At 43.6% G+C, this 69,391-nt stretch overlaps 10 protein-coding genes and 1 pseudogene across 14 annotated transcripts in view; all 11 read right to left on the bottom strand.

Moving 5' to 3' along the window:
- LOC136694967 (protocadherin alpha-8-like) overlaps positions 1-1,910 on the bottom strand; it is a 3,167-nt gene extending 1,257 nt beyond the window's left edge. The window contains exon 1 of the mRNA XM_066668779.1: positions 1-1,910. This exon is cut by the window's left edge and continues 451 nt beyond it. Coding sequence (XP_066524876.1) covers positions 1-1,910 — 1,910 coding nt within the window.
- Positions 1,911-1,963: 53 nt separating this feature from the next.
- Positions 1,964-8,798, bottom strand: LOC136694966 (protocadherin beta-15-like; annotated as a pseudogene).
- A 1,585-nt stretch (positions 8,799-10,383) lies between these two features.
- LOC136694965 (protocadherin alpha-7-like) lies at positions 10,384-13,595 on the bottom strand. Its single transcript, XM_066668777.1, has 2 exons — positions 11,107-13,595; positions 10,384-10,419 (listed from the first exon to the last, which is right to left on the bottom strand). Exons 1-2 carry the CDS (start codon positions 13,465-13,467, stop codon positions 10,384-10,386), a joined length of 2,397 nt encoding a protein of 798 aa, XP_066524874.1. The 5' UTR covers positions 13,468-13,595.
- Positions 13,596-16,740: 3,145 nt separating this feature from the next.
- Positions 16,741-19,128, bottom strand: LOC136694964 (protocadherin alpha-8-like). Its single transcript, XM_066668776.1, has one exon. It carries the CDS (start codon positions 19,126-19,128, stop codon positions 16,741-16,743), a length of 2,388 nt encoding a protein of 795 aa, XP_066524873.1.
- Positions 19,129-19,355: 227 nt separating this feature from the next.
- On the bottom strand, positions 19,356-23,363 carry LOC136694962 (protocadherin alpha-8-like). The gene is made up of 2 exons (XM_066668775.1): positions 20,985-23,363; positions 19,356-19,385 (listed from the first exon to the last, which is right to left on the bottom strand). Exons 1-2 carry the CDS (start codon positions 23,361-23,363, stop codon positions 19,356-19,358), a joined length of 2,409 nt encoding a protein of 802 aa, XP_066524872.1.
- Positions 23,364-23,528: 165 nt separating this feature from the next.
- On the bottom strand, positions 23,529-27,149 carry LOC136694961 (protocadherin alpha-8-like). Its single transcript, XM_066668774.1, has 2 exons — positions 24,789-27,149; positions 23,529-23,630 (listed from the first exon to the last, which is right to left on the bottom strand). The coding sequence occupies exons 1-2, from the start codon at positions 27,147-27,149 to the stop codon at positions 23,529-23,531; spliced, it is 2,463 nt and encodes an 820-aa protein (XP_066524871.1).
- A 1,982-nt stretch (positions 27,150-29,131) lies between these two features.
- On the bottom strand, positions 29,132-31,628 carry LOC136694960 (protocadherin alpha-8-like). Its single transcript, XM_066668773.1, has one exon. It carries the CDS (start codon positions 31,529-31,531, stop codon positions 29,132-29,134), a length of 2,400 nt encoding a protein of 799 aa, XP_066524870.1. The 5' UTR covers positions 31,532-31,628.
- A 2,988-nt stretch (positions 31,629-34,616) lies between these two features.
- LOC136695349 (protocadherin gamma-A11-like) lies at positions 34,617-40,936 on the bottom strand. 2 transcript variants are annotated; one of them, XM_066669387.1, is made up of 3 exons: positions 40,721-40,936; positions 35,091-37,699; positions 34,617-34,977 (listed from the first exon to the last, which is right to left on the bottom strand). In XM_066669387.1, exons 2-3 carry the CDS (start codon positions 37,452-37,454, stop codon positions 34,957-34,959), a joined length of 2,385 nt encoding a protein of 794 aa, XP_066525484.1. In that variant the 5' UTR covers positions 37,455-37,699; positions 40,721-40,936; the 3' UTR covers positions 34,617-34,956. The 2 variants fall into 2 exon arrangements, with proteins under 2 accessions (XP_066525484.1, XP_066525486.1); XM_066669389.1 differs by lacking the exon at positions 40,721-40,936 and adding an exon at positions 40,436-40,500.
- A 2,380-nt stretch (positions 40,937-43,316) lies between these two features.
- Positions 43,317-59,159, bottom strand: LOC136695256 (protocadherin alpha-C2-like). Of its 4 annotated transcripts, none has more exons than XM_066669226.1 (3): positions 56,525-59,159; positions 47,314-47,349; positions 43,317-46,093 (listed from the first exon to the last, which is right to left on the bottom strand). In XM_066669226.1, the coding sequence occupies exons 1-2, from the start codon at positions 58,931-58,933 to the stop codon at positions 47,338-47,340; spliced, it is 2,421 nt and encodes an 806-aa protein (XP_066525323.1). In that variant the 5' UTR covers positions 58,934-59,159; the 3' UTR covers positions 43,317-46,093; positions 47,314-47,337. The 4 variants fall into 4 exon arrangements, with proteins under 4 accessions (XP_066525323.1, XP_066525324.1, XP_066525320.1 ...); XM_066669227.1 differs by lacking the exon at positions 56,525-59,159 and adding an exon at positions 51,410-54,105; XM_066669223.1 differs by lacking the exon at positions 47,314-47,349.
- A 1,982-nt stretch (positions 59,160-61,141) lies between these two features.
- Positions 61,142-63,660, bottom strand: LOC136695530 (protocadherin alpha-C2-like). Its single transcript, XM_066669651.1, has one exon. The coding sequence runs from the start codon at positions 63,582-63,584 to the stop codon at positions 61,179-61,181; it is 2,406 nt and encodes an 801-aa protein (XP_066525748.1). The 5' UTR covers positions 63,585-63,660; the 3' UTR covers positions 61,142-61,178.
- A 2,801-nt stretch (positions 63,661-66,461) lies between these two features.
- Positions 66,462-68,952, bottom strand: LOC136694959 (protocadherin alpha-C2-like). The gene has a single exon (XM_066668772.1). The coding sequence runs from the start codon at positions 68,871-68,873 to the stop codon at positions 66,462-66,464; it is 2,412 nt and encodes an 803-aa protein (XP_066524869.1). The 5' UTR covers positions 68,874-68,952.
- Positions 68,953-69,391: the final 439 nt, after the last annotated feature.

Genomic DNA, 69,391 nt, shown 5'->3' with positions numbered 1-69,391 from the left:
AACGGCCGAAGGGTCCTTATCTGTCCCGTGTAGCGCTCCAGACCAAACAGACTGTGGTCACTCACTTCCTGCAGGGAGAACAGCAGCCAGCCGTTGTAGCCGATATCTGCGTCGTAGGCTCGGACCTTAGTGACCAGATGTCCTGCGTTCACGTTGCGGGGGACCTCCTCCAGCCCTTCAGCAGATCCGTTAGCGCTGACTGGAGATAAGATCACTGGAGCGTTGTCGTTCTGATCCAGAATGAACACCTTCACTGAGACGTTGCTGCTCAGAGCTGGACTTCCAGAGTCTGTAGCGAGCACGTGGAACTGGAACCACTTCACGCTCTCAAAGTCGAAGCTCCTCAGCGCGTGGATGACGCCGGTTTCCGGGTTGATGTTCAGGAATGACGTCATGTCGCTATGTGAACTGCCCTCTCGGAGAATACTGTAGAAAACTGCAGCGTTTTCGTTGATGTCGTTGTCTGTTGCAGTGACGGTCAAAATGGCGGCTCCGGGAGCGTTGTTTTCCAGTAAATAAAGTTCTAGAGGGTTTTGAGGAAACTGTGGGCTGTTATCATTCACATCGGAGACCTGCACTTTCAGAGTCTTTACTGAGGACAGAGGAGGCTGACCGAGGTCAGTGGCTGTTACTGTGATTTCGTAACTGGACGTTTCCTCTCGGTCCAGACGTGTCTTTGTGACTAAAGAGTACATGTGGTCCTTTATAGACGGTTTCAGCTCGAAGGGAAGATCAGGAGACAAAGTACACACCACTTTCCCGTTCACTCCGGAGTCTTTATCTAATACACTGATCAGGGAGATGACGGTCCCGGGTTTGGAGTCTTCAGGAACTAAATTAGAGAGTGATGTAACCTCTATTTCCGGGCTGTTATCGTTCACATCTAAAACTTTCACTATGACCCTGCAGTCCACCGTCATCGGAGGAGTGCCTTTATCAGACGCTAAAACATCCAGTTTATATACGTCAGTGCTTTCAAAATCTATTTCACCTTTTATACGAATTTCACCTGAAATATTATTTAGTTCAAATACATCCAAAATTCTGCGGTTTAATTTGCTACCAAAAGCGTAAATGACCTCACCGTTCAAACCCTCATCCAGATCAGTGGCATTCACTTTTAACACAACAGTGCCTATAGGAGCATTCTCCGGTAACTGTGCAGTGTAAACCTCTTGACTGAACACGGGTCGGTTGTCGTTAATGTCTAGAACAGTTACAGTGATATTTAAAGTCCCAGACTTTGGTGGATTTCCACCGTCTACCGCTGTCAGTAATAATTTATGTTCAGATTTACGCTCTCTATCCAGTGCTCTCTGTAAAACTAGAAACGGCACTTTGTCGTCGCCTCTGTCTCTTATTTCCAGATCGAAATGCTCATTCTGGGACAGTTTATACGAGCGCACTGAATTTACACCAACATCTGGATCGTGTGCACTCTCCAGCTGGAAACGCGCCCCCGGGAACGTGCTCTCCGCGATTTCCACCCTCTGTTGTTTATCTGGAAATCTAGGCGCATGATCGTTCACATCTGTGATCTCCACCGCCACATAATGGATCTCCAGAGGGTTTTCTACCACTATTTTCAGGTCTATTACACACGAGCTCGTGCCGTCACATATTCGCTCCCTGTCAATTTTTTGATCAACACACAACACGCCATTGTTCTGATTCACCAGGAACAGAGCCTCATTAGATCCAGAAACGATACGGAATCCTCTGTCGACCAAAGAACTGACATCAAGACCCAGATCTTTAGCCAGGTTTCCCACAATGTGTCCTTCTCTGACTTCTTCTGGAACAGAGTACCTGATCTGAGACGATCCTTGATCCACCAAACACAGCAGTAAACACAAGCGTAGAGCGGTCCACCAGCGCTCCCACCTCCGCCTTTGTCTGCTGTCCTCCATGACGCTGATTTCCCCAAAACCGAGACCACGAGCACACCGCAGATCCCCGACTTTCAGAACTCGCAGTGATTCAGCACCAGAATCATCATCAAACACTGCCCGGTGAACCCTTTAAATCTGTTCTTTCTGCTGAAGAAAAGAGACCCCGAGTCCACAGAGCGACATTCCCCCTGCTCAGTGTTCTCTCGTTCATCAGGAACAAAGAGGCACTGCGCATGTCAGTGATACGGGGAAGGGACCGTTAGAGCATCCTCACAATGTTAGAACAACACTGACACCGAGTGGTCTTTCACCACTGAGACACTTCTGAGAAAATATGATCCATGTGTTTCATTTCGAGGATGTCTGCATTCACTGGGTTTAACTCGTAGGTCGCCTACATCTGTCCCAAAAACAATCAGCAGTGTACTTTAGAAAATATTCCAGTCTGGGACCAATACAGAATGAGCCTAAAGTGTTTCTGAGACCTAAATATATTGATAAGCCATAACATTATGACCACCTTCTTCTTTCTACACTCACTAGCCATTGTTTGAGTTCCACTCAGGAGCAATTTATATTTCTACAGAATCCATCTGTCGCCCTGTATACATTTCTCCCCCTTTTACACTTTTCTTCAATGGTCAGGACCCCCACAAGACCACCATAGAGCACGTATAATTTGGATTGTGGTCATGTGTTAGTGTGTTACACTGGTACAATTGGATCAGACACAGGAGCGATTTTTAAATTTAGTATTAAAGAATACAAGACATCAATTGGACTATAGTCTAATTATAAAACTTAAAAGTGCCCACTGAGAGTGAGGGTAGAAACAAGGAGGTGGTCGTATGTTTGGTTGGGGTATAATAGATATTTAGTTTCTTGTTTACAGCAACAACATCACATTATTTATTCATTCATTTTCTGTAAATGCTTCATACTCTTCATGATCACGATAGGTCTGGAGCCTCAATCATTGGGTGCAAGGCAAGTACACACCAGTATACACCAGTCCATCACAGGGCGCCACACACTCACTTACTTATTTACACAAACACGTATGGAAACTTTCTGAAACAAAAATGGACAGTGGACTGAGATCAGAGCACCAAGAGGAAACCCACACAGACACAGGGAGACCTCACCAAACCCTTCAGACAACACCTGGAGCCCTGGATATGTGTCACAGCAACACATAAATATTTAAAACTCTTTATTTAACCAGTGGTAATGATTATGAGCTTTTTCATGAATGTAGCAAGAAAAATTGTTATTATTATTATTATTATTATTATTATTATTGCTGCTACTGTTATTGTTTTAATATTAATTTTCATGTGTAATAAAATAAGTTGTAGTAAACTAGTAGTCCTGTAGTTGTGGGTTTTTAATTTACTTAATTTTTTAAGGGTTTTAGTACCAGTAGTAGTTAAGTAATATCAGTCGTTGTTTTGTTGTTGTAGACTAGCAGTAGTAGTTGTTTTGGCTGTTGCTGTAGTACTAGCTAGTAGCAGTAGGCTGTGTATTTTGAAGTTGTCCTACATATGTGATTGAAGACGGAAAAAGGCGAAAATATTATTTTAAAAGGTTTATATTGTTTTAATATTGTACTACTTTTCATAGCTATATGTGGTTCCATGTTGGGGTTGTGTCAGCTGATAGTAGGGGGTGGGGGACGCTAAAGAGTGCGACACAGCGCCGTTTCCCCGGCAACCGTCAGTAGCTTTGATGAAATCTGTGGTGATTTTGTTTTTATTTATTTCTTCCCTGTTTCTTCTTAAAAGTGTTAAATTGGGTACCTTATAGTATACTTTAACCTTATAGACTACGTTATCCTACATGTTGCTCTGAGGTGTATCTGTGTGCTGTGTTAATCCCGGATTTAGGAGTTCAAATATTAGCACTTAACCGTTAGCGTTAGCGGCAAACATTGCAGCTAATGAGTGTTGTAAAAGCTGGTCAGACGCTAGAGTGGTTTGTTACTGGGTGTTTGTAGACGTTTACTGCAGTTGTTCTTAGTCCTGGGGGGCATCTGTCTTCATGTTGTAGTTTTCTCCTCGCTCCACCAAACACTTCAGCTTCTGACGGGGCTGTTATGCTAATTACCTCATTAGTTAAATCAGGTGTGTTGGGGCAGAGGAATCTCTAAAATGTGCCGGGCAGGATCCGGACTCAGAACCACTGATTTACTGAGAGATTATTTTAAAAAGGAATATAAAGCATGTAAATAGTTTCTCGTGCTGTAACACTGTCTTTTTTAAAATTTGATTTAAATAAGTTTCTATGGAGGAAGATACTGTTAAAATACATCCTCTTTAGATGCAGTGGTGATCATTAAAACTCACATTGCTTTAATTAACAATATGATTTACACTTGATATTTAGTTTTTACATTTACGATTTACAATTGATATTTACAGTTAATTTACTTTACTGTTATATACAGATCAGCCATAACATTAAAGCCAGTGACTTGTTTCTGCACTCGTTCTCCACTGTATCAGCTCCACCTCTGTGCATTTTGTATTTCTATATTTACAGATTTTTATACTTGAGCTGAGAATAATCTACCATCCAAATAATGCCTGCTCTGTGGTGGTTTTGTGGGGGTCCTGACCGTTAAAGAACAAGGAGAAAGAAGACCACCAGTCTATGTATCACTGTATTCACCATTTTACACCACACTGCTTTTTTGGACATAAAAGCCACCAGGAAGCTCAGGCTAAGGACAGGGCTTAACTGCTACATGTGTGTGTGTGTGTGTGTGTGTGTTTTCACTCCAATGTGTTAAATGCACTAAACACATTTTGCTGTACATTGTACATTGACCAACACATGGACATTTATGTTCATTTCGTTCTCTCAATAGATGTTCATCAGGAATAAATTACACAGACCTCCATTTTCCTTTTAGAGTTCCCCCCTGTTCAGTTTGTTTCAGCAGTGTCTCTAATCAAGTCAAGTCATATTTATTTATATAGCACATTTCAAAGTGCTGCACAATAAAAATCAACTAACAAACAAAACCAGATAAAATTATAAAACATACATATACAAGAAATAAAACAAGTGAAAGAATCTAATAATAAAATGTTGTGGAGGAAATACTGATGGCAAGGCAACATGAACCAAGGCAGAACAAATGGCTGAAATCATTTAAAAAGACCCAAACGCCAGAGAAAATAAATAGGTTTTCAAATTGGACTTAAAAGTCACTATTGTAGGGGACTGCTTTATGAAGAGTGGGAGACTATTCCAAAGTCTTGGAGTGGCTACAGGAAGTGTCAGATCTCCTTTGAACCGAGAATGAGGGGTGTCTATAAGCAAATGGTTAGAGGAAGGTAGGGCACGTGGGGTAGATCGAAGTCAAAGAAAAACCGAAATATATTTTGGAGCCAGGCCATGGAGAACTTTAAAGGCAAACAGTAACACTTTAATTTCAACTCTGTATTTCACCGGTAGCCAGTGCAACACCGACACGGCTAACTCTCTCCCTTTTCTTGGTACCATTTTGGACCAGTTGCAATAGTAACAGGCTTGAATGAGAGATCCCCAGGTACAGAGAATTACAATAGGAGGAGATAAAAGCATGAATAAGTGTTCACAGGTCTTTAAAAGACACTTTTCTCTGCCCTGGTGTCTTTTACATTAACACACTGATCAGGCCCTATCAGGCATAATGTACATCAGCACTGTGTCTGATCCACCCCTAACAGCACAACATACAATGTTACACCACGACGTGGTCAGTGTCCCACTGCAGCACTGAGAATAATCCAGCACCTCCTTCATTATTTGATCTGAGTTGGACCAGTGGGGTTCCTATCAACTGAAGAAGGTGAAAGGAAGCTACCAATGAACGCAGAGCAAATGATGGACTACTGTGTAACTGCAGGATTTTGAAGTGCACCTAAGAGTAAGTGAAGTGGTAAGATTAAGAATGAGTGTATATACATTGTCATTTTCATGTGAGTGATGTTTTAAATCTCTCATGTGTTTGAAGCAGGAATCAACTACACAGACCTCCATGTTCCTTCCTGTGGGGAAACCTCTAGATTTGAAAAACATGAAAATTGTTGAGGACGCTGTTCTATATATTCTCCATAGGTGGGTAATATTACCTTAGTTTTACTGTTACAGATTACTTAAGGTGGAACTGACTCCAAATATGAGTTACCGCTAACTGCATTAAAAGGTAAACAAATACCAAGAGTGTTACAAATGAAAGAGTTAAAAATGAGTTTCTGTGGTACTTCACACAGTGGATGGAAACTTACAAATTATATTTCAGCCATGTGCACACTACAGTCGGTTTCTTATTCAAACAGAGGTCAAAATCTTAAAAAATGTATGAACACAGACAGTGGGTCCCCAGAATCAATGTGTTTCTTTGACATTTAGATGAACACTTTTTGTTGAAAAGCAAATAAACGAGGGAACATTCCGGCCTTCGGTACAACACCAAGACAAACATAGCACTTGAACCATTCAAAAATTGAAGCATTCATAAAAATTAATTCACATATTTAGGTAATCTCCTACCTCCCCAGAGGCTCTGCTCCTGCGGTCCGGTACCACCAGAGTGTTCCCGTTACTGCCCGGTACTATAGTAGAACCGATACTCATTCTGGGGCCCACTAACATGTAGCGCTTATCTCCGGATCTGTACTGGATGCTGTGGCACAGAGTCCCGTCATAATTTGTATCTTGTAAATCCTTGGAGGAATAGTGTGTAGATTTGGAGCACTGCATTACAATCAGGACAATGACACTGAGCACAAACAGCACTGAGACCGAGCCCAGAGTGATGGTCAGATAAAAAGTCACGTCACTGTCCTCCTCGTCTTTGACTGCGTTGGGAACATCAGAAGCTGCAAAAGCCTCTTTGGGCTCCACAACTTTGATGAGCACGGTCGCTGTCGCCGAGAGGGACACGTTGCCGTTGTCTTTGACCAGTACGAGCAGTTTATGCTGAGCCTCGTCTGTTTCCGTGAACGGCCGAAGGGTCCTTATCTGTCCCGTGTAGCGCTCCAGACCAAACAGACTGTGGTCACTCACTTCCTGCAGGGAGAACAGCAGCCAGCCGTTGTAGCCGATATCTGCGTCGTAGGCTCGGACCTTAGTGACCAGATGTCCTGCGTTCACGTTGCGGGGGACCTCCTCCAGCCCTTCAGCAGATCAACACCTTCACTGAGACGTTGCTGCTCAGAGCTGGACTTCCAGAGTCTGTAGCGAGCACGTGGAACTGGAACCACTTCACGCTCTCAAAGTCGAAGCTCCTCAGCGCGTGGATGACGCCGGTCTCTGGGTTGATGTTCAGGAATGACGCCATTCCGTCCTGTGCTCCATCATCTCTCATAATCTGATATGAGATCTGGGCATTCTCGTTTTCATCTTTGTCAGAAGCGCTCACTGAGAATATAGAGCCACCAGGAGAGTTATTCTCAAACATGTAAAGTTCTAGAGGGTTTTTCTCAAACAGCCACCAGGAGAGTTATTCTCAAACATGTAAAGTTCTAGAGGGTTTTTCTCAAACAGCGGGGGGTTGTCATTCACGTCTGAGACCTCCACAGTCAGAGTTTTGAAAGAGGATAAAGGCGGCTGTCCCAAGTCCACTGCAAATATGGTAATGTCATAATGTGAAGCCACCTCACGATCCAAATGACCTTTTGTGACCAGAGAATACATGTTTTCCTGAAAGGATGGTTTTAACTCAAATGGGGCGTGGTCAGAGAGACTGCAGACTACTTTACCATTAAGTCCAGAGTCTTTATCTGTGACACTGATGAGTGAGACTACAGTCCCTGGCTTGGAATTTTCAGGGACCAGACTGGAGAGTGAGGTCACGTCTATCTCTGGACTGTTATCGTTCATATCAGTCACTTTAATTATTACTCTACAGTTTGTTTTCATGGGGAGTTCTCCTCGATCAGACGCAGTAACATCAGCCCTGTATACCTCAGCATCCTCAAAGTCAACCATGCCTTTCACACGAATTTCTCCTGTGTTTTCATCCAGTTCAAACGTTTCATACACTTTTTTCTTTAAGTTGCCAGCAAAAGAAAAAATTATATCACCATTCAGACCATTATCAGCATCAGTGGCATTGACTTTCATCAATAAACTGTGTCTAGGGATATTTTCCTGAATTATCACAGTGTACTCACTTTTACTACACACTGGTTTATTGTCATTATTGTCAAGTACAGTTACTGATATATTCAGAGATCCAGACCTCGGTGGACTTCCACCATCCACTGCAGTTAGTATTAAATTGTGAGTAGCATGACGCTCCCTGTCTAGGGCTCTCTGTAGTTTTAAAACTGGTATTTTATTATTTTCTCCACCATCTCGAATCTCTAGCTCGAAATGCTCGTTAGGACTCAGTTTATACGTACGAAGGGAATTTACACCAGAATCAGGGTCGCGAGCGGCCACGAGCTGAAATTCATCTCCAATTAAGGTGTTTTCTGCAATCTGCAAATGTTGCTGTTTTTCTGGGAAAACGGGCGCGTGGTCATTGACGTCCGTTATTTCTACTGCTACGTAATGAATTTCCAGAGGATTTTCGACAGCAATTTTGAGATTCGTTAAGCAGACAGCGTTATCCTCACACAGCTCCTCCCGGTCGATTTTCCTGTGAACGTACAGCTCGCCATTGTTCGTGTTTACCTGGAACACAGCGTCTTTAGACCCAGAAACAACGCGAAACCGTCTCTCCGCCAAAGAACTCACATCCAGACCCAAATCCTTGGCAATATTTCCGACAACAGACCCTTCCTTCAGCTCCTCCAGAATAGAGTACTGTATCTGAGCTGAAACGTACTCCACAACGCAGAGAAGAAGAGAGAAAAGCAGCGCAAGCCGCCAGTGTTTCCATCTGCGCCTTTGTTCGCTGTAATCCATCATCAATAACGAAGCCAGTGGCGTGTACTCACAAATATCCTCTTTCTGAGAAATAGATCAATAAGGCACGGAGACCAAAAGCAAATATTCAGACATTCCACCTTCATTTACAGAGACATTTACCCGTAGAATCACCGCGTTCATCTTCTTACAGCGCACTGCTTTCTCCGGACTGAGGAGACTAAAACATCCACCGGGAAGCTCGAGCTAAGGGCAGGGCTTAGCGTCTACACCGTTTCCTGGTGACATGCTGACACCTTTTGGAGTACCCACAGAATGACCAATGCAGAGGATGAGGTGTATGAACAAGAGCTGGGAAAACGCTAATGTTGAAGCGCTCTAACGATTAAAAATCAACTCGAGACGTACCTCATGATGGAATTCATAAATTCCGTGTAAACAATAAAGAATGTACCAGTAAATTGTTTAAAAAAAATCTATGAATTGTTTTTGAAGAAACCCTGAGTAGATGGAATTTTTAGTGAACCCAGCACCATGGACAGTTCCCTGAAATGGAGCTGCAATTAATAGTAATTTAAATTTTATTTTCATTAAGTAAAGTTAATTTAATCTTGGAAACCGTTGTACTGATAATTATTTAAATAATCTTTTAAAAGCCACAAATATATTTAAAGTGATTATTATAAACCCAGGGGAAGCATGGAATTGCGATGCCGCGTGTGTAACTGTACAGTAAACAGTATTTTCCTGAGGTTCCCACAACACCGTGTGTTGTATAAAGAACGGTGAAGGTATTAAATCTCTAATAAATGTCATAAGAACAGTTCAGTAACTCAAACAGTAACGGACATAGTTCTTTAACCTCAGGTCATTTGTTTATTTGTTTTAAGGGAAGCTTCAGAAGAAGGAAATGTGTTTGTAAATACAGCACCATGGATAGATCCCTGAAATTGCGTAAAATATTTCATTTGTAATTTAGAATCATTCCAGTTTTATAAAAACATATTGTATTCATTTATTTTATTCATTCATCTATTCATCGCCTTTTTAGATTCCCAATGACGTTTTTACAATCAACACTGCTCCGAACGCCATTCCATATCTGGGCATAAAAAACATTCACTGACACACACACACACACACACACACTTTTTTATTATGCATATACTCGTATGTAAGAGTTTAAATTATACTCAGTATTAATTCAACGCCGTTTTCATCTCGTTTTGGAAGCAATTAACTGATAATTTTATAACAATGATAAAATAATAATAATAATAATAATAATAAATAGTGACTGAAATTAAGGCAGTGAAAACATGGCGGTGCAGGAACCAGGAAGCAAGCACAATCTAGACAATCTAAGACACAGCTAAATATTGGCACAGACACCTTGTATGTCATTGATTTCAGGGTTCTGGAGAGGAGTCCGGGTCCGGCTGACCCTCGCAACTCAGCGCACAGTGAAATACAATTTCTGGAAACCAGGGAACGATAAGTGGGGATAAACTCCTGAGGGATGAAGATTGACGCTGAAATAAACACACAGATGTAATGCTTATGTTCTTAAGATGTTTGGCGCGGGTTAGTGCGCAGCTTGTGTCACTGTGTCACCTGTCACTAATCACGCTCCCGGGAACAGCGGAGTTAACGGACGGCTCTGAATACGGGAAGGGACGATAAACACATCAAATTAAACAATAACAGTGCACGTGGCGAACAAACAAAATAAGTTCAGCAAGTAAACAACAGGTCTTTAAATATATGCTGTCAAATTGACATTAAATATTCCTCTGTTTTATTCCTTTTAGGTTCCATAAAAAGTGCAAAAATCATGTCTTGAATTATAGTGGATTATTATTTATTTACTTTCTAATATTTTTATAGTGCTTTCTTAAAACATTTCTTACATTCCCTAACTCTCTGCTCTGTTGTTCAGCCTACTTCATAAGTATTTTTGTTTTTCTTTTGATACAGCTGTCACGCGTTGGTATACATGTTGTAACATGTAAGTCTAGTTGTGTCCAGTTCACAGGTGTTTATTGTAATGAGATCATTGTATAAGCCCTGTGTTTGTGAATCGAATGTTGACTTAAATTGTGGTTACAATGACGTTAACGGAGTTTGTAGTGTTTCGTTTTGTATTTATTAAATAAACATTCGCACCTGCATCCCGGTTTCCTCGCTTTCACTCCCCGTGACAACAGCAATTGGGACCTCAATTTGGCGTAACGCATTTTCGAAAATGATGATCATCACGACGGTGATGGTACTCATTTACAAACGATACAAAAATAATTTCCCCCTAAAAAACAAGATCTAAAGCCAAAATCATCCAGCACCTTACCTCCACAGAAGCTCTGCTCCTGCGGTCCGGTACCACCAGAGTGTTCCCGTTACTGCCCGGTACTATAGTAGAACCGATACTCATTCTGGGGCCCACTAACATGTAGCGCTTATCTCCGGATCTGTACTGGATGCTGTGGCACAGAGTCCCGTCATAATTTGTATCTTGTAAATCCTTGGAGGAATAGTGTGTAGATTTGGAGCACTGCATTACAATCAGGACAATGACACTGAGCACAAACAGCACTGAGACCGAGCCCAGAGTGATGGTCAGATAAAAAGTCACGTCACTGTCCTCCTCGTCTTTGACTGCGTTGGGAACATCAGAAGCTGCAAAAGCCTCTTTGGGCTCCACAACTTTGATGAGCACAGTCGCTGTCGCCGAGAGGGACACGTTGCCGTTGTCTTTGACCAGTACGAGCAGTTTATGCTGAGCCTCGTCTGTTTCCGTGAACGGCCGAAGGGTCCTTATCTGTCCCGTGTAGCGCTCCAGACCAAACAGACTGTGGTCACTCACTTCCTGCAGGGAGAACAGCAGCCAGCCGTTGTAGCCGATATCTGCGTCGTAGGCTCGGACCTTAGTGACCAGATGTCCTGCGTTCACGTTGCGGGGGACCTCCTCCAGCCCTTCAGCAGATCCGTTAGCGCTGACTGGAGATAAGATCACTGGAGCGTTGTCGTTCTGATCCAGAATGAACACCTTCACTGAGACGTTGCTGCTCAGAGCTGGACTTCCAGAGTCTGTAGCGAGCACGTGGAACTGGAACCACTTCACGCTCTCAAAGTCGAAGCTCTTCAGCGCGTGGATGACGCCGGTTTCCGGGTTAATGTTCAGGAATGACGTCATGTCGCTATGTGAACTGCCCTCTCGGAGAATACTGTAGAAAACGGCAGCGTTTTCGTTGATGTCGTTGTCTGTTGCAGTGACGGTCAAAATGGCGGCTCCGGGAGCGTTGTTTTCCAGTAAATAAAGTTCTAGAGGGTTGTGAGGAAACTGTGGGCTGTTATCATTCACATCGGAGACCTGCACTTTCAGAGTCTTTACTGAGGACAGAGGAGGCTGACCGAGGTCAGTGGCTGTTACTGTGATTTCGTAACTGGACGTTTCCTCTCGGTCCAGACGTGTCTTTGTGACTAAAGAGTACATGTGGTCCTTTATAGACGGTTTCAGCTCGAAGGGAAGATCAGGAGACAAAGTACACACCACTTTCCCGTTCACTCCGGAGTCTTTATCTAATACACTGATCAGGGAGATGACGGTCCCGGGTTTGGAGTCTTCAGGAACTAAATTAGAGAGTGATGTAACCTCTATTTCCGGGCTGTTATCGTTCACATCTAAAACTTTCACTATGACCCTGCAGTCCACCGTCATCGGAGGAGTGCCTTTATCAGACGCTAAAACATCCAGTTTATATACGTCAGTGCTTTCAAAATCTATTTCACCTTTTATACGAATTTCACCTGAAATATTATTTAGTTCAAATACATCCAAAATTCTGCGGTTTAATTTGCTACCAAAAGCGTAAATGACCTCACCGTTCAAACCCTCGTCCAGATCAGTGGCATTCACTTTTAACACAACAGTGCCTATAGGAGCATTCTCCGGTAACTGTGCAGTGTAAACCTCTTGACTGAACACGGGATGATTGTCGTTATTATCGAGAACAATAACTGTGATATTTAAAATTCCAGTTCTTGGTGGATTTCCACCGTCTACCGCTGTCAGTAATAGTTTATGTTCAGATTTACGCTCTCTGTCCAGTGCTCTCTGTAAAACTAGAAACGGCACTTTGTCGTCGCCTCTGTCTCTTATTTCCAGATCGAAATGCTCATTCTGGGACAATTTATATGAGCGCACTGAATTTACACCAACGTCTGGATCGTGTGCACTCTCCAGCTGAAAGCGAACACCCGGGAACGTGCTCTCCGCGATTTCCACCCTCTGTTGTTTATCTGGAAATCTAGGCGCATGATCGTTCACATCTGTGATCTCCACCGCCACATAATGGATCTCCAGAGGGTTTTCTACCACTATTTTCAGGTCTATTACACATGAGCTCGTGCCGTCACATATTCGCTCCCTGTCAATTTTCTGATCAACACACAACACGCCATTGTTCTGATTCACCAGGAAAAGAGCCTCATTAGATCCAGAAACGATACGGAATCCTCTGTCGACCAAAGAACTGACATCAAGACCCAGATCTTTAGCCAGGTTTCCCACAATGTGTCCTTCTCTGACTTCTTCTGGAACAGAGTACCTGATCTGAGACGATCCTTGATCCACCAAACACAGCAGTAAACACAAGCGTAGAGCGGTCCACCAGCGCTCCCACCTCCGCCTTTGTCTGCCGTCCTCCATGACGCTGATTTCCCCAAAACCGAGACCACGAGCACACCGCAGATCCCCGACTTTCAGAACTCGCAGTGATTCAGCACCAGAATCATCATCAAACACTGTCCAGTGAACCCTTTAAATCTGTTCTTTCTGCTGAAGAAAAGAGACCCCGACTCCACAGAGCGACATTTCCCCTGCTCAGTGTTCTCTCGTTCATCAGGAACAAAGAGGCACTGCGCATGTCAGTGATACGGGGAAGGGACCGTTAGAGCATCCTCACAATGTTAGAACAACACTGACACCGAGTGGTCTTTCACCACTGAGACACTTCTGAGAAAATATGATCCATGTGTTTCATTTCGAGGATGTCTGCATTCACTGGGTTTAACTCGTAGGTCGCCTACCTCTGTCCCTCTTTGAAATGCTGCCATAAAAATAACGGTTTGTAATTTGGAAAATGCCGCTATAGTCTTTATCTTCCTGGAACAGTAGCGTGCAGAGTTGACACTAAGGCGTTTCAGAAAGAAAAATACTCTCGCCTTGTATCTGAATATTTTAATCGATCACAATTCCACTGTGTAGAGATATTCCACACTGTCAGAAAACAACTGTTAATGTGGTGGTAGCTTTTACTGTCACTATGGTGCTTCCCTGAAGGGTACATACCCTGTACCTTTATTTAGGGAAAATAATTGTTCCATGTTTTATTATAGAATTGTTGTAGATTTTATATTTGTGTTGATTTCAAATGCCACATACAATCTTCAGGATTCATATTATGTTCTATATTTCACACAGATCTATAATTAAAAATGTCAAACATTCACTGCTCCTTCTGAAGAAGAGAAGGCAATGTACCTTTAGGGAACACAACTGGAGTCTAAAACCACTGCTGTAACCTTAAAGGACCATTTACACTGTTTGTACCTTTAGTGACTAATAATGTACCTCTACTGTACATTTTTCTGAGAGTGTAATAGTGCGTTGTTTTACATTTAGATCTAAATCAAATTATAAAAGCGTAAAGTGGAAGTTCCCTTTTTGTCCAGGACCAGTCCCTTGCACCCAGTGATTGTGGGTAATGTAGGCTATAGTGCATAACCATAAGATGTTTGAATATCTATGCAAAATGTAAATAAAAAACAATGCAATGAAGTGCAAATTATAATTATATAATTATTATTGTAGAAATTATATAAAATTAATATTTTATTGAAGGTTTTACAAAAGCAACATTTTAAAGTGTTAAAAAAAACGAGGAAGGTCTTATATATATATATATATATATATATATATATATATATATATATATATATATATATATATATATATATATATATATATTAACAGTTTGAATTTGATGCCAGTAACGTGTTTCAAAAACTTTGGGACAAGGGTATGTTCACTTTTGTACTGCATCAACTCTTATTCTACCAACACCCTGTAAATATTTGGGAACTGAGGAGACCAGATGATTTAAAACTGCAATACTATAAAAAGGGGCCTCTGTTACAGTGTTTCTCATTCCATAACGAACCCGTTTTCTTCAGTGGGTGACAGGTCTAGTGTAGAGCACCTGGACTCTTGGACATAGGAACAGAATGTGGATTGGCCTTGCCTTACTTTCATAAACAAGGCCTTCCCAGGAAAAAAAAAAAACATCTGGATGGAAGTATGTTACTCCAAAACCTGTCTAAATTATTTGGCCTTAACCGTGCTTACACAGATGTGCAATCACTCATGCCGTGGATGCTGGCTGTACTTTTTTTGTACTTTTTTGTACTGTGCACTTATAAACCAGATAGTCACTCTCCTCTTTAGCCTGGAGGATGCTGCATGCATGAATTCTACAAAGTATCTAACATTTTGATTTGTTTGACCACAGGACATGGTTTTTCTTTGTCTCCATCCATCTTACATGAGACTGGGTCTTGAATTTTAACTTTTATTTGTGGACACTGCCAAGAAAGGTGTTGACAGGAAGTCATTTCCACTACAGAACAAGTTTTAAATTCAGAGCCAAGTGAGGGCCCAAAGATCACAGCCAGGAAGTATGAACCTTCTGAAGTAAGATTTTCTGAATCTTTTAATGATAGTATGAAGTGTATATGATGAAAAGTGTGTTACTATTTTAAGCTTCAATCAGTAAAACCTGATGTTTGTTTTCACTTAATTGGTTTAGTGAAGTCTCTATGGAGTAAGCTAATAGCAGAGAGCACAAATGTTGAAGTTGTGTGTGTTCACTGCCCTTAGTGTGTGTGACGAATAGCTCACTGGTGTGTGTTTGTGCGTTCACTACCACAGATGGGTCAAATGCAGAGAAGCAATTTCCCCAAGGTGATCAATAAAGAGGGAGGGGGGTGTTGTCCATTAAGGAACAGACTGAAAGGGTGCTACAAATAAACACAAAGCAACAACTGATTACACTGTGTAACTGTAGAACTACAAAGTACAGCTACACTGTAAGTGAAGCTAATAATATGGACAATGAATGTAGGAAAAAAGCAGTCATTATAATATGGCCATGAGTGTGCATTTTCAAGGAGTTGGACTTTATGAAATAAATCAGGGTTCTGCTCCAGATGTGTGTTTGATAACTGCCCCTAGTGCACACGGGTGCGTTTGTGTGGGGGTTTAATGTGGAATTCACATTTCTAGGTAAATTCAATGACAAATACATGCACATTTATGTTCTTAATTCTCCCCATATATCATCAACAGGAATAAACCTTCATGTTCCATTTTGAGGTGCCACTGTTTAATTTGCTTCTGCAATGTCACAAATATCTGGGTGTGTTTTACATTAACAGATAGATAGACACATTTCCAACAGCAAATAAAGGCCTTGTCTGAACAACTCATACCAGCACAACACACACTAACACACCACCACCACCACTCCAATGTCACTGCAGTGTTGAGAATGATCCACCACCTGTTTAATGGTTGTCTAGTGGGGGTCCTGACCATTGAAGAACAAGGTGACAGGAGGGCACCAGTACCAAAGTATGAGGAACATGAGCTGGACTACACTGTGTCAGTACAGAACTACAAAGTGCACCTGGTGAGTGAAGCTGATAAGACGCATAATGAATGTAGATTAAATTTATGGGATTTTAGTTTCCAGCAGAATTTAACTACACACACATTTTGTATCAAGCAGTGCCACAGTTTAGTTTGTTTCTAGAGTGTCCTTAATGTCCTAGTGTCTTTTACTTAAACATACAGATTAATATATTTCCAACAGTAAAAAATGTAGGACCAATCAAACAGCATCAAGACAAATACACACGCACTTCATGCAATGAAGTAAAACCCTACCTCCCCAGAGGCTCTGCTCCTGCGGTCCGGTACCACCAGAGTGTTCCCGTTACTGCCCGGTACTATAGTAGAACCGATACTCATTCTGGGGCCCACTAACATGTAGCGCTTATCTCCGGATCTGTACTGGATGCTGTGGCACAGAGTCCCGTCATAATTTGTATCTTGTAAATCCTTGGAGGAATAGTGTGTAGATTTGGAGCACTGCATTACAATCAGGACAATGACACTGAGCACAAACAGCACTGAGACCGAGCCCAGAGTGATGGTCAGATAAAAAGTCACGTCACCGTCCTCCTCGTCTTTGACTGCGTTGGGAACATCAGAAGCTGCAAAAGCCTCTTTGGGCTCCACAACTTTGATGAGCACAGTCGCTGTCGCCGAGAGGGACACGTTGCCGTTGTCTTTGACCAGTACGAGCAGTTTATGCTGAGCCTCGTCTGTTTCCGTGAACGGCCGAAGGGTCCTTATCTGTCCCGTGTAGCGCTCCAGACCAAACAGACTGTGGTCACTCACTTCCTGCAGGGAGAACAGCAGCCAGCCGTTGTAGCCGATATCTGCGTCGTAGGCTCGGACCTTAGTGACCAGATGTCCTGCGTTCACGTTGCGGGGGACCTCCTCCAGCCCTTCAGCAGATCCGTTAGCGCTGACTGGAGATAAGATCACTGGAGCGTTGTCGTTCTGATCCAGAATGAACACCTTCACTGAGACGTTGCTGCTCAGAGCTGGACTTCCAGAGTCTGTAGCGAGCACGTGGAACTGGAACCACTTCACGCTCTCAAAGTCGAAGCTCTTCAGCGCGTGGATGACGCCGGTCTCTGGGTTGATGTTCAGGAATGACGCCATTCCGTCCTGTGCTCCATCATCTCTCATAATCTGATATGAGATCTGGGCATTCTCGTTTTCATCTTTGTCAGAAGCGCTCACTGAGAATATAGAGCCACCAGGAGAGTTATTCTCAAACATGTAAAGTTCTAGAGGGTTTTTCTCAAACAGCGGGGGGTTGTCATTCACGTCTGAGACCTCCACAGTCAGAGTTTTGAAAGAGGATAAAGGCGGCTGTCCCAAGTCCACTGCAAATATGGTAATGTCATAATGTGAAGCCACCTCACGATCCAAATGACCTTTTGTGACCAGAGAATACATGTTTTCCTGAAAGGATGGTTTTAACTCAAATGGGGCGTGGTCAGAGAGACTGCAGACTACTTTACCATTAAGTCCAGAGTCTTTATCTGTGACACTGATGAGTGACACTACAGTCCCTGGCTTGGAATTTTCAGGGACCAGACTGGAGAGTGAGGTCACGTCTATCTCTGGGCTGTTATCGTTCATATCAGTCACTTTAATTATTACTCTACAGTTTGTTGTCATGGGGGGTTCTCCTCGATCAGACGCAGTAACATCAGCCCTGTATACCTCAGCATCCTCAAAGTCAACCATGCCTTTCACACGAATTTCTCCTGTGTTTTCATCCAGTTCAAACGTTTCATACACTTTTTTCTTTAAGTTGCCAGCAAAAGAAAAAATTATATCACCATTCAGACCATTATCAGCATCAGTGGCATTGACTTTCATCAATAAACTGTGTCTAGGGATATTTTCCTGAATTATCACAGTGTACTCACTTTTACTACACACTGGTTTATTGTCATTATTGTCAAGTACAGTTACTGATATATTCAGAGATCCAGACCTAGGTGGACTTCCACCATCCACTGCAGTTAGTATTAAATTGTGAGTAGCATGACGCTCCCTGTCTAGGGCTCTCTGTAGTTTTAAAACTGGTATTTTATTATTTTCTCCACCATCTCGAATCTCTAGCTCGAAATGCTCGTTAGCACTCAGTTTATACGTACGAAGGGAATTTACACCAGAATCAGGGTCGCGAGCGGCCACGAGCTGAAAATCAGCCCCGGGTACAGTGTTTTCTGCAATCTTCAAATGTTGCTGTTTTTCTGGGAAAACGGGCGCGTGGTCATTGACATCCGTTATTTCTACAGCTACGTAATGAATTTCCAGAGGATTTTCGACTGCAATTTTGAGATTCATTAAGCAGACAGCGTTATCCTCACACAGCTCCTCCCGGTCGATTTTCCTGTGAATGTACAGCTCGCCATTGTTCGTGTTTACCTGGAACACAGCGTCTTTAGACCCAGAAACAACGCGAAACCGTCTCTCCGCCAAAGAACTCACATCCAGACCCAAATCCTTGGCAATATTTCCGACAACAGACCCTTCCTTCAGCTCCTCCAGAATAGAGTACCGTATCTGAGCCGAAACGTACTCCACAACGCAGAGAAGAAGAGAGAAAAGCAGCGCAAGCCGCCAGTGTTTCCGTCTGCGCCTTTGTTCGCTGTAATCCATCATCAATAACGAAGCCAGTGGCGTGTACTCACGAATATCCTCTTTCTGAGAAATAGATCAATAAGGCACGGAGACCAAAAGCAAATATTCAGACATTCCACCTTCATTTACAGAGACATTTACCCGTAGAATCACCGCGTTCATCTTCTTACAGCGCACTGCTTTCTCCGGACTGAGGAGACTAAAACATCCACCGGGAAGCTCGAGCTAAGGGCAGGGCTTAGCGTCTACACCGTTTCCTGGTGACATGCTGACACCTTTTGGAGTACCCACAGAATGACCAATACAGAGGATGAGGTGTATGAACAAGAGCTGGGAAAACGCTAATGTTGAAGCGCTCTAACGATTAAAAATCAACTCGAGACGAAACTCATGATGGAATTAATGAACTCCGTGTAAACAATAAAGAATGTACCAGTAAATTGTTTAAAAAAAATCTATGAATTGTTTTTGAAGAAACCCTGAATAGATGGAATTTTTAGTGAACACAGCACCATGGAGAGTTCCCTGAAATGGCGTATGGCCTGTAATTAATAGTAAATAATTAAAATTTTATTTTCATTAAGTAAAGTTAATATAATCTTGGAAACCGTTGTACTGATAATTATTTAAATAAACTTTTAAAAGCCACAAATATATTTAAAGTGATTACTATAAACCCAGGGAAAGCATGGAATTGCGATGCCGCGTGTGTAACTGTACAGTAAACAGTTTTTTCCTGAGGTTCCCACAACACCGTGTGTTGTATAAAGAACGCTGACGGTAAGTACATCTCTAATAAATGTCATAAGAACAGTTCAGTAACTCAAACAGTAACGGACATAGTTCTTTAACCTCAGGTCATTTGTTTATTTGTTTTAAGGGAAGCTTCAGAAGAAGGAAATGTGTTTGTGAATACAGCACCATGGATAGCTCCCTGAAATTGCGTAAAACATGTAATTTGTAATTTAGAATCATTCCAGTTTTATTAATTATATTGTATTCATTTATTTTATTCATTCATCTATTCACCGCCTTTTTAGATTCCCAATGACGTTTTTACAATCAACACTGCTCCGAACGCCATTCCATATCTGGGCATAAAAAACATTCACTCACACACAAATTAAATTAAACAATTAAACAATAACAGTGCACGTGGCGAACAAACAAAATAAGTTCAGCAAGTAAACAACAGGTCTTTAAATATATGCTGTCAAATTGACATTAAATATTCCTCTATTTTATTCCCTTTAGGTTCCATAAAAAGTGCAAAAATCATGTCTTGAATTATAGTGGATTATTATTTATTTACTTTCTAATATTGTTTATAGCCGGAGTGTTTTCTTAAAACATTTCGTACATTCCCTAACTCTCTGCTCTGTTGTTCAGCCTACTTCATAATTCTTTTTGTTTTTCTTTTGATACAGCTGTCACGCGTTGGTATACCTGTCTGGTCTCGTAATGTAATATGGTTCCACTGAAGTGTCATGTGATGTGTTTGCCATGTGCCTTTGTTTTTGTTTTGTTGTTGTAACATGTAAGTCTAGTTGTGTCCAGTTCACAGGTGTTTATTGTAATGAGATCATTGTATAAGCCCTGTGTTTGTGAATCGAATGTTGACTTAAATTGTGGTTACAGTGACGTTAACGGAGTTTGTTGTGTTTCGTTTTGTATTTATTAAATCCACATTCGCACCTGCATCCCGGTTTCCTCGCTTTCACTCCCCGTGACAACAGCAATTGGGACCTCAATTTGGCGTAACGCATTTTCGAAAATGATGATCATCACGACGGGGATGGTACTCATTTACAAACGATAAAAATAATTTCCCCCTAAAAAACAAGATTTAAAGCCAAAATCATCCAGCACCTTACCTCCCCAGAGGCTCTGCTCCTGCGGTCCGGTACCACCAGAGTGTTCCCGTTACTGCCCGGTACTATAGTAGAACCGATACTCATTCTGGGGCCCACTAACATGTAGCGCTTATCTCCGGATCTGTACTGGATGCTGTGGCACAGAGTCCCGTCATAATTTGTATCTTGTAAATCCTTGGAGGAATAGTGTGTAGATTTGGAGCACTGCATTACAATCAGGACAATGACACTGAGCACAAACAGCACTGAGACCGAGCCCAGAGTGATGGTCAGATAAAAAGTCACGTCACTGTCCTCCTCGTCTTTGACTGCGTTGGGAACATCAGAAGCTGCAAAAGCCTCTTTGGGCTCCACAACTTTGATGAGCACAGTCGCTGTCGCCGAGAGGGACACGTTGCCGTTGTCTTTGACCAGTACGAGCAGTTTATGCTGAGCCTCGTCTGTTTCCGTGAACGGCCGAAGGGTCCTTATCTGTCCCGTGTAGCGCTCCAGACCAAACAGACTGTGGTCACTCACTTCCTGCAGGGAGAACAGCAGCCAGCCGTTGTAGCCGATATCTGCGTCGTAGGCTCGGACCTTAGTGACCAGATGTCCTGCGTTCACGTTGCGGGGGACCTCCTCCAGCCCTTCAGCAGATCCGTTAGCGCTGACTGGAGATAAGATCACTGGAGCGTTGTCGTTCTGATCCAGAATGAACACCTTCACTGAGACGTTGCTGCTCAGAGCTGGACTTCCAGAGTCTGTAGCGAGCACGTGGAACTGGAACCACTTCACGCTCTCAAAGTCGAAGCTCTTCAGCGCGTGGATGACGCCGGTTTCGGGGTTAATATTCAGGAATGACGTCATGTCCGTTCGTGTAGCGTCACCTCTGATAATCTGGTAATTGATGGCAGCGTTTTCGTTTAAGTCTTTATCTGTGGCTGTAACAGAGATGATGGGCGCACCGGGGCTGTTGTTTTCATACAAGTACAGCTCCAGGGGGTTCTGGGGAAACTCTGGGCTGTTGTCGTTCACATCTGATATCCGTACATTTAACTTTCTCACTGAAGACAGAGGAGGGCGCCCCAGGTCCGTAGCTGTTATTGTAATCTCGTAGTGGGCTGTGAGCTCTCGATCTAAGCGCCCATTGGTCACTAAGGAATACATGTTCTCTTTAAATGACGGTTTCAGTTCAAAGGGCACATTTTCAGAAATGCTACAAACTACTTTGCCGTTGATGCCGGAGTCCTGGTCTGTTATGCTAATGAGGGAAATGACAGTCCCTGGGTTAGAGTTTTCCAGCACTACATCAGAGAGGGAGGTGACATCTATCTCCGGCCTGTTGTCATTTACATCAACGACTTTAATTACAACTCTGCACGTGCTCGCTTTTGGCGGATTCCCTTTATCTGATGCAGTTACACCAACTCTGTAAACGTCATTGATTTCAAAGTCTATAACGCCCTGGACTGTAATTACTCCTGAATTTTTATCCAAAGCAAATACGTCATAAATTTCTTTGTCAAGATTTTTAACAAATGAATAAATAACTTCGCCATTTTGACCCTCGTCCTCATCAGTGGCATTAACTCTCACAACAAAACTTCCAAGTGGAGAATTCTCTTGTATTTCTACAGAATATATTTCTTGTGAGAATTTTGGCCGGTTATCATTATCATCCAGAACTGTAATATTAATATTCATGCTCCCTGATTTTGGTGGATTTCCGCCGTCCATAGCAGTCAATATTAAATGATGTCTACTTTGTTTCTCTCTGTCCAAGGGTTTATTTAATTTTAAAATAGGTATTTTTCGCTGTCTCCCATTGTCCCGCAGTTCCAGCTCAAAATGCTCATTATGGCTAAGTTTATAGGAACGAACCGAATTAATACCGAAATCAGGGTCCTGTGCTGACTGCAGCTGGAAATCCTCCCCGGGTAAAGTGGACTCGTGTATTTCAAACAGCTGCTCCGTTTCGGTAAAAGTCGGCGAGTGGTCGTTCACATCTGTAATTTCCACCTCCACGTAATGAATCTCCAGAGGATTCTCCACCACGATTTTTAGATTAATCCAACAAGCTCGACTGCCATCGCATATCTCCTCTCTGTCGATTCTCTTAAGAACATACAGGGCGCCATTGTTCTGGTTCACCTGAAAAAGCGCATCCTTGGAGCCAGACACAATCCGGAACCGTCTTTCCGCCAAATGACTCGCATCTAGACCCAGGTCCTTAGCGAGATTCCCCGCGACGGTGCCCTCTTTTACCTCCTCCGGGATAGAGTACTTTACCTGAGCCGAGACACGCTCTTCAACACAGAAAACCAGAGAGAAGCACATAGCAAACACCCAGTAATCCAACCTCCTCCTTTGTCTCGCGTCTCCCGTCCTCAACGACTCCATTTTAGGACAAAAATGAAGGCAGCGCCCTTTTATCACTTCATAAATCTAAGGTATTTACTTGGACCTGGCGCCAACACTGACATTTTCCGCAAAATGCTCAGAAAAACTAAGCTCGCCGCACGGAGCACTGACAGCAGCTCCTCCATCGAACAACAGCCGCTGTGATCAGAGGGTGGAGCGAGCAGCCTGACGCAAACACACCAGAAGGAAGGCCGGCTCTTTTTTACACGGTTTGCTGGTGTAACGCTGACACCGTGAGGTCTGTCTCTGGTAACAGAAGGTTTTACCCTCACCTCTGAAAATGAACCGATTCTTCTCTATGCCTAGGTTTGTACAACGTTGCTCAATAAATACAAACAGGATAAATGCATAGTATTACCGTTCAGTATCATAAATATGTTTTGTATATGTACAGAGTAGTTCTCTAATGGTACGATCAGCGTAAATATCCCTTTAAATGTAGTAAATAATGGCCATTATTCTCTTCTCTATATTAAAAGTTTCCTAACGGAACTCTATTTAATTAAAACAATATAAAAGTCTGGAGTTGGGACGGGATTTATGAATCAATTTATCTTTAAATCTATGATAAATAAAATACAATAATGTTCCCTGTATTAAAAGCAACTGGGATATTTTCCCGTGAGAGTTCCACCACAAACAAATAGTGACAAATAGTGATAGTGGTTTGTTTGTTTGTTTGTTTGTTTTTTTTTCGTTATTCAATATAAACAGCAAATATATATTTCAGCGTTAGAAAATAGTACAACACCATCAGCAACCCAATAAACTCATACAACGGTGCATTATTTGTATTCAGCAAACAACAGGAAAAAAGTAGATGACCTGTTCAGCACTTGGTGTGGACAGCTCCACAGTACATTACTCTAGGTGTCAGGGCTTCTGTCTGACATGCTGCAGTGCACATAAAACTATAATTAAGTAAAATAAAGGAGTGGACAATTATTAAATACGCTAACAGCAGCAGAAAATAACGGTATATTAAAATAATCTTAACACTGTAATAATATAAACTCATTTTGTACTATGGCAAATAAATACAATGGAAGAAAGGAACCACAGGGGAAGGTTAGTAGAACTCAACTCAGCCGGGGTGAATTCACAGCGCACCTGAGTCAACTGCTTCCTTCAGCTGTAGTTTTATCACTTGTTTGCTAACACCACAACACAATACTCTCACTGAGGCATACACGGTTTAGCCCAGTCACAAATTAGTCACAGGAATAATGGACCACTCTGACAATCACGCTTTAAAAATAAATTAAAAAGTAAACAAATTTACTTTCCAGAAGTTAAAGTTATGCCTGGTGTATTCTCTATTAGACAGTTAATAAACAAACTCGTTAATTTAACGAGGATTGTGCTCTAGCACAACAAGAAAGAAGAAGAATAACCAGCCCCTACCTCCCCAGAGGCTCTGCTCCTGCGGTCCGGTACCACCAGAGTGTTCCCGTTACTGCCCGGTACTATAGTAGAACCGATACTCATTCTGGGGCCCACTAACATGTAGCGCTTATCTCCGGATCTGTACTGGATGCTGTGGCACAGAGTCCCGTCATAATTTGTATCTTGTAAATCCTTGGAGGAATAGTGTGTAGATTTGGAGCACTGCATTACAATCAGGACAATGACACTGAGCACAAACAGCACTGAGACCGAGCCCAGAGTGATGGTCAGATAAAAAGTCACGTCACTGTCCTCCTCGTCTTTGACTGCGTTGGGAACATCAGAAGCTGCAAAAGCCTCTTTGGGCTCCACAACTTTGATGAGCACAGTCGCTGTCGCCGAGAGGGACACGTTGCCGTTGTCTTTGACCAGTACGAGCAGTTTATGCTGAGCCTCGTCTGTTTCCGTGAACGGCCGAAGGGTCCTTATCTGTCCCGTGTAGCGCTCCAGACCAAACAGACTGTGGTCACTCACTTCCTGCAGGGAGAACAGCAGCCAGCCGTTGTAGCCGATATCTGCGTCGTAGGCTCGGACCTTAGTGACCAGATGTCCTGCGTTCACGTTGCGGGGGACCTCCTCCAGCCCTTCAGCAGATCCGTTAGCGCTGACTGGAGATAAGATCACTGGAGCGTTGTCGTTCTGATCCAGAATGAACACCTTCACTGAGACGTTGCTGCTCAGAGCTGGACTTCCAGAGTCTGTAGCGAGCACGTGGAACTGGAACCACTTCAGGCTCTCAAAGTCGAAGCTCTTCAGCGCGTGGATGACGCCGGTTTCGGGGTTGATGTTCAGGAATGACGTCATGTCGTTCTGCCTGGCGTCACCTCTGATGATCTGGTAATTGATGGCAGCGTTTTCGTACAGGTCTTGGTCAGAAGCGCTTACTGAAAATATGGAGGCCCCAGGGCTGTTGTTTTCTGTCAGATAAAGCTCCAGAGGGTTTCGAGGAAATTCTGGGATGTTGTCATTTACATCTGACACCTGCACACTCAGAGTCTTCACTGAGGACAGCGGAGGCTGACCCAGGTCTGTGGCTGTTAGTAGGATGTTATACTGAGATACACGTTCTCTATCTAAGCTTCCTTTAGTAATTAAAGAATACATGTTCTCTTCAACAGACGGCTTTAGTTCAAATGGAACGTCTTTTGAGAGGCTACAAACGACCTTGCCATTCATCCCAGAGTCTTTATCTGTGACGCTGATTAGAGATATAACAGTTCCTGGTTTTGAGTCCTCTGGAACGACAGTCAGGATTGAGGTAACCTCTATTTCAGGTTCATTATCATTAACGTCTAGTATTCTGATGGTAACTCTGCAATCGACAGCGAGTGGAGGCTGTCCTTTATCTGAGGCCTGGATGTTTAATCTGTAGATCTGACTGTCTTCAAAATCTATCTGTTTTTTCACACGCATTTCACCAGTATTTTGGTCTATTCCAAAAATATCTTTAATTTTATTCTTTGTATTTCTACCCCAGGAATAAGTAATTTCTCCATTGATACCGTCATCTGGATCTGTAGCGTTTACTTTCATTACAGTAGCTCCAACACTAACGTTCTCCTGTAAGGATATGGAGTACATGTCTTGGCTACAAACAGGCTGATTGTCATTACTATCAAGAACAGTGATGGTTATATTCAGGGTGCCAGATTTGGGTGGGTTTCCACCGTCTATAGCCGTTAGCAGTAATTCATGTTGAAGAGTTTTTTCTCGATCCAGATATTTTTGTAAGACAAGTGAAGGAAGACTGTCTTCATCGCCATCTCTCAACTCTAAAGCAAAATGCTGATTTTGACTAAGTTTATAACTGCGGATAGAATTGGTGCCGACGTCTGGATCACGCGCAGGTTGCAAATCAAATCGTGCCCCTGGCGCTTTATTCTCTGCTACCTCTAAACTGATGTGATTTTCCGCAAAACTAGGAGCATGGTCGTTTACATCAGTAATTTCGACCCCAATGTAGTGGATTTCCAAAGGGTTCTCAACTGCAATTTTTAGATTTATCAAACAGACATCATTACCGTCACAGATCTCCTCTCTGTCCACTTTTTTGTGAATGTACAAGACGCCATTGTTCTGATTTACCTGGAAAAGATCGTCCTTGGGCCCAGAAACGATGCGAAACCGTCTGTCCGCCAAAGTACTGACATCCAGACCTAAATCCTTAGCGATGTTTCCAACGACAGACCCTTCTTTTACCTCCTCTGGAATGGAGTACCGTATCTGAGTTGAAATGCGTTCCACGAAGCACAAAAGAAAAGAAAGCCACAGAGTAATCCACCAGCGCTCCCATCTCCGCCTTTGTCTGCGTTTATCCATCGTTAATGAACGTTTACCAGCCAACTGAACACCAAGATATTGGAAATTTCGTTAATCCAATGTTACCCAGCTTGAAAATGAAAACGTCGCCTCATGAATGCGAAGAGAAATAGGCACAGAATGAGGATCGCGACCATACACGCCTCGCGCGGCTCACTCTCTGAACAAAACAGCTCCACCACCCCCAAAGCAGTCAGCGGAGCGGGGTTTGTTACTAAATATAATGTTGGTGTAACACTGACGCCATGTGGAGACCTCTCAGTCCTGCACGGCGTCTTTACCCAGTTGTTTTTAATGTTCACTCCTTAGAGCGCATGTAAATTATCCGTGGACTAAATAAATTACAGTTTAACAAGAAGTCAATGCTGTATTTTTGCTACTTGCGCTGTGGAGAATTCAATTTCAGCACCAAATGTTATGGACAGCTCCCGCACACTGGGTTCCAATGAATTAAAATATGGAAAAAGTCAACAAAAACAGGCTTACAGTGACGTGGAAAACACCACCACAAAAAGGCGGACTATAAATTATATCTGTTTAATATTGTAATCGAAACAAATAGCCATTTAAACCAAGAAGAGCATTCAAAAGTTTGTAAAGCTGCAAGTCCAAAAAAAATTGTTGTAACCAACACGGAAAAGGCCACTTTAAACAGAACACTGAGAAGTTATTAAAGTTAAACAAGTTTATATTTCAGTCATGATTTTGGAATCCCCTGCTTTTATTCAATATTCATAAAATTATGATAAAAACGCTCTAAAGATATACAATTCCTGACACATTATTAAAGCATATTTACTAAATGTAACATAGTTGAAAAGATATTTAAGAAATCATGTTCAGTGCCAAATTATTCACAATTTAATAGTATTTTTAGTTCAAATGTAGTTCATTAAAATTTAAATTGTATGTAAAACACAACACATGGAAGGAGCTGTACTTACAGCAGCACTCTCAGATAAAAAGGTACATTATTAGTCACAAAAGATACAAACAGTGTAAATGTATGTTTAAAAGGTATAACAGGCTGGATTTAAATAACACAAGTTGGGTCAATTTGGCAACCCAGCATTGGGTCCAATAGGGACAAACCCAGCATTAGTTTTAACCCAAGTGTCTTGGGTTAAGGGATTGGGTTAAGGGGTTTGACCCAGGGAACTGGGATGTTGGGCCTTTACCCAATAGAAAATACATGGTTTGGTTACAGCATCCCAAGCTGGGTTATGTATATGTAAATTCTAAAATGTACTGCTCTTGTTCATATAATGTACCCCCCCCCCCCCCCCCCCCCAATATTTATTTCAGCATTAGCAAATAGTACAACACCATCAGCAACCCAATAAACTCATACAAAGGTGCATTATTTGTATTCAGCAAACAATTAGAAAAAAGGAGATGACCTGTTCAGCACTTGGTGTGGACAGCTCCACAGTACATTACTCTAGGTGTCAGGGCTTCTGTCTGACATGCTGCAGTGCACATAAAACTATAATTAAGTAAAATAAAGGAGTGGACAATTATTAAATACGCTAACAGCAGCAGAAAATAACGGTATATTAAAATAATCTTAACACTGTAATAATATAATCTCATTTTGTACTATGGCAAATAAATACAATGGAAGAAAGGAACCACAGGGGAAGGTTAGTAGAACTCAACTCAGCCAGGGTGAATTCACAGCGCACCTGAGGTCAAACCCAGCAGTTCATCTTGGAATCATTGCTCTCCTGAGTCAGCTGCTTCCTTCAGCTGAAGTTTTATCACTTGTTTGCTAACACCACAACACAATACTCTCACTGAGGCATACACGGTTTAGCCCAGTCACAAATTAGTCACAGGAATAATGGACCACTCTGACAATCACGCTTTAAAAATAAATTAAAAAGTAAACAAATTTACTTTCCAGAAGTTAAAGTTATGCCTGGTGTATTCTCTATTAGACAGTTAATAAACAAACTCGTTAATTTAACGAGGATTGTGCTCTAGCACAACAAGAAAGAAGAAGAATAACCAGCCCCTACCTCCCCAGAGGCTCTGCTCCTGCGGTCCGGTACCACCAGAGTGTTCCCGTTACTGCCCGGTACTATAGTAGAACCGATACTCATTCTGGGGCCCACTAACATGTAGCGCTTATCTCCGGATCTGTACTGGATGCTGTGGCACAGAGTCCCGTCATAATTTGTATCTTGTAAATCCTTGGAGGAATAGTGTGTAGATTTGGAGCACTGCATTACAATCAGGACAATGACACTGAGCACAAACAGCACTGAGACCGAGCCCAGAGTGATGGTCAGATAAAAAGTCACGTCACTGTCCTCCTCGTCTTTGACTGCGTTGGGAACATCAGAAGCTGCAAAAGCCTCTTTGGGCTCCACAACTTTGATGAGCACGGTCGCCGTCGCCGAGAGGGACACGTTGCCGTTGTCTTTGACCAGTACGAGCAGTTTATGCTGAGCCTCGTCTGTTTCCGTGAACGGCCGAAGGGTCCTTATCTGTCCCGTGTAGCGCTCCAGACCAAACAGACTGTGGTCACTCACTTCCTGCAGGGAGAACAGCAGCCAGCCGTTGTAGCCGATATCTGCGTCGTAGGCTCGGACCTTAGTGACCAGATGTCCTGCGTTCACGTTGCGGGGGACCTCCTCCAGCCCTTCAGCAGATCCGTTAGCGCTGACTGGAGATAAGATCACTGGAGCGTTGTCGTTCTGATCCAGAATGAACACCTTCACTGAGACGTTGCTGCTCAGAGCTGGACTTCCAGAGTCTGTAGCGAGCACGTGGAACTGGAACCACTTCACGCTCTCAAAGTCGAAGCTCTTCAGCGCGTGGATGACGCCGGTTTCGGGGTTGATGTTCAGGAATGACGTCATGTCGTTCTGCCTGGCGTCACCTCTGATGATCTGGTAATTGATGGCAGCGTTTTCGTACAGGTCTTGGTCAGAAGCGCTTACTGAAAATATGGAGGCCCCAGGGCTGTTGTTTTCTGTCAGATAAAGCTCCAGAGGGTTTCGAGGAAATTCTGGGGTGTTGTCATTTACATCTGACACCTGCACACTCAGAGTCTTCACTGAGGACAGCGGAGGCTGGCCCAGGTCTGTGGCTGTTAGTAGAATGTTATACTGAGATACACGTTCTCTATCTAAGCTCCCTTTAGTAATTAAAGAATACATGTTCTCTTCAACAGACGGCTTTAGTTCAAATGGAACGTCTTTTGAGAGGCTACAAACGACCTTGCCATTCATCCCAGAGTCTTTATCTGTGACGCTGATTAGAGATATAACAGTTCCTGGTTTTGAGTCCTCTGGAACGACAGTCAGGATTGAGGTAACCTCTATTTCAGGTTCATTATCATTAACGTCTAGTATTCTGATGGTAACTCTGCAAATGACAGTGAGAGGGGGCTGTCCTTTATCTGAGGCCTGGATGTTTAATCTGTAGATCTGACTGTCTTCAAAATCAATCTCTTTCTTTACAGTAATCTCACCAGTAATGTGGTTTACCTCAAAAATGTCTTTGATTTTGTTCTGTGTATTTCTACCCCATGAATACTCAATCTCTCCATTGATACCGTCATCTGGATCTGTAGCGTTTACTTTCATTACAGTGGCTCCAACACTAACGTTCTCCTGTAAGGATATGGAGTACATGTCTTGGCTACAAACAGGCTGATTGTCATTTGTATCAAGAACAGTGATGGTTATATTCAGGGTGCCAGATTTGGGTGGGTTTCCACCGTCTATAGCCGTTAGCAGTAATTCATGGGTCAGTGCACGTTCACGGTCTAAATATTTCTGCAGGACGAGGGTAGGCAGCCTGTCTTCATCGCCATCTCTCAACTCTAAAGAAAAATGCTCATTTTGACTAAGTTTATAACTGCGGATAGAATTGGTGCCGACGTCTGGATCACGCGCAGGTTGCAAGTCAAGCCGTGCCCCTGGAGATTTATTCTCTGCTACCTCTAAATGAAAATGTTTTTCCGCAAAACTAGGAGCATGGTCGTTTACATCAGTAATTTCGACCCCAATGTAGTGGATTTCCAAAGGATTCTCAACTGCAATTTTTAGATTTATCAAACAGACATCATTACCGTCACAGATCTCCTCTCTGTCCACTTTTTTGTGAATGTACAGGACGCCATTGTTCTGATTTACCTGGAAAAGATCGTCCTTGGGCCCAGAAACGATGCGAAACCGTCTGTCCGCCAAAGTACTGACATCCAGACCTAAATCCTTAGCGATGTTTCCAACCACAGACCCTTCTTTTACCTCCTCTGGAATGGAGTACCGTATCTGAGTTGAAATGCGTTCCACGAAGCACAAAAGAAAAGAAAGCCACAGAGTAATCCACCAGCGCTCCCATCTCCGCCTTTGTCTGCGTTTATCCATCGTTAACGAACGTTTACCAGCCAACAGAACACCAAAATATTGGAAATTTCGTTAATCCAATGTTACCCAGCTTGAAAATGAAAACGTCGCCTCATGAATGCGACGAGAAATAGGCACAGAATGAGGTTCGCGACCATACACGCCTCGCGCGGCTCACTCTCTGAACAAAACAGCTCCACCACCCCCAACGCAGTCAGCGGAGCGGGGTTTGTTACTAAATATAATGTTGGTGTAACACTGACGCCATGTGGAGACCTCTCAGTCCTGCACGGCGTCTTTACCCAGTTGTTTTTAATGTTCACTCCTTAGAGTGCATGTAAACTATCCGTGGACTAAATAAATTACAGTTTAACAAGAAGTCAATGCTGTATTTTTGCTACTTGCGCTGTGGAGAATTCAATTTCAGCACCAAACGTTATGGACAGCTCCCGCACACTGGGTTCCAATGAATTAAAATATGGAAAAAGTCAACAAAAACAGGCTTACAGTGACGTGGAAAACACCACAACAACAAGGCAGACTATAAATTATATCTGTTTAATATTGTAATCGAAACAAATAGCCATTTAAACCAAGAAGAGCATTCAAAAGTTTGTAAAGCTGAAAGTCCAAAAAATTAGTTGTAACCAACACGGAAAAGGCCACTTTAAACAGAACACTGAGAAGTTATTAAAGTTAAACAAGTTTATATTTCAGTCATGATTTTGGAATCCCCTGCTTTTATTTAATATTCATAAAATTATGATAAAAACGCTCTAAAGATATACAATTCCTGACACATTATTAAAGCATATTTACTAAATGTAACATAGTTGAAAAGATATTTAAGAAATCATGTTCAGTGCCAAATTATTCACAATTTAATAGTATTTTTAGTTCAAATGTAGTTCATTAAAATTTAAATTGTATGTAAAACACAACAAATGGAAGGAGCTGTACTTACAGCAGCACTCTCAGATAAAAAGGTACATTATTAGTCACAAAAGATACAAACAGTGTAAATGTATGTTTAAAAGGTACAACAGGCTGGATTTAAATAACACAAGTTGGGTCAATTTGGCAACCCAGCATTGGGGTACTACTCTTGTTCATGTAACGTTACCCCCCCAGCCCACCCCCCCCCCCACACACACACACACACTCAACTATAGTCATACAAGTTTTATTTATTTCATTTCCTGTAAAATAGTATACAACATTTATTAAAACTACAGAAAATGTTTGCATTAAATAATAATAATAATAATAATAATAGTAATAATAATAACAATAATATCCTATACAAAGAACACAGCTCTGCATATTTTTAATGCAGAATTATTGTTGTTAATGTCCTAAATTTAACACGATGGAAGATAAGTACTCTTCTGTTTAAAAGTCTTGGCAGTCCTTATTTTACATGTAATGATCGATTAGAAAACAAAAAGATATTTGTGCACTTAAGAATTACATTTAATAAGCTTTAAGGAGAGTTGTATTTTCCAAAGTTGATCCACAGCAACAGAACACCTTCAGTTCACTGTGCCACGCTCCTGTACCAAGATGAAGAGCTTCTTCTGTTTCCTCATGGACTCAGACACTGCTCCATGTTCCTGGACTAAAGAGGAAAACATATCAGAGAACCCAATGCTAGTGGTCGGTGTGTTATGGTGCAGTTCATCTCTATAAAATAGGTGATGAGTTTACTTCTGAAATTAGAAACGGATATGGATAAAGCTAGAGTTAGTTTAATGTGTTAATCACCAGTTTACACCAGTGAAAGCAGTTCAAACAGCGGTGTGTGAAACTGCTGCAGTGTCTTTAGTCCGGTGATGACCTTAAGAGCAAATGATAATAAATAAATAACGATTTATTTATTTAAATATATATATTTATTTATAACATTGTTCAAGCTGTTAACCCTGCTTTCAAAATGGATAAGCTATTTATAATAAATCGATATAAATGACATTATATAAATTGTAATTATTTATTAATGTAATAGTTTGACTGTCTTATTTGTTACAAAAACCCAAACACATACGTGTGCACTGTTTGGGCTTTATTTTTGTGTCACAATTCTGCACGCGCGGGGACACTTGGAGCGCGCAAGAAGGTTTATGCGCACGCGCGAGTATATTGCTGCGCGCGGATATTTACTCGCTCAAACTGTGTATGATATTTCGACTGTGTATAATTTTGCGACTCAGACACATGCTCATGTTGCACATTATTGATAAACAATGCACTGTTTGCGTGTTAACCCCAATATGTTTGCTCTTGAAAACTACGGAGGGAGCACGGAGTGAATTGGAACACACCCGCTGTCTGTAGGCCGTGAGGTAACGGCTAAAGCTTCGACAACATACTTCAAATAAATGCTTTAAACACATTAGCTAAACATACAAGACTTCACAAAGAAACAACGCTATATGTATTTTGATCTCTATAAATGCTTTTGTTTACTCCCCTCGCCCTATTTATTTCAGTTAAAACTTTGGTTCTGTTAGCGAGCTAACACTTGTTAGCACTTAAACTGTAATTTAGCTAACGGTTCGGCTACGTTACAGCGCCAAGACAAACCCAAAAGTAGTGTTTTTAGTCGAACATACCTCAATAAACGATCATTTATGATAGTTACTTAGAAGCACTCACCTTAAAAATGTAACACAGCCGCTCTGTCTGTAGTCCTCCGGTGCTCACAGTCAAACTGAGATAAAGGGCGGGAACCACAGGGACCGACCCAGTGCTGGATTGAAACCACAGTAATCCCGCATCTGGGTCATTTTAACCCAAACAGTGTGTTATATAGAACCAGAGAGAAAGAAATATCCCAAACAGAACTACCCAACTCGCTCAACCCAGCATTTTTTAGAGTGGTGTCTGAAGGTACATAACATTGTCTTCTCCAGAAGGAGATGTGAATATTTGTATTTTTTCATTATAGAACTATGTATAATAAAAAAAGAGAGTGAGAGAACATAATATACATCCTGGAGTTTAACTTAAGCATTGGAAATTAACCCAATTTTAAAATGTACAATTATAATAGAATATAGTAAAATTACGTTCCCTAATTAAAGGTACGAATATGTACCATTGAGGGTACCACCTCAGAGAGTTTTTTGAGTGTAACAGTGAAATAACCTGCTTGGTTTTCGTATTCATTGTCCATTTTATTAAATCCCCTGACCATGGTTGACTTAATTCTTGGTTGGTCATCTTCTTGTCCTTCATCAGTGGGCACAGGACGGTGTTAACTGGATTTTGGTTGGTGAACCATTCTCAGTCTAGCAGTGACATTGAAGGGTTTATATACTTCAGCAGCGCTGCTGTTTCTGATCCAGCATAACACACAGTAACATCGCCACTAAGGCAGTGTCTCTGCAGCGCTAAGAATGATCCACCACCCAAATACCTGCTCTGTGGTGATCCTCACAAGGACGTTATTTTGATTGATGTGTCCTCTTAAGAAATTGATACAACGTCATTTAACTAGTGGTATCCATACAACTGCACCATTTTTAGCCATAACATTAGCACATATAGCGTCACAATCAGAATAATAACCAGCTCCTACCTCCCCAGAGGCTCTGCTCCTGCGGTCCGGTACCACCAGAGTGTTCCCGTTACTGCCCGGTACTATAGTAGAACCGATACTCATTCTGGGGCCCACTAACATGTAGCGCTTATCTCCGGATCTGTACTGGATGCTGTGGCACAGAGTCCCGTCATAATTTGTATCTTGTAAATCCTTGGAGGAATAGTGTGTAGATTTGGAGCACTGCATTACAATCAGGACAATGACACTGAGCACAAACAGCACTGAGACCGAGCCCAGAGTGATGGTCAGATAAAAAGTCACGTCACTGTCCTCCTCGTCTTTGACTGCGTTGGGAACATCAGAAGCTGCAAAAGCCTCTTTGGGCTCCACAATTTTGATGAGCACAGTCGCTGTCGCCGAGAGGGACACGTTGCCGTTGTCTTTGACCAGTACGAGCAGTTTATGCTGAGCCTCGTCTGTTTCCGTGAACGGCCGAAGGGTCCTTATCTGTCCCGTGTAGCGCTCCAGACCAAACAGACTGTGGTCACTCACTTCCTGCAGGGAGAACAGCAGCCAGCCGTTGTAGCCGATATCTGCGTCGTAGGCTCGGACCTTAGTGACCAGATGTCCTGCGTTCACGTTGCGGGGGACCTCCTCCAGCCCTTCAGCAGATCCGTTAGCGCTGACTGGAGATAAGATCACTGGAGCGTTGTCGTTCTGATCCAGAATGAACACCTTCACTGAGACGTTGCTGCTCAGAGCTGGACTTCCAGAGTCTGTAGCGAGCACATGGAACTGGAACCACTTCACGCTCTCAAAGTCAAAGCTCTTCAGCGCGACAACGGTCCCGTTCGCTTCATTGATGTTCAGGAACGAGGTCACGCTTTGGTCTGAGTTCAGACGATCTATAGAGTAGGAAACCCGGGCGTTCTCGCCCTCGTCTACATCTACAGCGCTCAGGGAGAAGATGGAGTGGCCTGGCTTGTTGTTTTCATAGATGTAGAAGATGTAGGGGCTTTGGAGGAATACGGGGCTGTTGTCATTAATGTCTATCACGTCAACGTGAATGATTTCGGCTGATGATAGTGGGGGCGCTCCTAGATCCGTGGCTGTAATAGCGATGTCGTAGAAGGGCGTTAACTCTTTATCCAGATGTTCCTTAGTCACCAATGAGTAGAAACTGGAATCCGAGGACTGCTTGAGCTCAAAGGGTATGTCTTTGGGTAAAGAGCACACGACCTTCCCGTTCATACCCGAATCCAGGTCTGTGACCCCCATTAACGCCACCACTGTTCCCGGAGGCGCGTCCTCTGGGATTCGACCGGACAGCGAGGTGATGTCAATCTCAGGTTTGTTGTCGTTGACATCCTCCACTTTCACGAGCACGTTGCACTGTGTGGACAGAGACACTGCTCCCTTATCCGCTGCCACAATCTTTAAGTCATACACCTGCTTCTCCTCGAAGTTAAGGCCGCTCTTGATCCGCAGGTCTCCTGTTCCTCTGTCCAGCTCAAACAGCTCTGAGGCTCCGTTCCTAAACGCGTTCCTCAGTGTGTATTCAACCTCCCCGTTCACACCTTCATCCGAATCTGTGGCGTTAATCCGCATCAAGAACGTACCCTCGGGAGCGTCCTCTTTCACCGTCACTGTGTATTTCTGCTTCCCACAAACAGGGGGGTTATCATTGACATCTGAGACCACCACGGTGATGCTCAGAGTTCCCGTTCTCTGAGGCTTCCCACCATCCACTGCGGTTAATATTAAATCATGCCTCGCGCTGCTCTCCCTGTCCAGGGCTTTCTGTAGAACAAGGAAAGGGATTTTCCCCTCGTCTCCTAAATCGTCTGTTTCCAAACGGAAAAACGGGTTCGGGCTGAGTTTATAAGCCTGTAAAGCGTTGGAGCCTACATCTGGGTCGTGTGCTCCTTCCAGCTGATACCGTGCTCCTGTCACTGCATATTCAACGATCTCCAAATGGTAACGCTCATCTATAAACACAGGCGCGTTATCATTAACATCCACAATCTCCACCACGACCTGCTGCATTTCCAGAGGATTCTCCACCACCGCCTTGATGCTGATCAAACAGGGGCTGCTTCTAGAGCACAGCTCCTCTCTGTCGATCCTGCGGTCGACGAACAAAGCCCCTTCTCTCTGATTCACCTGAAACAGCTCCTGCTTTGTCCCGATCGTCACTATTCGCAGATTTCTGCCGGCCAAAGCCGTCGAGTCCAGGCCCAGATCTTTGGCTAAATTCCCCAAAACGGTCCCGAGCTTCGACTCCTCTTGGAGAGTGTAACGGATCTCCGAAGACACCCCGGCGCAAAGAAGCAGCAGACACGACACACGGAGGACACCGCGCGCGCTCTGCCATCTTCCCCGCGGCTTTCCACACGCCATCGTGTCCACCGCGCTGAACTAGAGACTGGGCTCAGGGAGCATTCCCGATTAAACGGATCTAACTGGGACTGAGTGGCGCTGGATGCCCCTCATGTCCTTCTTGGTCTTTGTTCCTGTGTCAGACTGAAAAGACCCTCGGCTCTGCCTCGCCTCGTCTATCCTTCCACAGAATATGCAATGCACTGCATTATAAGCGTTTCTTTTCTTACAGCGCCACCCTGTGTCCACGTTTAAAACTGCAGTTTCTTTGGGTGAAAATTAAATAATGAAATAAGAAGAGAAAAAAAAGAAGGGAGAGAGAAGCTAAATAGCTATTGTTACACATTTAAAAATGATGCTTCTCCAACGGTTCTTTAATGAAGAAAATGGTTCTGTGTAGAACCCTGAACACTTGACATTCTCCATCAAACCGAAGAACCCTTTCACAATGCAAATAACTCTTTAATCATACAAGAGTGTTCAAGGTTCTAGGGAACCATTTTTTAAACTAAATAACCCTTGTAGAGCCGTCAGATTTACGTGTGTAGTTTCACCTGTGTATGTATTCATCTACCCCCTATGTCTATAACATATACTATTTATATTTGAGAGAGAGAGAGAGAGAGAGAGAGAGAGAGAGAGAGAGAGAGAGAGAGAGAGAGAGAGAGAGAGAGAGAGAGACTGATATTTTGTTATAAAACAATACATGCAAATTCAGGTAATACTAATATCCAGTCAGAGGAACAGTGTTAAGAACATGTTTGTTCATTCTTTATAAACACTATAAAATCACTATGTTGTATATTGGAACAACAGCATGTGGGTCATAAAGTTACTCCTAACCTGAACCGTTTTTAATTCTTCTGTTCAGCCACTAACTAAACTTTTATTTGTGGCTTGAATGTGAAACTGATTGAAATTAAACCTTTACCTTATTATTTACACTAAGCATCAATTTAAAAAAACTAAATTATTAACTAAATATCAGCACTAAATATCAACAGCATCTTACTATTGACTTGACAAAGTACAAAGTGGAAACAAATGTAAATCTAGCGTTAGCTAAAATAATGTTATCAGTCCCAGATCACTGTCTGTAAAACACACCTCATATGTCTCATTTTTATTTTCAAAATATATACACACTGTGGGCCCTGGAGGTTGTGGGTTCGATTCCCGCTCCGGGTGACTGTCTGTAAGGAGTTGGTGTGTTCTTCCTGTGTCTGCATGGGTTTCCTCCGGGTGACTGTCTGTAAGGAGTTGGTGTGTTCTTCCTGTGTCTGCATGGGTTTCCTCCGGGTGACTGTCTGTAAGGAGTTGGTGTGTTCTTCCTGTGTCTGCATGTGTTTCCTCCGGGTGACTGTCTGTAAGGAGTTGGTGTGTTCTTCCTGTGTCTGCGTGGGTTTCCTCTGGGTGACTGTTTGTGAGGAGTGTGGTGTGTTCTCTCTGTGTCTGTGTGGGTTTCCTCCGGGTGACTGTCTGTGAGGAGTGTGGTGTTTTCTCTCTGTCTGCGTGGGTTTCCTCTGGGTGACTGTTTGTGAGGAGTGTGGTGTGTTCTCTCTGTGTCTGCGTGGGTTTCCTCCGGGTGACTGTCTGTGAGGAGTGTGGTGTGTTCTCTCTGTGTCTGCGTGGGTTTCCTCCGGGTGACTGTCTGTGAGGAGTGTGGTGTGTTCTCTCTGTGTCTGCGTGGGTTTCCTCCGGGTGACTGTCTGTGAGGAGTGTGGTGTGTTCTCCCTGTGTCTGCGTGGGTTTCCTCCGGGTGACTGTCTGTGAGGAGTGTGGTGTGTTCTCTCTGTCTGCGTGGGTTTCCTCTGGGTGACTGTGAGGAGTGTGGTATGTTCTCTCTGTGTCTGCGTGGGTTTCCTCCGGGTGACTGTCTGTGAGGAGTGTGGTGTGTTCTCCCTGTGTCTGCGTGGGTTTCCTCAGGGTGACTGTCTGTGAAGAGTGTGGTGTGTTCTCCCTGTGTCCGCGTGGGTTTCCTCTGGGTGACTGTCTGTGAGGAGTGTGGTGTGTTCTCCCTGTGTCTGCGTGGGTTTCCTCCGGGTGACTGTTTGTGAGGAGTGTGGTGTGTTCTCTCTGTGTGTGCGTGGGTTTCCTTCGGGTGACTGTTTGTGAGGAGTGTGGTGTGTTCTCTCTGTGTCTGCGTGGGTTTCCTTCGGGTGACTGTCTGTGAGGAGTGTGGTGTGTTCTCTCTGTGTCTGCGTGGGTTTCCTCCGGGTGACTGTCTGTGAGGAGTGTGGTGTGTTCTCCCTGTGTCCGCGTGGGTTTCCTCCGGGTGACTGTCTGTGAGGAGTGTGGTGTGTTCTCCCTGTGTCTGCGTGGGTTTCCTCCGGGTGACTGTCTGTGAAGAGTGTGGTGTGTTCTCCCTGTGTCCGCGTGGGTTTCCTCTGGGTGACTGTGAGGAGTGTGGTGTGTTCTCCCTGTGTCTGCGTGGGTTTCCTCCGGGTGACTGTTTGTGAGGAGTGTGGTGTGTTCTCTCTGTGTCTGCGTGGGTTTCCTTCGGGTGACTGTCTGTGAGGAGTGTGGTATGTTCTCTCTGTGTCTGCGTGGGTTTCCTCCGGGTGACTGTCTGTGAGGAGTGTGGTGTGTTCTCCCTGTGTCCGCGTGGGTTTCCTCCGGGTGACTGTCTGTGAGGAGTGTGGTGTGTTCTCCCTGTGTCCGTGTGGGTTTGATGTGGGCAGCCGTGGCCTAATAGTTAGAGAAGAGGGCTTAGGATGTCATTGGTTCAATTCCCACAACCTGCAGGAAATTAAGGGGTGGTGGGAGTGAAGGAACAGCACTGTCCTCTTCCCTCAGTCCGTGGCTGAGTGGTCCTTAGGCAATGCACCGAACCAATGACTGCCTGCTGCTGTGTGTGTTCAAAGCCCCTAGTGTAATAGTGTGATTGTCTGACACAGATGGGTTAAATGCTGAAGACACATTTCATTGTACATTGCATAATGACAAATAATTGCACATTTCATCCATTTTCATTTCATTCTCAGTGCTGCAGTGACACTCACATGGTGGTGGTGTTAATGTGTGTCGTACCGGTAGGAGTAGATCAGATAGTGCTGCTGGACTGAAGAGTCCAATCAACATCCAATATCCAACCAACAGTGTCCTGATTCCTCTGATGGAGTAGAGGACCACAAACACAAACTGTCTCTTACTTTACATCTACAAGGTGGACCAACGAGGGCGGTGTTGAACAGATTGGACAGTGAGTGTAGTGTTTAAAACTCCAGCAGCACTGCTGTGTCTGATCCACCACCACCACTATGTCAGTGGTCACAATCCAGTCATACCTGCTCTGTGGTGGTCCTGTGGGGTCCTGAACATGGAAGAACACGGTAAAAATGGGAAAATAAAGTATATAGAGCAAAAAATGGACTATAGCCTGTAACTAAAAAACTACAAAGTGCTCCCTTATGGTCAGTGGTGCTGAGAGAATGGACAATAATGCCACGGGGTGCATGAGCTGAGACAAGCGTGTAGGTGAAACCTTGAAAAAATGAACAAAGTTTAATTTAGAGGAGGGGAAGGAAAGAGAAGAGAGAGGGAGAGAGAAAAAAAAACAGACAAAGCTTAGGAACACAAACCAACCAGAAGGACCAGAGAACAATGAACACAGAGCTTATAAAGGGAACGAGCAAGGGGCAACACCTGTGAGCAATCACACTGAGGGCTCACAGGTGAGGGGCGTGGCTAAAGACGCAAAAGGAGGAGGGAACAGCATCAAAACACACAAGAGATCAAAGAGAAAACTAGACCAAAACAAGAGAACAGGGAGTGATCCTGACACAGGAGCGCTGAAACATCCTATATGGCTGATCAATGTGATTTCTTTTTTCTTTTTCTTTTTTAAGATAGCAAATAATAAAATATATACTTTTAAAAAATCAGTTTACTTAATAATGGTTGTTAATAATTGTGTTTAAGAACCAGACAGCACTTAAACAGCTCAGAAACATCTCCCAAACAACCCCAGTCACAGCATACACCAGACTATAAACAATAAAAAAAAAATCACAAATAATTACAGACAGCAACAAAACAAAAAAAAACTTAAAACAACCAAAAAACAGCTAAATACAGCCCAAAAACGCCTTGCAAACGTCCCAGATCAATAATAATAATTATTATTAATATATGTATCATTATTGCTATCATTATTTTTATTATTATTATTGTTTATTGATTTTTATTTGATCTGATATTATTTGTAGTTGCTGTTTGAACTGTGTCCCTGTCTGTGTCTCAGTGATGTAGATGGTCATGTCAGTGTTGTATACATTTCTCTGGTGAACAGTGGCCCCTTGTGGTGGAGTTTCTCAAACCCACGTGACGCCCTCAGCCCCATCCCTGCCTCACTGGGTTGTTCTCACGCATTACGTCATTTTCTTTATACCACAGTGGGTTTGACTGAACATATAGAGCACTTGTTAAGACCAGCAGCACATTCCCGGGGTCAACCACATGGGAACATATTAGAGAATGAGTCTCAGTGGAGACAGGAGAGACCGCTGTATCTTCCACATTTATAAAAACACTGTATATGAACTTGTATACATCTTTAAATCTATCTCCATACGAATATACAATTACACTATTATTATTATTATTATTATTATTATTGTTGTTGTTGTTGTTGTTGTTGCCTTTGCAATTATTATATAATGTATATATTTATTTGCATATTTGAAAATGATGAATAAATATAATACCGTTTTTATTAATATTCGCTTGTCTCCGGTATTACTTGGTGAACATTATTAATATTTTGGTCCTTGTGTCCAATAATGATAATTATAATAATAATAATAATAATAGTAATAATAATGTGTTATTATTATTATTATTATTATTATTATTATTATTAGTGTCCTAACAGTAATTCATATAAAATGCACCACTTCATATTTTGATAAACAATAGTTTGGGCGCGTTGTTTCTTTGTAGATTTTAAAAATAAAATTGAGCCTGGTGTGTAAAGTCTTTGCCACGGGGAGGCGCAAACCAGAATATCTTTCTCTCTCTCTCTCTCTCTCTCTCTCTCTCTCTCTCTCTCTCTCTCACACACACACACACACACACACATTCTCCGCCAGCAGTGCGTTTCCATAGCAACGCTCCATCCGGAGGCCAGGCCGCTGTCTGTGATGCTGATCACTGTAAGGGGGAGAGGGGGAGGAAAGGATACAGAGACCTTGGACTGGAAAAGCTAGGAAACACCAGGCCTCAAACCACACACTGCATTGTCTGTGCATAGGCTACAGTTTGTATGATTTAGATTTTTATGTCCCATCCTCATTCTGTCAGTCAGCTGAGCTTCAAATGTGAGGCTGCTGTTGCCTAGAAACCAGCAGTCAGCACAGAAAGGTGATGGAGGCTTTGTCACAGCAGAAGGACGAGGAAAATACAGAAGGGTGGGGGTGGGGGTCCTATTTGGAAACATGACGTGTGAGCGGGAGACTGACTGAGTTCGGTGGGAAAAGGTGTTGGCTATCATTTAACATGGAGAAACGGGAGACTCCCTCTTCCCTCCTCTGTGTGTGTGTGTGTGTGTGTGAGGGCACTCTGCAGCAGCTCACAGCGGCACTGCAGTCTTTCTGCTCTGTAAGCTAGGCGGCAGGAATTAGGTCAGCATAAGGAAAGGAGAGAACCATTGCTTTCTTCTTTCTGTTTTAACAAACTGAGCAGATACACATACCATCCTTCAGAGGACTTTATTCACGTTTGTATTTACAGAAAACAAAGATTGTGAAACCAGTTAATAATACAACAGAGCTTATTGTGATAATATAAAAAACAATTATGCATTTAAGGGGGCTTAGACACCTCATTCTGTTTGTTATTTATATCATATCATATCATATAACACAAACAGAATGAGGTGTCTAAGCCCCCTTGTTGTATGTTGTAATCTATTATTAGTTGAGAACCCTTCAGCTCTCCACTGTAACATCACCCATCCACCATCCACCACGTTTATAAAAAAGCAGTGTACCATGCAAACGAAAGCGACAGCAGCTGTAAAAAAAGAAAGCCACGTCTGATTCTACAAAAACTCTCAGGATGTACTAACAGCAATCTCATTTCTCACTCTCCCTTCACCTCGTTCAGTGCGACAGACATTCAGGCAGCCCTCATGATCACAGGAGTGGAGTATCGTTGTATCCATGTGTATCATTTTTCTTTTTTTACAACATTTCTATGCCTTTCAAACCCCTATAAACAATTTAATTCATCAACAAAAGGATGGAGCATGTCACAAATATAGTGTCATACCAAATATCTATTTTTATAGAGAATGCTAAATGCTAGGCTCATACACACTCTTACAGGAATGGAGACGAATGCTAGAATGTTATTTAAAGAACATCCAGTGAGGCTCCTCTCAGGCAGAACTGATTTGCTGAGGTTGAGCTAAGGCTGGGAGTTCCTGCCCAGTGCACAATACTGCAACAGCAGTGGAAACAAGGCCCACAGTGTTTCAATTCACAACTTTGTTATGTTTAAATTCATTAGGAGCATATCATATTTGAGAACTGTAATGTCAAGTAAATACTGGTTTATAGAAGATAGCATTGGGTCCCTGAAATATTAAGTGATATTTGTTACAAGTCCCAGCCTGAAGTGTTAATATCTTAAATATTTGGGCTCTTATCTCAGGAGGTCTCAGTATTCATTTTATGAAACAACAGTTAAGTGGAATGTGAGAGAGAGAGAGACCTAAACAAAAGTGTGGATGTTTTCTGCTTCAGGAATGTGGTGGTTATAAATAGGTGGGCCATTTTTAATACCACAAAAGGAGGATTCTGACCAAATGAATAATACCTACTTCCACAAGCTTAGAGACGAGGGTGACCTACTTACAGCTGTGTCATCTTTACAGCTCTTCTCTTCCCTTCACAGGACTCCCATCACTCTCTCTCTCACACACACACAATGCTTTTGCCACTCTCTTTTCAGTTCCCAACGTAGGGTCATTATTAGTGTGCATACAGAGGCCTCCCACAGGCTTTTAAATGCAAGGTTACGTAGATCAGATATGGTCAAATGTGGTTTTCTTCAGGACACAAAGTAATTAGAGAATGGCGTTAAAGCATTTTTGAAAGCCAGTGTATGGAATAACCAACCCTCAGTGATAGTGTCTCTCCAAGACATCCGAGCCCTGTACACACTTCACCCAGTAAGCACCGATTACAGTCCACAATGAATAGAACATTTCTGAATAAGTAGAACCACTGCCGAATGATAAGATAACGTACTGCATACTAAGAGTTAACAGAAATAACCAAACATATTGCACCACCAGAGTAATACTTTACAAAAAAAAGCACTTCAACAGCCTGCACAACTGAAAACAGCACTAAATAAAGCTGTAAACATTTGAAACAGCCTCATTACCTCAAAAGGAATGTACACTGTATGGGTTTAAGTGACTTAAATAATAGTTAACCACTTGGCTGTTTCAGTGTTGTTATTATGCATTTGTTTACACAAGAATAATGCAGCCAGAGTATAGAAAATGTTAAAACACATTCCACAAGATAAACATTTTGAAAATGAACCCTCGCATCCCACTCCACAACAGATTTGAACCGTATATGAAATATCAACACGTCATATGCTCAGTGTTCAGTGATGGAAATGCGAATAGACCGAAGGGTTAATATGGCTCTGTGTACATACTTCAGAAGGACCTCTGCGTCCTCTACAGCGTGTAGTGGCCCACACACTTGAGAGGAGAATCTTTATTAGTGCAGACAATGTGAGTCCTAATTCTGCTGAGAAGACAGTTAACTGCCAGCAGGTTTCTCCTGAATAATTAAAGATAAGACTCTCTATGCAGAGCACTTTTAGGAGGTGGGGGAGCATATTCCCATAAACAAATATCTGTTTACATGTTTCTAAGTGCTCTCCAGGTTTTTTCAGCTTCTTTTCCAGTTAGACATTAAATCACCTACTGTTATGAACAGCAACATAGATGTTGTACAATACACACACGAGTACAGACTTGAGTAATCACAGAACAACAACCATTATATCCATGGTTTTCACTGATGCTTGTTTGATTCCAACCTTGATAGCACTACTTTTCATCAGCTCCAGCACAAGTCCACAGTCCATTGACCTCAGCCTCAGCTTGTGCTTGGTTTCATTTCTTATTTCCTGTGTTTTCAGCTTCCACAAATGTCCATTTGAAGGCTGTGTTGTCCTTTGGTCCTTATAACAATACAAGTCTGTAGTAGCCATGCAGATCCATGCAACATGGAGGTTAATGTAACAAACACATTGGCAATGAAGATGGGCATGAGCTTGTGCACTGGGGGTTGGTGTGGGAGTAGCGTTGCTGCACATCCATCAGTCACACTCTCCTCCAGAGGTTCAAGTCCTCCTCCACACAGTCTGTCAGACTCTCAGCGTTAATGCAGGAGAAAAGCCAAGGGGAAGGAGCCATTAGGCAATATCACAGTCAGAAAAGAATCCTTGTGCAGTGCTCAGAATGAAAGCGTAGACAATATATATCCAGAGAGATGGGCGATGGGCCGGGGTTGAGTGGCTCTTTTTAATTTATTTATTTTTTGTAGATCAGTTGGGGTTTCTCAGCCACACCTCAGCAACAGGGGATGGGAGGGGCCTCACGAGGAACTGCTGCTGGTGGTAGTGGAAGCCTGTGAATGAGAAAAGGAAAAGAAAAACACAGAAAGTCAAAGGGAGGTATCAGCACCAACCACATCCCTGTGGTAGGCCAGAGTCTGAACATGTCTCATGCAGCCGAGGCCTGTCACTCAAACAAGGGGCTTCAGGCAAAACACCAAAAACAATGTGACCTCGGTTTTGACTGACAGGTGACGGGGGGAGGGGGGTACTTTTCCATGAATACCATGCTCAGAGATTAGGTGTGGTTGGGAGGGATGTGAGGGTGATAAGGGCACAAGGCTGAAAAAGGTTTAGTACTGGGTGATTGTTGTAGTCAATTTCCCATCCCTCAGAAATCACATGACATTATCTGTGAACGGGAATTCACAAGAGGCCGTATGTGAATCAGTCTACTCGCCCAACCATTCAAACACAGAGTCTAATACACAACTCCATCTCTTTCGGTAATGGTGTTTAGGAAATTATGAACAGCGTTAAAATAAAACAAATGAACAAATAACCAACGAAATCAATAACTTCATGCATGAGACCATGTGGAGGGTGTGTGTAGAAAGATCTCTCTTCTCTTTCAGTGATTATGCTGTATGTGTAAAGGCAGCAGCGGTTTGATGCCTGGAAAGGCACATGTGGGTGGATGCACTGAACCGTTCTCCATCTTTGTTCCGTTTGCGGTAAGACGACTATCGGTCAGGTGCGTGATGCAAACGTCCACAGAAACAGGCTGCAGTCTCTGTGACGGGTGTGAGTATACAAGAGTCCCAACAGAATGGAGAGAAAGGCATACCTTAATCCCTCACTTTCATCACATCTGGACTACCATTTGAGCCTGAGTCGCTGCCAAACAGATCACAGCTTTAATGAGCATCATCAGTTCTGTGACTGGTAACCAGGAAGTAACCCACCAAGCCCTTCACTGTGACACCACACCTATTTGTTTCTCAATCGTGCAACCCTTCAAGCATCTTTAAGCCCTTCAAAGGATTGGGACGTGTGGGAAAAAAAGCTGATTGTTCTGTGGTGATTTCTACTGTAATAAACAATAGATGCAAAACTGAATGGAGTTGAATAAATCAGTTCCACAGCTCCTCCTAGAACAGGACAGTTCAAACTGCACATACAAAACAACCACCAAAACAAGGAAACAAATAGTAGCACTCAGTTCAGAGAAAAGTCAAAGGCCAGTGGGCGCTTGGCTCAGGCGCTCCGGACACTGGACGACAGGGCTGCATACCTCCAGCACGGGAAGGGACCTCGCTCATTTTGAGTACTTTAGAACAGAAAACAAGAAGAAGAGACAGGCATTTTAATCATTGGGTCAGGATGTGAGAAAAGACTTGGAGACTACACAGGAAGTACATGGGAAAGCCCAAAGCACAAAGTAAACATCAATGAAACATCAATAACCACCACTTAATGCTAATGAATGAATGGTGTGAACTGATATTTCAAATAATATTACTTTGCTGGGGTCATAAAATTAACATGTAAAACAACACATTATAAAACGTACATACAATGTATTATTAACAATTTAATGGATACATTTAAATAGATCTCTGAAGTCATTGTGTAATGGGTAACAGACCCATGTAAGGAGCTCTAGGTCCAAGTAGTTTTTCTCTACGGAAGAAATAAACGAGTCATGAAAAATTAATGTAATACTAGAGCATAGCAACATCACCGTGGGATACTTCACACTGGACAAAGCCAATGTAAAGCTTGTTTGGGGTATTTTCTGGTGAAGTTTTTTCTGGACGTTTTCAATGCAGTGAGACGATTAGAAAAAGTAAATAAATACGTTTACCGTTTCGCAGTTTTGCCACAGAGTGAAACACCTCAGAGCTGGAGATCCTTACATTCACACTGACTTCAGAGGGCTATGTAGAAAGGGTCCAATCATCTAATCACCTGAGAAACAATAGACTACACCACTGTGAGCAAAACAAAGGCTATAAAAACATCCACTTAGTAATATTTAAATATATATCATATTAGAAATATATTGTATATGTTACATTTATGATCAATATTTAAATATTAACTTAGACAACAAACAAATAGCTGTTCACAGAGAAGAAGCAAATTAAGAGGTTAGGCAAACTATAAATATACTCTCCCTCTCACACACACACACACACTACCACTGCTCTCTCTCTCTCTCTTTCACACACACACACTGTTCTCTCTCTCTCTCTCTCTCTCTCTCTCTCTCACACACACACACACACTACCACTGCTCTCTCTCTCTCTCTCTCTCTTTCACACACACACACACCCACACTGTTCTCTCTCTCTCTCTTTCACACACACACAGTTTTTTTCTCTATATATCTCTCTCTTTCTCACACACACACACCACACTACCACTTTTCTCTCTCTCTCTCTCTCTCTCTCTCTCTTTCACACACACACACACCCACACTGTTCTCTCTCTCTCTCTTTCACACACACACACAGTTTTTTTCTCTATATATCTCTCTCTTTCACACACACACAACCACTGTTTTTTTTCTCTCTCTCTCTCTCTCTCTCTCACACACACACACTGTTCGTTCTCTCTCTCTCTCTCACACACACACAACCACTTTTCTCTCTCTATCTCTCTCTTTCACACACACACACACACACTACCACTGTTCTCTCTCTATCTCTCTCTCTTTCACACACACACAACCACTGTTCATTCTCTCTGTCTCTCTCTCTCTCTCTCTCTCTCTCACACACACACACACACACACACACACACACATGCTTAAACATCCAGCGTATCTATTCTTCTGGTTGTAAAGCACTTGTCGTTCAGCCTGTTGGGAGACATAACACTGGGTTAGTGAAATGATTTACAGAGATATCTAGCCTTGAGCAAGTCAGAGCAGAAACAAGAGGTGCAGGTTAACGGAAGCATTACATCAACACTGTTGGTCTTTTCATTTTCCTACATTTTGCAGAGAGACAGCTGTTTGTGGCCAAGAAATACACATCAGAATGAAGTCAATCCAGTGCATCACTGTAGCTGCACTGACACCTGACCACACAGTAAACAAGAACATTCACTGACTGAGGATCAAACACACACTAAACTCAACCACAGCTGGTCCAGCTAATAATGAGCTGCTGGCTGTGAAGCCCCACTGCAACAGTTAGTCACTGCCCACGCTGTTGTTTGTTGTTGATCTGCTTGTACTCCACAGCTGGAATTCAGCTGCTGTGGATATGCCTCCAATAAAGGAAGTCTAAATGTGGAGACCTTTGTGTGGGTGAAAATGCAGTGAAGAGCAGCAGCAGCAGAGGGGCTGAAAGTGGGTCACAGAGCAGGGAGGAACGCAACAGGTCAGTGAACTGGCTAGTACACAATGACACGCCTCTCCAGCACCAGATGTTAGCAGCTGGTTGAGGCTGAGAAAAACAGGAATACATGTGAGATACAGACACAGCACACTTTTCTTTTGACCTAAAACATAAGGAGATGTATAAGGAGTGTATTCCAGGTCAATCCTTACTTTTCAGTAAGGTTATATACAAGATATTGGAACATTGGGCCATAGGAGGGCAACAACCCAGCAGCAGGACCGCTACCTTTGTGCAAGGAGGAACGGGTGGAGCAGTGCCAAACACCATGAGGGTGGTATGAGGGCCCGACGTCCACACGTAGGGCTTGTGCTTACAGCCCAACACCGTGCAGGGTGATTGGCATTTGCCAGAGAACACCATTGGTGCCCTGTGCTCTCCACAGAGGACAGCAGGTTCACACTGAGCACATTGATCATTATTATGTTATTCTGTTCTCAACGCATTCCACTATGTAATGAATAAAGATTTATAACTGGAATATTTCATTCATTGAGATCTAGGATGTGTTATTTTAGTGCTCCCTAAATAACATTTTTTTAGCAGTGTATATATTCTTCTACACAGAATGCTAATAGGACGGGCTGTGTGAACGTTTACATGTGTGATCACGTGTCTGGGTGAGTGTGTAATTCCCTGCAATGGCCTGGCCCCCTGTCAAGGGTGTGTTCCTGCCTTGCATCCAAAGATCTGGACTCTCCAAACCCCAGAGCACAGTGAAGCATTTACAGAGGATGAATGGATAGAGAATGTTATTAACACATTTTAACCCTAATTAACATTTTAACCTTAATGCTTTAATGTTCTTGGATGCAGCGTGTCCTGAGATGGATGTTTGTGGTAAGGACTGGTGGCAGTGAGTGGTACTTGATGTTAAATCTGAAAGAAATTGCAGTATGAGGATACATCTAACTGAGAAGTCAGATCACTGATCTAAAATCTAGCACTCAAACTGATTTCCGGATCCTATTCCGATATCAAGAGCTGAATGTGGTGTTTACATCACTATTTGAATAATCAGATAACTGCAGAAATGCCATTAAGATCAGATTATTACTGTTTCCAAGTTAGGACAGATGAGTGTACATCTGAAAAGCTCACAACAATAGAAAATGTTCCAAACGCCAGCACTAGCACTGAGGCTAGAGGAAGATGACAGAATTTACAAAGGCCTTACACCCAATCGGAGGCTTTTGGCCCATCCTTAAGAGCATGGAAAATTGAGAAGACTGTCTTCAACCAAAAAGACAGTGAAGAAGTTCTCCTGATCATGTGATGTCTTGATCATACCTGAAGTCGTTGGAGACCATTATAGTGGTGCTGAAAACGACAACACTGCAAAAGTCGATTGGTGAAGCTGGTAGATTTAGAATCAACGTGTTTTGCTGACGAGGACAACTGAAGATTTCTTAGAACCGAAGGCAGCAAACCCATAAAGAAAGAGTGAAGAATGTGATGCTCTCCAAACAGAAAAGGCCTTGATGACTTGTTGCCTCATTTGTCAATATCTCTGACGGACTGTTTTGAAGTTAAGGGACAGGAGTACTGAAACAAGGAAGTTGCAACCACGTCACATATTAAAGAAGCTATAGGTCATGTCATTGCCAGGACACCCATAAGCTGATGTCTGATAGCCAGAATAATTACAGATTTGCAGATAATGGAAATTAAAAAAAATAAAATAAAATAAAAAAAAAACAGGCAGCGTTTTATACAAACACTGGATTCAGACTGGACTCACTGACATCTTGCTTCACAGTACTGACTTATGAGACAGTATCTGTCATGGCACAGAAATTCTGGAAATGTTACAAAGTTCTAGATATTGTTCAAAATGTAGTCATACCTAAGGAGTTAAAAAAAAAAAAAAAAAAAAAGAAAGGTGTGTACCCAAAACAAACATTAATGGGTATAGACATTAAACCAAAACGCCCAGTGCTACAATATACCTGAGGCAAAAAAAAAAACCCTGCATTTACCTGCAGAGTGGAGGCGGCGGAGTCGCTGGTCTCGGTGAGTCCTGTGCCCCTCGGGATGCTGGACACGATGTACCTCGACCCCTTTGGCACAGGCTGCCGCACCACCAGCTTCCCTTTCCTGGTCTCTGCTAGAAACAGACTGTACCAGTAGGCATCGTTGGAGACCAGCGTGGAGTCGGCGATGGTGGAGTTCCTCTCACTGATCACACTGTTCCTGCAGGGAGGAGCTGCTTTGCTGGGCTTGGCTTTCTGACACTTCAGCACGATGGTGACCAAGATGGTGATCAGTAAGAGGAAGGACACCGAGCCCAGTCCGATCACCAGGTACAGGTTCAAGTCCGAGAAGATGTCGTACTCCAAAGGCACTTCCGTCATGTCCGCGTAGGTCTTCAGCGCCGTCTCCACCGTGGACAGTTTGATGGTGACCGTGGCGGAGAGGGAGGGCTCTCCGTTGTCCTTGGCGATCACCACCAGCCGCTGGTGGCGCGAGTCTCTGTAGCTGAACATCCTCATGGTCCGGATCTCTCCGTTGTACTGGTCCAGGCTGAACAAGGTAGCGTCGGTGTTCTGGAGGAACTGGTACGTCACGCGGGAGTTGTGCACCGAGTCCGCGTCGATGGCGATCACTTTGGAGATCAGAGTGCCTTTGTCCGTGGACCTGGCGATTCTCTCCTCCACCACGGAGCCGTGCGCGCGCCACGGAGACACGATCAGCGGCGTGTTGTCGTTCTGGTCCATGATGACGATGTGGACGCTCACGTTGCTGCTGAGCGGAGGAACGCCCGAGTCTCTGGCCTCCACGTGGAAGAGGAACTCCTTCTCCATCTCGTAATCAAACGTCTTCAGGGCGTAAAGGTTCCCGTTCTCTGGATTGATGGAGAACAGCATGGACATGGAGGTGTTGACGATCTCCTTCTCCAGGATGAAGTACACCAGGTACTGGTTCTCATGGAGGTCGGGGTCGTGGGCGGTGAGGGAGCCCAGTAGATCTCCGGGGCCGTTGTTCTCCTTCACCCGGATGACGTAGGAGGACTGCGGGAACCGGGGGACGTTGTCGTTGACGTCCAGCAGCTCTAAAGTCATGGTCTCGTTGTCAGATAACGGGGGGCTTCCTCTGTCCGTGACGGTGAAGGTGATGTCGTACTCCGGGACCCTCTCCCGGTCCAACGGCTCTGACACCACCAGCTCATAATAATTATCAGAGGATTCCTTCAGGGAAAAGGGCAATTGATCAGAAATATGAAGATCAATCTCCCCATTCTCTCCTGAGTCTTTATCACTGACACTGACCACTGCAATCACTGACCCCACGGCCACGTCCTCCTTCACTGGACTAGTGAAGGACTTGATGGAGATCTCGGGGTGGTTGTCGTTCATGTCTGTGATTAAAATGGTTAATTTACATTGTCCCGAAAGACTGTTTGCTCCTTTGTCTGTTGCTACAACCTCCATGTTATAGATCTTGAAGTCTTCATAGTTTATCATCTCTTTAACTCTGATCTCTCCAGTATCAGGATTCAAGGCAAATGTCTCTTGGGTTTTCTCTGAAGTGTAAAGACTAAATGCATATTTTATGTCAGAATTGGACCCTTCATCTAAATCTGTGGCGTTTAGTTTGACCACCAGGCTTCCAATAGGAGAGTTTTCACTCACGTTAATCGTGTAGCTTTCCTTGTCGAACTTAGGGGCGTTGTCGTTTGTATCTAACACAGTCACAATGATGCTGGCCGTTCCAGAGCGAGAGGGCTTTCCGCCATCAACAGCGGTTAGTACTAAATGATGCACAGCCTGGTCCTCGCGGTCTAAAGGCTTTTTCAGAATCAAATCAGCAAATTTAGACCCGTCTCTGCCTGTCTGCACCTCGATCTCAAAGTGGTCACTCTCACTCAAATAATACGTTCTTATTGAATTTGACCCAATGTCAGGGTCCACCGCGTTGCTTAAAGAAAACCTCTCCCCAGCCGCAGTCGACTCCGATACGTCCAGGTGAATCGCGTCTCTGCGGAAATGTGGAGCGTTGTCGTTAATGTCCAATATTTCGATTTCAATATTAAATATGCGCACAGGGTTTTCCAGAATCGCCTCCATTTTTAGGTAACAAGTCGATTTTGAAGTACACAAGTATTCACGATCAATTCTCTCCAAAATAAACAACTCCCCCGTGTCCTTTTTAACATCCAGGTATTTCTTATTTGCAATGATATCCAACCGCACATTTCGCTTCCCCAGCGTTGTCACATCCAGTCCTAAATCAGATGCTAAACTAGCAACCACTGATCCAACTTCCATTTCCTCTGGAATGGAGTAATGAGTCACTGAAAAGCTTGAGTGAAACATGGCGGATAAAAGAAGCAACGCTGCGACATACCTTCTCCAAGTCTGCGTCTCCATTGTTCACACGAGCAAGAGCTACGCCAAGGGAACAGGGCAAGATCGACCCAAACAAGCAACAGTAAAGAAGAAGAACTGGCGATCGCTCAGAACAGGGTGTACAATAGATCTGTGAAACGAAACGCTCCGTTCTTTATCCAGTGAGGAAAGGCATCCTTTCACCTCCGCGCGCATAAACCAGAAGACACACCACAGACCGTCACGGCGAGTAATAACGAAAATAAAAGTGTTTTGCTGGTGAACAGCGACGCTTTGTGCATATGTCGAAGAAGTACCGTGTAAAACCTGCCCACAAAACTGGACAGTTCCTAATCATTCACAGTCTTACACGCCTTTAACTCTAATTAACTTTTAAAGACGCGCTTATAATAATTCTTCAGAGTCTACATTTGACCAAAGGCACCAAAAAGTCTAGAGGACTGTGGCGTTGTGCCGATGTAACGAAGCCTGGCACTGCTTCTGGAGCTCACCATCTCTCTTCTGTACGCAGCGATAACGAGAGTTACAGTTTCACCAAAGAGAAACCGATATGGAAACGCGCAGGAGTAAGACATGAGACATAGAAAGACGAAGAGCAGAAGTGGACGTTACGAACCACAGGTTAGAGACAAGAGAGAGAAGCACTGAAAGGGTATATTTACTGTTTACATTGTTTCCACTCAGTCGGACTGAGTGAAGTAAATGTGTTATACTCTTATCACGCTTCAGTAAAATCACTGAAATTATTTGGAAACTTTGAAATAGGTCAAAGGTTTAATAATAATAATAATAATAATAATAATAATAATAATAATAATAAGAGAAATAGTCAGTATTTAAGTGGTGAGTATTATAACCCTTTAGTGTAGTCCTTTAGCGTGAATGTGTGAACAACGCGCAAATACCAGCGCTCCGAGGCTCGCCACTGTCTCCGGGAAAAGTGTACAGTGCTGCCTCACAACCCTCCACCACCTGCTGCTTCTAAAAGCTAATGTGCTGCAAACTAACAACAATGTTCGCCCTGATGAATATAAGTAATCAGTATTAATATTGTCATTGGTAAAACACACTTTACATTATACTAATACAATATTAATATAGAGTTTATTTATTTTTAGCATTATTAAAAAATACGTTTTCACGCTTATTGTTAGAAATGATATTTAATAATTCTGAAAATAAATAAAACCTATATTAAAATTGTATTACTATAATATGAATTGTTCTTATTGTTACAACGCCCTTCATAATTATTGGCATCACTGGTTAAGAAGTGTTCTTTGGCTTCTAATAAATGCTTTTAAAAAAATAATATAGTACAATAATGGAGAAAAAATAATCTAAGCTTTAATTCAAGTGCCTTTATTTGGTGGGAAAAAAATCACACATTAAGAAATAAATCTTTTGAATGAAATCACGTGTGCCACAATTATTGGCACCCCTGGTGTTAGTACTTTGTACAACCTCCTTTTGCCAACAAGACAGCGCAACCTCTCTAAATCATCCAGAGTCCTGGGTCTTCTCCTATGCACTCTCCTCTTCAGCTCACCCCACAGATTTTCTATTGGGGTGAGGTCTGGGGGCTGTGATGGCCATGAGAGGAACTTCATTTTGTGCCTTGTGAACCATTTGTGAGTAGATTTGGCCACATGTTTAGGATCATTATCTTGTTGAAAGACCCAGTGATGACCCATCTTCAGCTTTCGGGCCGAGGCCACCAGATGCTGATTCAAAATGTCCTGATATTTCAAAGAGTTCATGATCCCATGTATCCTTACAAGGTTCCCAGGATCATTTGGAGGAGAAACAGGCCCACAGCATATTAACACCCATACTTAACAGTGGGCATGAGGTGTTTTTCTGCGTACTCATCTTTGGAGTTACACCAGACCCACTTAGTGTTTCTTGCCAAAAATCTCTATCTTGGTATCATCCGACAAAAACACATGGTCCCAGTTAAAATCCCAGTACCGCTGGCAAACTCCACCCGTTTACACTTATGAGTATAACTCAGAAAAGAACAGGAAGTAATTAATTACTAATTACAAGTCCCTAAATACTTTGATCCACTTTATACACTACAGTAGAAATGACATAACTGGTTCAAATACATTTATTTCCAAGGAATTGTTAAGGTGCCAATAATTGTGGAGCAGGTCATTTTTATGGGAAATAATTATTTCTAAGGATTTTTTTTTTTCCATTTGAGTTGAAGGTTGCTTTTTTCTAAAAATTTTTCAGAGTGAGATTATGCTTCTGCAATAAAAAAAAATGTATTTTAAGGCTTTTAACACATTTTTACTAGGGGCGCCAATAATTATGGCGGGTGCTGTATAATGACATATCAACATTAATATAATTAATCTTTTCATTTATTATTGTTTTGATCATTATTAATATGGATACAGAGGACTACAACAAAATTAAAAACATTTGCACTGTGACCAGCATTAGCCAATAAAAGAACTAGAAATGTATAAAATGAAGAATGCATTAAAATCTCTTCAATACACAGAGACACCATCATGAAGCCAAAAGTAATAATAACTAAAAGCATATTTTACATAAAAATAAAATGCTGTTTTATCAATGCACAGCAATTTAGACAACTCAATTATAAAAAAATGAGTTGACAATTAAACTGAAGAAACTGAACACAGAACGCAGCTGAGAGAACACAGACCTGCTATAGATAGATGTCTGACGTATGTGCATAGATACACTATGAAATCACACCAGTCCTACCTGCAGAGTGGAGGCAGCGGAGTCGCTGGTCTCGGTGAGTCCTGTGCCCCTCGGGATGCTGGACACGATGTACCTCGCCCCCTTTGGCACAGGCTGCCGCACCACCAGCTTCCCTTTCCTGGTCTCTGCTAGAAACAGACTGTACCAGTAGGCATCGTTGGAGACCAGCGTGGAGTCGGCGATGGTGGAGTTCCTCTCACTGATCACACTGTTCCTGCAGGGAGGAGCTGCTTTGCTGGGCTTGGCTTTCTGACACTTCAGCACGATGGTGACCAAGATGGTGATCAGTAAGAGGAAGGATACCGAGCCCAGTCCGATCACCAGGTACAGGTTCAAGTCCGAGAAGATGTCGTACTCCAAAGGCACTTCCGTCATGTCCGCGTAGGTCTTCAGCGCCGTCTCCACCGTGGACAGTTTGATGGTGACCGTGGCGGAGAGGGAGGGCTCTCCGTTGTCCTTGGCGATCACCACCAGCCGCTGGTGGCGCGAGTCTCTGTAGCTGAACATCCTCATGGTCCGGATCTCTCCGTTGTACTGGTCCAGGCTGAACAAGGTAGCGTCGGTGTTCTGGAGGAACTGGTACGTCACGCGGGAGTTGTGCACCGAGTCCGCGTCGATGGCGATCACTTTGGAGATCAGAGTGCCTTTGTCCGTGGACCTGGCGATTCTCTCCTCCACCACGGAGCCGTGCGCGCGCCACGGAGACACGATCAGCGGCGTGTTGTCGTTCTGGTCCATGATGACGATGTGGACGCTCACGTTGCTGCTGAGCGGAGGAACGCCCGAGTCTCTGGCCTCCACGTGGAAGAGGAACTCCTTCTCCATCTCGTAATCAAACGTCTTCAGGGCGTAAAGGTTCCCGTTCTCTGGATTGATGGAGAACAGCATGGACATGGAGGTGTTGACAATCTCCTTCTCCAGGATGAAGTACACCAGGTACTGGTTCTCATGGAGGTCGGGGTCGTGGGCGGTGAGGGAGCCCAGTAGATCTCCGGGGCCGTTGTTCTCCTTCACCCGGATGACGTAGGAGGACTGCGGGAACCGGGGGACGTTGTCGTTGACGTCCAGCAGCTCTAAAGTCATGGTCTCGTTGTCAGATAACGGGGGGCTTCCTCTGTCTGTGACGGTGAAGGTGATGTCGTACTCCGGGACCCTCTCCCGGTCCAATGGCTCTGACACCACCAGCTCATAATAATTATCAGAGGATTCCTTCAGGGAAAAGGGCAATTGATCAGAAATATGAAGATCAATCTCCCCATTCTCTCCTGAGTCTTTATCACTGACACTGACCACTGCAATCACTGACCCCACGGCCACGTCCTCTTTCACTGGACTAGTGAAGGACTTGATGGAGATCTCGGGGTGGTTGTCGTTCATGTCTGTGATTAAAACTCGGACTTTGCACTTTCCCGACAACGAATTCGCTCCTTTGTCTGCGGCCACTATTTCCATGTCATAAATCCTGAAGTCCTCGTAGTTGATCATCTCCTTCACTCGGATCTCCCCGGTGTTTGGGTTCAAGCTGAAAGTGTCCTGGCTTTTCTCGGATGTGTATAAACTGTACGAATACGTCATTTCCGAGTTGCTTCCCTCATCCGCGTCTGTGGCGTTGAGTTTAACTACCAGACTTCCTATTGGAGAGTTCTCCGTTAAGTTGATGGTGTAGCTGTCTTCCTCAAACTGGGGGGAGTTATCGTTGGTGTCCAGAACGCGCACAATGATGCTGGCTGTACCAGAGCGCGCGGGGACTCCGCCGTCTACAGCAGTGAGGATTAAATTATGAACAGCCTGCTCCTCTCGGTCCAGAGCCTTCTTCAGAATCAGATCAGCGAATTTAGACCCGTCTCGACCGGTCTGAATCTCAATACTAAAGTGGGGGCTTTCACTCAGATAATAGGTTTTAACAGAATTGGAACCAATGTCTGGATCCACTGCATTGGTCAGAGAAAACCTCTCCCCCATTGCAGTAGCCTCGGAAATGTCTAGGTGCAGTGTGTCCCTTCGGAAATGAGGAGCATTGTCATTAATGTCCATTATTTCCAGTTCTATATTGAACAATCGGACTGGGTTTTCTATTGTGGCATCCAGCTTCAGAACACACGTTGTGGCTGACTTTGATAGACAAAGATACTCCCTGTCGATTCTCTCCACAATATACATCTCCCCTGTGTCTCTTTTAATGTCTAAATATTTCCGGTTAGAAGCAACATCCAAGCGCATTTTTCGTTGACTGAGGCTTTTTAAATCCAGGCCCAAATCCGCAGCCAAATTCGCAACAACTGACCCTTCTTCCATTTCCTCAGGAATCGAGTAATGGGTCACAGCCAGAGCTGGTTTACAGACAATGGAGAGCAGGCAGAGAAACGAAACGTACCTCACGCAAAGCTGGACCATCATATTCGCTCCCATTGTGGCGAACTCCACCCGAAAATCAGTCGAGGAAAAGACGAATCAGTCCCAAAAGCGGAGACGCGTTAATAAAAGAAAAAGAGCTGGAAGAAACGGAGATTAAAAACCTCGCGTTAGAGACCGACAGACAGAGAGAGGAGTGCTCCACGCGAGGACTGCAGCGGAGTCTTCACAATAAAGGACTGTCATGGCAGGCTACTCTCAGGGCGAAGCGTTTTTTCGTGGTGAACAGCGACTCGTGGCGCACGAGAGCAGACATGCGTCTCCGTGCGTAAAGCAGGAGAACTGAGGTGTCGTGAAACATTGCACATTGCTCGCGGAGCAACATGCTTCAAACGTGAGAAAACATCAACTCAACAAGCATCAGTGGGGTCCCAGATGAATATACAGCACAGGGAAATACCACAGGAGACAGTGCTGCGCTGTGACATCACGACAAAGCCTGTAATCACTGCGCCAACGTCCCGGTGATGACGTGTGTGTGCCACTAAACATTACATCCACAGCCCGCTACATTAATCACTGCATCCCTGAGAATAAATGCCAACTTTAATGCTATGTATCAGCACAAACCTGCCGCTAAAACTGCCCCTAAACACGCCCACAACCCAAACATTAAAACATACGGGTAGTTCATGTGGCAGCGCGAGTTTGTGTTAATTACTGCCATTTAGTGCTTTAATAACAATTATTATTGGTTATTATTTCATATAAATATAGAATGTATTGTGGAGGTGAGTGGGCGAATGCCACTCCCGCGCTCTGCTCTTTATTATTTACTGTGCGTTAAACGTTACTCTTCCACTCCACTACAGTTCAGTGCTGAGGATCTGTATTTTACTTCAGTCTGAAAATGACGACCTCGAGCACCTTAAAATCCACCACTTCACACATTCAACCCGAACAAAGACTGAATCCGTTTCCAAATTACGCAAGAAATTGCCTGTTCGTTTCCGTGCGTAAAACCAAGGCTCTGAATATGTTCCCGTTCATGTCGGAAATACAGGTTTAAAACGTAACCAAGCAAAACCAGCGTGGAGTCTTTCTCACAAAGAGAAATTACAGTTCACTGCATCTGAAAATGATATAAACAGCTGAGGTGAGTCTGAAATGCAGATTTGGATGAAATCATGACTCAAAGTTGGAGAATTTTAAAGAAATTCAAAATAAAATATTCTCGTTATTTAAATTAGGTCTTAAACTATAATCTCAGGGCGAAAAAAGAAATGGTAGAGGCACATTATTAGTCGCTAAAAGTACAATAAAAATGTATAACACCTTTGGTTTTAAAGTCTACTTGAGTTCCCTAAAGGTACATTACGTTTTCTTCTCAAGAAGAAGAGGTGAATATTTGCAGGTTTTCATTATATAAATGTGTAAAATAATAAAGCACGAGAACATAGGTCCTGGAGGTGAAATTGGTCGTAAGAAATCAACACACTACGTAAAAATCTACCATTATAACACAACGAGGTTCAGTTATGTTCCCTAATTTAAGGGAATGAATACGTACCATTGAAGGCACTGATGGGTCTCAGTGGCTAAATTATTACATTTAATGATTAAATATGGAATTACACAAGTTAAAAGGATAATGATGTTTAATGTAATAATACTATGATTATTAATGATGGACGTGTGAAGCTGGTTCTCTCTGAGACGGTTGGTCTGTGAGGATGTGAAGAACAGAAACATAATGAATGCGAAGAAAAAGGAGCTTGAGGAAGAGTCATATGCCCTTGAGTGTAGATAAGATTTTTTTCTAAAAAGCACACACATTTTCTTTTGAACATAAACAATATCTGAAGAACTGACCGGAAGTGGAGATCCTTATATGTTCATGGGGAATAAGGTGATCGAGCTTGGCCTACTGAGTGTGTGAAAAGTGAGTGATATTCTTATCACCCCTGAAAACTGTATAAAAATGAGAGCTTCGTGAATGATGAATGCTTTTTTGTATGTCTTAATGTGTGTGTACCTCAACCTGCTTTAATAAAGAATGGACCCTGTTCTCTTTTAATCTGAAACCTGTGTCTGTGAAATCATTTAAAGATGTTATATTGTTTTTTCTTTTTTTAATTAGACAGATAAATAAGTGAGTCGTTTCAGACACATGGTCTTTTTGACCCAACATTACCACCACAGAGGCAGTGTATGAAGTAGCAATAAAGAGGAAACAGATGTGATACAGAAGTGCAAAATATTGGCTGATTGACTCCTGCACTGAGGAGCATGCACTAAGGAATCACACCAGTCCTACCTGCAGAGTGGAGGCGGCGGAGTCGCTGGTCTCGGTGAGTCCTGTGCCCCTCGGGATGCTGGACACGATGTACCTCGACCCCTTTGGCACAGGCTGCCGCACCACCAGCTTCCCTTTCCTGGTCTCTGCTAGAAACAGACTGTACCAGTAGGCATCGTTGGAGACCAGCGTGGAGTCGGCGATGGTGGAGTTCCTCTCACTGATCACACTGTTCCTGCAGGGAGGAGCTGCTTTGCTGGGCTTGGCTTTCTGACACTTCAGCACGATGGTGACCAAGATGGTGATCAGTAAGAGGAAGGACACCGACCCCAGTCCGATCACCAGGTACAGGTTCAAGTCCGAGAAGATGTCGTACTCCAAAGGCACTTCCGTCATGTCCGCGTAGGTCTTCAGCGCCGTCTCCACCGTGGACAGTTTGATGGTGACCGTGGCGGAGAGGGAGGGCTCTCCGTTGTCCTTGGCGATCACCACCAGCCGCTGGTGGCGCGAGTCTCTGTAGCTGAACATCCTCATGGTCCGGATCTCTCCGTTGTACTGGTCCAGGCTGAACAAGGTAGCGTCGGTGTTCTGGAGGAACTGGTACGTCACGCGGGAGTTGTGCACCGAGTCCGCGTCGATAGCGATCACTTTGGAGATCAGAGTGCCTTTGTCCGTGGACCTGGCGATTCTCTCCTCCACCACGGAGCCGTGCGCGCGCCACGGAGACACGATCAGCGGCGTGTTGTCGTTCTGGTCCATGATGACGATGTGGACGCTCACGTTGCTGCTGAGCGGAGGAACGCCCGAGTCTCTGGCCTCCACGTGGAAGAGGAACTCCTTCTCCATCTCGTAATCAAACGTCTTCAGGGCGTAAAGGTTCCCGTTCTCTGGATTGATGGAGAACAGCATGGACATGGAGGTGTTGACGATCTCCTTCTCCAGGATGAAGTACACCAGGTACTGGTTCTCATGGAGGTCGGGGTCATGGGCGGTGAGGGAGCCCAGTAGATCTCCGGGGCCGTTGTTCTCCTTCACCCGGATGACGTTTGAGGACTGCGGGAACCGGGGGACGTTGTCGTTGACGTCCAGCAGCTCTAAAGTCATGGTCTCGTTGTCAGATAACGGGGGGCTTCCTCTGTCCGTGACGGTGAAGGTGATGTCGTACTCCGGGACCCTCTCCCGGTCCAACGGCTCTGACACCACCAGCTCATAATAATTATCAGAGGATTCCTTCAGGGAAAAGGGCAGTTGATCAGAAATATGAAGATCAATCTCCCCATTCTCTCCTGAGTCTTTATCACTGACACTGACCACTGCAATCACTGACCCCACGGCCACGTCCTCTTTCACTGGACTAGTGAAGGACTTGATGGAGATCTCGGGGTGGTTGTCGTTCATGTCTGTGATTAAAACTCGGACTTTGCACTTTCCCGACAACGAATTCGCTCCTTTGTCTGCGGCCACTATTTCCATGTCATAAATCCTGAAGTCCTCGTAGTTGATCATCTCCTTCACTCGGATCTCCCCGGTGTTTGGGTTCAAGCTGAAAGTGTCCTGGCTTTTCTCGGATGTGTATAAACTGTACGAATACGTCATTTCCGAGTTGCTTCCCTCATCCGCGTCTGTGGCGTTGAGTTTAACTACCAGACTTCCTATTGGAGAGTTCTCCGTTAAGTTGATGGTGTAGCTGTCTTCCTCAAACTGGGGGTTGTTATCGTTGGTGTCCAGAACGCGCACAATGATGCTGGCTGTACCAGAGCGCGCGGGGACTCCGCCGTCTACAGCAGTGAGGATTAAATTATGAACAGCCTGCTCCTCTCGGTCCAGAGCCTTCTTCAGAATCAGATCAGCGAATTTAGACCCGTCTCGACCGGTCTGAATCTCAATACTAAAGTGGGGGCTTTCACTTAAGTAATACGTCTTTATTGAGTTGCTCCCTATATCCGGGTCCAGCGCGTTGTTCAGGGAGAACCGTTCTCCAGCTGGCGTTGATTCGGATATGTCCAAGTGCATCGTGTCTCTTCGGAAATGAGGAGCGTTGTCGTTAATATCTACGATCTCTACCTCGATATTAAACATCCGCACTGGGTTATCAATGGTGGCATCCAGTTTTAGAAAACATGTCATTTTGGAATTACAAAGATTTTCTCGGTCTATCTTTTGTACGATGTACAGCTCGCCCGTGTCTTTGTTGATATCCAGGTATTTTTTCGAGGCAATCGCGTCCAAGCGCATTTTCCGTTTGTTTAATGTTTTCACATCTAGTCCTAAATCAGTGGCCAAATTGGCGACCACGGACCCTTCCTCCATTTCCTCCGGCACAGAGTAATGTGTCACAGCAGGTGCTGGTTTAAACACGGCAGAAAACACGAAGAAGAGCAGGACGTACCTTAACGGAGCCTGGCTTTTCATGGTCGCCTCCGTTCTTTGTGCGCTCTCAGTGAAATGCAAACCGAAGACCACTTTTAAAGACAATGAGCTGTAAATAAAAAATCCCAAGGAGAAGAAACGCCCGCGGTAGGTCTCCGGAGGAAGGACTGAACCGATGTGCGGACAAAGACAGACACCCTGCCTTCTTCATGCGTCACGGTCATGGCGGAAAAATACATTTTCCTGATGAACAGCGACTCTTTGCGCACGAGGGAAGTCGGTACACCTCCGCAACAACACTGACTAATGTTCCTTAGACGATCAAGTCACTTCAAAAGGAATATTAAGAAGATAACATCAGATGGAAATGAGGAAGGAAATATAAGCGAGAAACCCGCGGATCTAGAACGGGTTTCGTCAAAACATCTGTTAATAAAGTGCACTCAGGTATCAGCAAGCGTGGGCCAAAGTGCTGCACAATACGATCACACTGTGACCACAGAATCACGCGTGTTCACCACGTAATTCACACGCAGCATTGTCCTAATGATTATTGGATAGATCCTGTGAATGTAGCAGGAAATAGGGCTTAGGAATAAAATCCATGAAATCTATCACACAATGGAGAGCTGTACGAAATATTTCAGACTTAAAGAGCCTCTAGAAATATCAGCCATACACTGTAAGCCCTCACACACACACACACACACACACACACACACACGCTCATCCAGAACACAAAGTGCTTGTTAACCGTCATGATAAGAAACTGAACAGAAGACTTTTAGTGAGACATCATTAACACCACAGTCTTTAAAAATAACGTTTACCTTCCATTCCCTAACACTTCACACTGGTGAATATTACTGACACTCCTTCAGTGACTAATACACCCATCCTTTCCCTGCCACAGGATCAGCACTGAGTCTTCTCTCAACCCCTTCACACTGAGACTAAGTGTGTTCTCTGTACTGTTCTGAACTCTATACATTGTCATTAGGATTTGATTACTTTTTTTATGAAGTGTTGCATTAAAGAGTTTTATATCATTTATATTTAATGACAGCTCTCTTTTTGGGACCAGTTTATTTCTTTTCTTTTCCTTCAGCTGAATCCAAACGCAGCTCAACTTCTGTAAAACTCCATTGTAACTTCAGACTCATCTGCATGTTTACATTTGTACTGGTATTTCTTTACAGACGTCAATTACAAGGCCATTACTCCATTTTTTCATAATACTGTGTGAGTCCACATTTGATCCTGAATTAAATTGAGGGGGGTGGGAAAAATCCAGAAATTCAAATAATTGTTTTATTAATTTAAAGTGTATTAATTTAATTCAAATGGTTTGAGGTACATTCAAGAAGCCAGAATGTTTATCTGTTGAATACAAAGGTTTTGTGGCTGTGATTTGTATTTGTTACAAATTTAAAACACTGTGAGAACATCCTTCAAGAGTGAGGATCCAACGATGTACACCACGTGGTGTCAGAATAAATAAACAGAATTATTGCCTTTGTTGTGCTCTTAACTAATGATTTCACTTCTGCTTCAAACTGAAATGAGAACTTAGATATTCCAAGTCGATGTATGTATATGTACACCAATCAACCACAACATTATAACAACCTCCTTGTTTCTACATTCACTCTCCATACTCTCAGCTCCACTGACCACACAGGAGCACTTTGTAGTTCTACAATTACACACTGTAGTCCATCTATTGCTCTGCATTAATTGTTACCTTCTCACCAACGTGTTCTTCAATGGTCAGGAGTCGGATCCCAGAAGACCACCTCAGGGCAGGTAGGATTTGGGTGGATCATTCTCAGCACTGCAGTGACACTGACCTGGTGGTGGTGGTGGTGGTGTTAGTGTGTGATGTGCTGATAAGAGTGGATCAGACACAGCAGGCCTTCTCAAGATTTAAAACCACTTAGTGTCACTGCTGAACTGTGAATAATTCACCAACCAAAACAAGGTGGACCAATGAGGTCTGAGTGTCTAACAGAGTGGACAGTGACTGGACACAGTGTTTAAAAACTCCAGCAGCTCTGCTGTGTCTGATCCACTCGTAGCAGCTCAACACACACTAACACATCACCACTACGTACGTATCACTGCAGCGCTGAGGATGATCCACCATCCAAACCATACCTGCCCTGTGGTGGTCCTGCGGGGGTCTGGATCACTGAAGAACATGGTGAAAGAGAGCAAACAAAGTACACAGAGCAAGAGATGGACTATAGTCTGTAATTGTAGAACCTCAAAGGGCTGATGTGTGGTCAGTGGAGTTGAGAGAAAGGAGAGTGGGTGTAGAAACATGGAGGTGATAATGTTAAGGTTGATACGTGTGTGAGAATGAGGTCTAAAATGTCACTGCACTGTCAGAAAAAAAGGGTTCATAATAGTTCCTAAAGGTAAATGTACCTTTAAAAACATACAACAGTGGTGTTAAAGTCCAGCTGTTTTCCCTAAAGGTATATTGCATTCTCTCCTCTAGAATAATTGTATTAGTATTTGTGTAGTTTAATTACAGAACTGTGAAAAATAAAAAATAATATCATAGAAGACCTGGAGATGAAATGGAGGATTTGAAGTCAACACAACTTTAAACACAGTATCATTATGTTCCTTAAATAAACGTCCTGAATATGAACCATTGAGTGTACCCCCACAGTGATGTTTTATCTGAGAGTTTGAGTGAGAACCTGCTTGATACGTCCTAAACATGCTTCCTGGATGAAACCATGACTAAGAGATTTTAAATAGAAAACTCTCATTATTAAAATCTATTCTGAAATTTTAAATATAGTGACACTGGTGCTCCAACAGAAAAAAAAAACAGATTTGCTGCAGATCTCAGGAGAAAAAACAACTATTGGTTGACTCCTGTGCTAAGGAAGATGCACTATGAATTCACACCAGTCCTACCTGCAGAGTGGAGGCGGCGGAGTCGCTGGTCTCGGTGAGTCCTGTGCCCCTCGGGATGCTGGACACGATGTACCTCGACCCCTTTGGCACAGGCTGCCGCACCACCAGCTTCCCTTTCCTGGTCTCTGCTAGAAACAGACTGTACCAGTAGGCATCGTTGGAGACCAGCGTGGAGTCGGCGATGGTGGAGTTCCTCTCACTGATCACACTGTTCCTGCAGGGAGGAGCTGCTTTGCTGGGCTTGGCTTTCTGACACTTCAGCACGATGGTGACCAAGATGGTGATCAGTAAGAGGAAGGACACCGAGCCCAGTCCGATCACCAGGTACAGGTTCAAGTCCGAGAAGATGTCGTACTCCAAAGGCACTTCCGTCATGTCCGCGTAGGTCTTCAGCGCCGTCTCCACCGTGGACAGTTTGATGGTGACCGTGGCGGAGAGGGAGGGCTCTCCGTTGTCCTTGGCGATCACCACCAGCCGCTGGTGGCGCGAGTCTCTGTAGCTGAACATCCTCATGGTCCGGATCTCTCCGTTGTACTGGTCCAGGCTGAACAAGGTAGCGTCGGTGTTCTGGAGGAACTGGTACGTCACGCGGGAGTTGTGCACAGAGTCCGCGTCGATAGCGATCACTTTGGAGATCAGAGTGCCTTTGTCCGTGGACCTGGCGATTCTCTCCTCCACCACGGAGCCGTGCGCGCGCCACGGAGACACGATCAGCGGCGTGTTGTCGTTCTGGTCCATGATGACGATGTGGACGCTCACGTTGCTGCTGAGCGGAGGAACGCCCGAGTCTCTGGCCTCCACGTGGAAGAGGAACTCCTTCTCCATCTCGTAATCAAACGTCTTCAGGGCGTAAAGGTTCCCGTTCTCTGGATTGATGGAGAACAGCATGGACATGGAGGTGTTGACGATCTCCTTCTCCAGGATGAAGTACACCAGGTATTGGTTCTCATGGAGGTCGGGGTCGTGGGCGGTGAGGGAGCCCAGTAGATCTCCGGGGCCGTTGTTCTCCTTCACCCGGATGACGTAGGAGGACTGCGGGAACCGGGGGACGTTGTCGTTGACGTCCAGCAGCTCTAAAGTCATGGTCTCGTTGTCAGATAACGGGGGGATTCCTCTGTCCGTGACGGTGAAGGTGATGTCGTACTCCGGGACCCTCTCCCGGTCCAACGGCTCTGACACCACCAGCTCATAATAATTATCAGAGGATTCCTTCAGGGAAAAGGGCAACTGATCAGAAATATGAAGATCAATCTCCCCATTCTCTCCTGAGTCTTTATCACTGACACTGACCACTGCAATCACTGACCCCACGGCCACGTCCTCCTTCACTGGACTAGTGAAGGACTTGATGGAGATCTCGGGGTGGTTGTCATTCATATCTGTGATTAAAATGCTCACTTTAGTTTGTCCAGAGAGACTGTTCATACCTTTATCTCTCGCTATGACCTCCATGTCGTAAATCCTGAAGTCCTCGTAGTTGATCATCTCTTTAACTCTGATCTCTCCAGTTTCAGGGTTGAGACTAAACGTCTCCTGCGTCTTCTCTGAAGTGTAAAGACTAAAGGAATAAACGATGTCTGAATTGGAGCCTTCGTCCAGGTCTGTTGCGTTCAGCTTCACAGCGAGGCTTCCAATCGGGGCGTTTTCCATTAGATTTATTTTGTAAATGTCTTTTTCAAATTTTGGGGCGTTGTCGTTAGTGTCGAGAACGCGCACAATGATGCTGGCCGTCCCAGAGCGCGCGGGCACGCCTCCGTCCACCGCTGTGAGGATCAGATTGTGAACGGCCTGAGCTTCTCGATCTAGAACCCGCCTGAGAATGAGATCAGCGAACTTGGAGCCGTCTCTTCCCGTTTGGATTTCAATGTCGAAGTGCTCGCTCTCGCTCAGATAATAGGTTTTAATGGAGTTGCTGCCTATGTCCGGATCTACCGCATTACTCAGAGAGAAGCGCTCTCCCGCGGAGGTGGACTCGGAAATGTCCAAATGGATGGTGTCCCTCCGGAACTGAGGCGCATTGTCGTTAATGTCCACTATTTCGATTTCAATATTGAAAATACGAACAGGGTCATCCAGGATAACCTCCATTTTAATGAAGCATGTAGTTGCTGTTTTGGAGCTGCACAGATATTCTCTGTCCATCTTTTCCAGGATATAAAGCTCCCCGGTCTCTTTGTTGATCTCCAGATATTTCTTACTGGAAATAATGTCCAGCCTCATCTTCCGTCTGCTCAGTGTTTTCACGTCCAGCCCCAAATCTGTCGCTAAATTGGCCACAACTGAGCCCTCCTCCATTTCTTCAGGGATCGAATAGTGAGTGACAGCAGTCGCTCCGATAAAGAGAGCGGAGAAAAGAAGAGAGAGAGACACGTACCTTCGAGGCTCCATTCTTTCCATTGTTTCACTGAAAGGTCTCGTTTCTCATAAATCAGACAAACACCGGCAGCTGTGGCGGTTCAAAACGCGGAAAGGTGTTTTTTCCTCGACGCGAAATTCGGTAAAGATCCGCATGGAGAGGAGAAAGCGGTCTGCGCTCCTCCCCAGAACCTCACAAAGGAACTCTGTGATGGCGAAGAAATACAGTTCACCCGCGTTTTTTAGAGAACAGCGACGCTCTGTGTTTATCCTCGCGGTGTACAGCGCTGTGCAGTGACAGGGATAATGTTCTGTACAGGTTCCGTGTAAAGAAAGTGTAAATGTCTCTACAAAGGTGCCGCAGGGCTCTTACAATGCAGTTATGGAGCTTAAAGATCCAATACAATCTGTTTTCCACAGGGATAGGTTCATATCTGTATGTTTTCACTAAGTAAAATATATAAGTCTGGAGTTTAAATGGGATTCGTGAGCTCAAATCCTCCTCTAAACGTACAGTTAAAACAGAATGTGGTCCAGTCGTATTCCTGAGCTAAAGACAG

Source organism: Hoplias malabaricus, chromosome 4 (genome assembly GCF_029633855.1).
Source record: "Hoplias malabaricus isolate fHopMal1 chromosome 4, fHopMal1.hap1, whole genome shotgun sequence".
Lineage (NCBI taxonomy): Eukaryota > Metazoa > Chordata > Actinopteri > Characiformes > Erythrinidae > Hoplias > Hoplias malabaricus.
The sequence above is the reverse complement of the archived record's forward strand: the minus strand, read 5'-3'. Positions and strand labels throughout refer to the sequence as shown.

What these genes read in the sequence shown, in the direction of transcription:
- LOC136694959 (XM_066668772.1), bottom strand. Translation starts at nt 68,873, where the DNA reads ATGGAAAGAATGGAGCCTCGAAGGTACGTGTCTCTCTCTCTTCTTTTC.
- LOC136695530 (XM_066669651.1), bottom strand. Translation starts at nt 63,584, where the DNA reads ATGAAAAGCCAGGCTCCGTTAAGGTACGTCCTGCTCTTCTTCGTGTTT.
- LOC136695256 (XM_066669223.1), bottom strand. Translation starts at nt 58,933, where the DNA reads ATGGGAGCGAATATGATGGTCCAGCTTTGCGTGAGGTACGTTTCGTTT. An exon ending in CCGCTGCCTCCACTCTGCAG is followed by an intron (nt 46,094 to 56,524) that starts GTAGGACTGGTG and finishes TCTCATTCACAG; the next exon opens with GCTTCCACTACCACCAGCAG.
- LOC136694964 (XM_066668776.1), bottom strand. Translation starts at nt 19,128, where the DNA reads ATGGATTACAGCGAACAAAGGCGCAGACGGAAACACTGGCGGCTTGCG.
- LOC136694960 (XM_066668773.1), bottom strand. Translation starts at nt 31,531, where the DNA reads ATGGATAAACGCAGACAAAGGCGGAGATGGGAGCGCTGGTGGATTACT.
- LOC136694962 (XM_066668775.1), bottom strand. Translation starts at nt 23,363, where the DNA reads ATGGAGTCGTTGAGGACGGGAGACGCGAGACAAAGGAGGAGGTTGGAT. An exon ending in GGAGCAGAGCCTCTGGGGAG is followed by an intron (nt 19,386 to 20,984) that starts GTAAGGTGCTGG and finishes GTACTCCAAAAG; the next exon opens with GTGTCAGCATGTCACCAGGA.
- LOC136694961 (XM_066668774.1), bottom strand. Translation starts at nt 27,149, where the DNA reads ATGGATAAACGCAGACAAAGGCGGAGATGGGAGCGCTGGTGGATTACT. An exon ending in GGAGCAGAGCCTCTGGGGAG is followed by an intron (nt 23,631 to 24,788) that starts GTAGGGGCTGGT and finishes TTCTGTTACCAG; the next exon opens with AGACAGACCTCACGGTGTCA.
- LOC136695349 (XM_066669387.1), bottom strand. Translation starts at nt 37,454, where the DNA reads ATGGCGTGTGGAAAGCCGCGGGGAAGATGGCAGAGCGCGCGCGGTGTC. An exon ending in GGAGCAGAGCCTCTGGGGAG is followed by an intron (nt 34,978 to 35,090) that starts GTAGGAGCTGGT and finishes CAATTTCTTAAG; the next exon opens with AGGACACATCAATCAAAATA.
- LOC136694965 (XM_066668777.1), bottom strand. Translation starts at nt 13,467, where the DNA reads ATGGAGGACGGCAGACAAAGGCGGAGGTGGGAGCGCTGGTGGACCGCT. An exon ending in GGAGCAGAGCTTCTGTGGAG is followed by an intron (nt 10,420 to 11,106) that starts GTAAGGTGCTGG and finishes TCCCGTATTCAG; the next exon opens with AGCCGTCCGTTAACTCCGCT.